The sequence below is a fragment of the Aedes aegypti genome, chromosome 2 (assembly GCF_002204515.2).
Source record: "Aedes aegypti strain LVP_AGWG chromosome 2, AaegL5.0 Primary Assembly, whole genome shotgun sequence".
Classification (NCBI taxonomy): Eukaryota; Metazoa; Arthropoda; class Insecta; order Diptera; family Culicidae; genus Aedes; species Aedes aegypti.
The window spans coordinates 51,627,394-51,681,452 of NC_035108.1; the positions used below are offsets into that span (position 1 = coordinate 51,627,394).

A 54,059-nucleotide genomic window follows, 5' to 3' on the forward strand; every position below is an offset into this window, starting at 1 on the left:
ACCACAACTATACAAATTATTGATCATATCACGTTAGCGGTATCATGTATCATTGTATCAAACAACCAGTCGGCGATCGTTCATTTTTTAAACAATAATTAAATCACCTTGTCTCAAATACAAAAGAGCACACTTGACCAGTACCCACTCGTTTCACACGCGAAATAAAACAAACCCGAAAAAATACCCCGGACCAACAAAAAGCAAAGTATTCATCAATTGGGCGCACGAAGCAGAAGCGCCCCCAACAACAGTGCAGGTGCTCCACGATCATGGTCATGTAAATTGAACACACTTTTATGACCTATCATTGGGGTCCTCCGATCGAATAAAGAAAGAGAAAGGAACGTAAAAACTTTTAACAAAAACTATAGGATGGCAATGGGCGCATAGATGACCTTGTGTGCTCAAATTGATGAAATTCAAGGTACGGGTACTGTTCAAATATCGACAGCGATGGGTGTGTAGGTTAAAGATGGATTTCTTTTGCAGTTCTTACAGCGAAACTTCAAACGGCCCCTGCTCAATGCATAACTACTTCGTTCAATTCATTTTACAGCGCTTCTGTTTTATTTCATCTTCATATCTTCGTTTTATCTCATTGCTAATTCGTTATACCTAGTAGTTGTGTATTATTGGTTTCAAATTTTTCAACACGCTAACCTAAGGTTCAAAGATAATACAAAAATAAATAGTACAAGATTATGTTCACTAGTATTTACACATGGAAATCGGGGATTTTTCTTGTCGGTTAATTCCATTCTGCTCAAAAATTTGTATCGATTATATGTCTACAGTTGAATAAGGGGAAGGAAGAGAAGTAACCGGTTGTTGTTGGCTGTTATAAGCAGCTGATTTAGTTATGCACAGTCAAAAACGTTTACGAACTTTTTTTTATCACATAGTAACAACTAGAACAGTCTACCTGTGACCTTTATCACGATACCACACTACACTTATATTGTAAAATCGAAGAAAAAAAAACTCCGTTGGTAGCTTTACGTCATCTTGATGCTGCGTTAGCTCTCGTTTGATTTTTATTGCATTGATCAAAATGTTCGAAAAAGATACCTGTTTTTTCCTCATTCGTTTTAATATGCGTCCTATCACAATTTAGAATTTAAAAAAAGATAAAAAAAAATGGGAGTGGAAGAAAACTACCGACAAAACAACTAGAAACTATGAATGTTAACTTCCCACTCCAATGGCTTTTGAAAAGGTTTGGATAGAACTCGATCGTTCTGCTGATATTGTTTTGAACTTCTACAAAGACAAACAAATATAAATGGAACTAGAATGCACACACTTTGGTTGAATTTCCTCACTTCATTTCGTTTGTTATCGATTCACATATGTAACTTATTCGGTTTGTTTTGTTATTTGTTAATAGTAGTTTAAAAATAGGACACAACACTTACTTTAGAGCTTTCAACAGTTTAGTGTAAAATTAGAACCAGAGGATTTCGGTTGTTTGCAGCAGGTTGGACCTATATGGAAGAAAATACATGTAAAAAGAATGATCGTTAGACAGGTACACTAAATTGAATGTTTTAATTGATTTTTAAAAAGGAGTGAGTCCTGTATGGCCAGACAACCTCTGTCCGGACACTAGACGGTTTTAAGAATCATTGAGTAACTGTGTGGAGAAAACGCCAAGGGCGGAATGCCACTCATATAAAGGTAATTTTTTTTTCTGAAACGTGATATTAGATTATGAAATTAGAGACATGTCCTCTATGGACCGGAAACTTATTGTAATAGGCTGTGGTGAATGTTTCTAAATTAAGTAGGCTTTGACATGACAAAATGACAAAACGACAACCATTAAGAAATAAACCATTGGCAAGAGACCATCGTCTTTTAATTTCTTACAACACCAGAAGTGGGATTACCGGCAAGATGTTTTTACGTACACACTCGAACAGAGTGTGAGAATTTGGTAAATAAATTTACCGAAACAGATCTACAATTCACGGAAACACCGATGTTTCGGTAATCTACGAGTTTTTGACACCCGAAAATACCGGTCTTCTCTTTTTGAGCTGTCAAAAAAATCACCGAACCGTCGGTAAATATACAGGATTACCGAAAACGGTAACAAAAAACTGAAATTTCGGTAAACTACGGGCTAAATTACCGAATTTAGTAATTCGGCTGAGTGACAGCGTCAAATTATTTATGGTTTTTTCTGTCGTTATTCAGTTGTTGGTGGAATTCATGCTCCAGTTCTTTTAGTACAAAAAGTGTTTACTCAACATGAAAAAACAATTAAGATGAGTGAAAGATAACTCAAAAAATGATTCACATGTGGACTAACATAATTATTTGCGACAGGTATGCAACGACCGCTGCTTCACCGCAGCTCTCCCGCAGTCTACTACGAGCCCCCGTAACATAGCATAATTGTTTGATTTATGCTGCTTGATCCCTGATTATCCAATCATGTTTATAGTATTGTAAGGTAAAATAAAAGTGAGCCATTGTGAAATATATGTCTACGTCGTTTTTTTTCATACCAAATTTTTTATTATTCTGGAGGAAAAAATCCAGTGCATCGAAACTACGGTGAACGTTTACCGAACACTCGGTAGTTTTGACAGCTGAGGTCCAAATCCGATTGGTCAGTAATTTATTCGTTCACCGAATTGACTACCGATCATTCAGCTGTTGAGATTTCGGTAATGAGATTACCGAATTCGGTGATTCGATCTAAGTGTGTAGCCAGAAGACTACTGAAGAAATGCAATCTTCCGGATCCAAACCAGCAGAAATCGTTCTGGAAGACGTTAATGCTGCTCGAACTTCGGGGAACAAACCTGCGGAATCCATTCTTGGGGATGGAAGGCTCAATGTGGAAAAACCAACGAATCAAGACCAACGGAATTCATTCTAGGGGTTGGACACTCCGCTCAACGTCAAGAAACAACTCGTATGGTTATTTCAAACGGATAACAATTTACATCCGGAAGAGGATCAGGAGATTCAAGAGATATTGGAACGAATTTGTCTGAAAATCCAGTCTCGGTTGCAGCCTCGTTACCAGTGTCAAGTATTTCAAGCAATATTCTACGCCTTGAAGAAATTTCTTCGATGTTACCGACGTTTTCGGGTCAATATCATGAAGATGTGAATCATTTCTTAAACATTTTATTCAATACTAAACAAGCGCTCAATGTCGGCGACCATACAATGAAGATAGTATTATTCAAGTTATTGAAAGGAAAAGTCCAACATTGGTTACATTCAAACTCGGATTTCATGATAAGAAGCTATGAAGAACTGACTGCAAATTTACAAGCTATGTTCACGATCAACATCAACGTATACGAACTGCGAAACCCACTTGCTAGGCAAACCTGGTCAGAAAGAGAACCGTTTGAAGAATATTACCAGTCAAAGCATTTATCTTCCGTAGGTTACGCTTTCGCTTCACAAGCGGAAGGTCATGGGTTCGATTCCCAGCCCCTCCACAAAAAAAAGCCATCAGAAGACGCCGCACGAAGGACCGTGCTTTGGGGAACACATCCATCCTCCGTCAGTATCAGATGGTGACTGAGACAAACTGACCCTCTTCGAAGGCAGCTAGCCTCAAACGATTCAGGAACACAGCAAAAATTAACCACCACAACAGCAATGGACTATGGCTTATGGAAATCGATTGGATTATCCGCAGAGCACTTTCCTACCTGCTCGGTGTGAGAGTAAAAGAGCAGAAGAGAAAGTAGATGTAAATATAGATTAGTTGAAAATAGATCTGTATCGATAAAGAAGATACAGATGAACTGATTCCGGCATAGTAGTGGCCACGAGCACAGAGTGCCTTTAAAATAGAACGTAAGGAAAAAAGCGTTTACTTGCACGGAAGCTCAATTCACTGGAGAAAGAACTAGTTGAATAGTTGGTAGAAGGCATTGAAGATCAAACTCTCAGAAACCAAGCCAGAATGCAAAATTTTCAAATCGAAAATGAAGTAGTACAAGCATTTCGATTGATACGGTTTAATCCAGCACCAATGAGGAAGACGTTTGTTTTGTTTTGCGTGAAACCAACCCGGAAATTTTGCGGTAGAACTTATTGAGGAGCAAAGCCAGCCCAGATGAAATTTATGAAACTACGAAGAAAATTTGGAGAAAAGCCAATCAAATCAACTGACGAGACTATCCATGTTTTGAACGACCAGGATTCAAAACAATATGACGGACAATTCAAATGTGACGGTTTGGTAAAGATAACGCTAATCAATAATTGTACAAACCTAACCTAAAAGCACTTTTTGACACAGAAAGCCCTATCTCACTGATACGTCGAGGTTTGATAAATGCTAAAGATATTAAAAAGATAAATTATAACAAAAGTTTTCGAGGTATCGGTGGGAAACGGCTCAAGATTTTAGGAATATTCACCAACAAAATTCTTATTCAAAATATTGATTTCAGCATTGTAGTTCCGGATAACTTGTAAACCTCATCGATGCAATTATTGGACGAGATGTCAACATGAAGCCCAGCATTCAGACGATAATACAGAATGATATTAAAATTTACTCAGTTGATCCTGATCATTTGAAACCTGAAAACCCTGAAAATAAGGTACATAGAAATGATTTGTATACTATTAACTCCCACATAAATGAAAATTTGAAAATAGGTAATATATCAGAAGATCATTTGGCAACATTTTTAGAAATTTTTCGAACCCTGTATGTAGATTAAATGAGACCGTCTAAACCAAAAGTTGAATATGAGATGTTGATTGATATAAAAAAGGAGAAATTTTTCATTATAAACCTCGAAGGTTGTTATATGAACGAAAACGTAAAGTTGATGAAAAAATCAAAGAACTTTAGAAAGCAGGGATTATTAAAGAGAGCCATTCACCTTTTTCATGTCCAATAGTTCTTATTCAAAAGAAAAATGATGATTTTAGGCTTTGCGTTGATTACAGAAAATTGAATAAAGATACTGTTAGTGATAATTTTCCGCTTCCTGTTATAGAGGATTTATTTGATGATCTGAAAGACAAAAACTATTTTTCAATCCTTGATCTCAAATCTGACTTCCATCAAATTAAAATTTCTAAAGAATGCACTAAATTTACTTCTTTTGTAACACCTAGTGATCAATTTGAATATCTACGAGTACCTTTTGGTTTATGCAATGCTCCTGCTGTATTTCAACGTTTTATAAATATATTTTTTTTTTTTCAAAAACTCATTAGAGTAACCAAGTCTATTGAAGAACATTTAAAAGTATTACAACAGGTTTCTGAAATATTAAGTCAACATTTATTAGAATTTTATTTAGAGAAGTGTAAATTTTTGTTCAATGAAATAGACTATGTTGGTATACAATCAATAATAAAGGCAGGAAACCCAATAACTCACACATAGAAACAGTCAAAAATTTTCCAATCCCTCAAAATAGTAAACAAGTTCATAGGTTTACTGGTCTATTTTTATCCAAAATTTTGCTGTTATTGCCAGATCATTATATAGTTTACTTAAAAAAGACTCAGTATTCCATTTTGAAAAAGAAAAAATTGCTGCATTCAATCTTTGGAAGATAAATTGATTTCAGCTCCAATTCTTACTATTTTTGATCCTCATGCTGATACTGAGCTTCACTGTGACGCTAGTTCATTTGGGTTTGGTGCCATTTTACTACAAAAGCAGTCAGATAGTAAATTTCATCCGGTTAGTTTCTTTAGCAAGAAAACAGATCAGTATGAGTCAAAACTTCACAGTTTTGAATTAGAAACCTTAGCTGTGATTCCTGCTATTAAAAGATTCCATGCTGGAAAGAGCTTCAAAATTTTCACTGACTGTAATGCATAAGAAAAGAGAAATGAATCCTAAAATAAATAGATGGGCCTTATTTTTAGAAAACTAGAATTTTGAATAAGAATACAGAAAGGAGGAAAAAATGAAACACGTTGATGTGTTAAGTTGGATGCATATGACTAAGAAAGGTAATTGTAATCAACACCGGGAGACATTAGAGAAAAAAATATTGGAATAATTGATGAATCTCAAATAGAACGCAATATTATGTTAGCTCAAGAACAAGATTCTAAATTGAAAAAGATAAAACAAATATTGAAAACTTCTTCTTTTCCAAATTTCTTATTATTAGATGGTATTTTATTTAGGAGAGATAAAAGCAAGAATCTATTAGTTGTTCCTAAAAATATGATTGATAATATTTTGAGGATGTACCATGACAACTGTGGACATATAGGAATAGAAAAAAACAATAGTTAAAATAAAGAAGAATTTTTGGTTTTCATATATTAGAAAATATGTACAGAAGCACATTAAGAATTGTTTGTCATGTATTTTCTACAACCCTATAGGAAAAAAGGAAGGCTTTTTGAACATCATAGAAAAAGGTAATGTTCTGGGAAGAAGCTCCACTAGAAACATTGCCAACCATCAAAAACACCACTTGTTTCCCAATTTATTCTTTTGATTTCATTTGGAAATTTTGACTTCATTTTCAAACTGATTTCAACTGAAATTCCTGCAAGAATGGTTTTAAAAAGATTGGTATCTAATTTTTCAATAATTCCTTCTATTCCAATATAGTGGCCACTTTTCCTAAGGTGAAACAGCTTGGAATCAAAATTCAATAATGAACCAAAACTTTGAAGGCACAAATCTCGCGAAAGAACCATCAAACTACAATGCAATTTCTATTTTAGCTTTGTGCACTAGCAGAAAGCTTAAAATAAGAAGATTGACTTTGTACGTTCATTATTTCAGTATATTAGTGCCTTTGAAATCGTGAGTAGGGGCACAAACCGGCCATTGTACCTGCCATGTTTGGATTCCGAGATGTGTCACCTTAAGGAACCGAATATCTGAAACAGACTGGCTTGTGGCAAAATTATTCAGAATATCTTGAATCACAAAATCAGTACTGTTAATATAGTGGCTACTTTCCTTGAGGAACTGGGTGTCCTAAACAACCCCGCCAAGTCATCCAAAAAAGTTCGAACATTCCTTCTTTAGACTTAGTTTGAAATCCATGTAGTTTAACAACATAAGAATGTATCATCTTTTAGACATGAACACTTACAAAGCTGAGGAAAAACATGTAAGGCCTATAATTAAGTTAATAGTTTGGGTGATCTATCGTAAGGATTTTACTGCACATTTCATATCCATGTTGTCTAAATCTACAACTTTTCTGAAGTATGAAGGAATTCCTTAATTTTTTTGAGTTATGTCAATTATTAAGATTCTTCAAAAAGTTCATTTTAGTCAAACGGTTATTACTTTTGAACTCACGATTGAAAAAAATCATTCAAAAATATATGTTGAAATCCAAGTTGTGTCTGACGTGCTATGGAAATGTCATTCAAATCGGTCCACAAATAACCTAAGCCTCTGAAGTTGACCATTACTCGTTTAATTTATGATCTCGCCCTAAAAGCCATTGGTAACTAAGTGTATAGCTTGTTGTTACCGAGCAAACGATTGGATTGACACGTTATTGACAATGCTACGATGAAGAGTAGATTCTTCTCTATCCCTCAGTGGTGACAGTTTTTATATCATCCCATTCATTTGCTTAAGCACAACGAGCTACACACTCGGTATCCAATAGCTTTTAGAGCGAGATCATAAGTTATGCGAGATTTTGTATAAAAAATCGAAAAAAAATACAAATGTATTGCTCTAAATTGAAAATATTCAACACATGTGTCGAAACAACCGACATACATATCTATCTGCAACACGAAATTGCCGAAATGAGCAAAGTGTTACAGATTTATCACTCGACTTTTTGAGTGCAGCTTTTGCCGCGTAGGATAAAGCACAGGCAGCTTGAACACTGCAAAAGCAAATAGTCTGGCTCTCTTAATCTTAGCTTGATCTTCATTTCCTTCCGTTCGTCCCAGCAATAGAGTTAAAACACGAATTTACTAAATTTATTGCCCAGCTCATCAATGTTCCAAAACTAGTTTTTTGAACTGCCTTGACCTTGGCCCACAGTAGTCGGAAATCGAAAATTGATGGCAAAAATTTGCATATCTTAGTAGTGCACTATTTTTGTTCAGACGGACTGGGCTGAGATCTATGATTCCGGTTTGTGATTCCTATTTTGAGCGTAGTGACAATCTCTCCGTTTTCGCAGAACAAAATCCAAGCAAAATCGATGTTTTATCATACACTTCAAGGCTGTCAACTCTATAAAAAAAATCCAAAAAATGTGCTCAGGCAACTGGAGTCTTCTATATTGGATTTTCTAGTTTGAAAGAGCATTTGAACAAGATATCCTCGCAGGAAGCGATATGGAACGCGTTTGTGGCAATCTAAAGTGTCCTTTATATTTAAACATAGATCACTGTGACCGTGATAATCATATTTTATTTTGTTTTATTGGCCTATCGGTCTTTTGTTCGAAGTAAGAGGATGCATGGAAAAGAATGCAATGAATACTAGACATACAGCCATTCCATGAAAAATCGATCGAGTTGGTCACTGCATTCCGTGAAAATTTGCTATTTTGTTCCTTATCCGAAATAAGGATATACGTGTTAATGGATTTTTTGATTAGGGTGACCATTTCCGAAATAAGATGACCAGAAAAATTGCAATATTTTTATTTTTTGAAAAATTATAACTTTTGAACTTCTTGGCCGATTTTCAATTTTCTTGGACAGAATGAAAGCTAAAGATTTCAACTAAAAAAATCATAACTTTCGAACAGCTCAACCGATTTCCAACCTTTTGTCTGGAATGAAAGCTTAAGATTTCAACTTTTCAGAAAAATATAAAACTCTAAAAAAAATTTTTTTACATAAAGATATATGAAAAATTCTAGTTTTTTAGGAATTTTTTATATTTTTCAGGTATTTTTTTTTTTACAGTTTCGTTTTTTTTTTTAATGTTGAAACCTTAAGCTTTCATTTCAAAAAAAAAGGATGGAAATCGGTTGAGCTGTTCAAAAGTTAAGATATTTAAAAAAAAATAATAATAATGCGCTGAGACCTACAGTGTGTGTTGATGAAAAATGACTGACTTTTTATTTTCAAAAATATATATGATGATGATGATGATATGTTTCTACTATCTATTATAGCAAGGCATCTGCCTATAGCACTGGAATAATCTGAAAAGCGATTTTATCAAGATTGTACTTAGCAGTCAGTCTTCTGTATGAAGGGCCAAAAATGGATGTGCGGACCCACAAACATAGACACTTGCACGAAACCCGTGTCAGGGGAAAGAATCTCCTTCCAGAAGAAAGTTTTCACGAACAACTGTAAAATCAAGCCCTCGATTGACAGAATACTCCCAATAGATGGAGTCGAAGAGCCCGCCCTCAATCCACGAAATGTTAACAACAGGGAGGAGGTAGTCCCAGGCTCCCTGTCCAGATCGCTTTAATCGGGAGCCCTGTTGGTCCATCCCGTACCCCGTTATTTATAGTAGTATGTTTATGTAATATACAATCGGTTATATTTCATCTTACCTTTATTTGTGTGTCTTTATTTTATCAGTATTCACCATTTATCTTATTCTACAGTAGCTATGTCTATTAATGTAGGGTAGGTGTACCAGTTATCGCACTAGTTAGAGTGATATTCCAGATAAATGACTATTTAAGTATGAAATCTAACAGAGATATCATGTACGATACATTTTTTAGATACAATGCTATGTTTTTCAAAGGATGTAGTGCTTTAATTGAACAATTTCTATTAATATATATGTTTTAACGTCATTTTAAATAATCTCTTCTTTGTACCAGTTATGGCCATAGTGTTCCTTAATTCGCTATACATGTGTACCAGTTATGGATCTTAGATAGCCTGACAAATAAATTCATACAACATATTAGGAAATCATCCATGTTCATTTTAGCGCATTTCAGTGTCGATATAATTTATGATTGACGATGAAATATTATCCCAAGAATGGTTGCATCGTATACATGCGTCATTGGATGACTTTGGTGATGGTTCAGACCGATATTAAAGTGACCAAAGATCCCCTGTTGGGGATCGTCCATTAGGTACTCGATTTTCTTACAAGTAAAGTACTAAATATACAAAGATTCCGTACGAAGAGGGAACTTTAAAATTTTAAAATTTTAGGTAATGCACTTAGTAGTTGTTTCTTTTACAGTGATTGTTGGAGTTTTTCAAATTTCAAGTAAAACAAAACTAATAATGTGTACATATTATATTTTATTTGAATGTAAGTAATCGATTCATACAGTCACGGTAACAACATCATCCAATCAAATTTTTTGATTGTTTGCTACGTTTGGCCTTAGCCTTAGATTTTGCTTGTTCTTTTTGCTGCTCTTTTTCTACTTTTTTACGTTCACGTTCCTCAGCCTTAGCCTTTTTAATTTCTTCACGCTTCTTCTTCATTGCTTCACGATCTTTTGCTCTTTGTACTTTTAGGTTTTCGTTGACACGTTTTTCATCTTCTTTCTTCCGCATTTCATCAAGCCGTTCCTTTGCTGTTAAAACTGGGTAATACTGCTTCGAGTAATTACGATGCTTCGTAGAACGTCGTGGTGTAGGTGGTAGTTTCAAAAACTCTGATAGTCTTCGGGCCGGTCCAGACATCATTGCTACAGAATCTGTCGGAGACGTTTCAGGGTGAATTGAATCTTTGTCGCGTTGTATGTTATCTTCAAACTCAGCATCAATAGTGCGACGGTATTCTGAGCAATTATCAGCTAAAATATAAGCAAAGGGTATTAAAGTACTTTATATTTAATATTCTGAACATCATACCTTCATTATTCCTTATCGCATGATCATTTCCAGCATTTTGCGTTGAATTGTTAGTAGGTGATTCATTGTTGAGTTGGCAATAGATGATATCCTCTGTTTCCATTTGCGACGAATTGAGTGATTGGTTCCAAGTATCAGCTGGCACCTCAATTACAATAGGAGGGATTTCATGAGGTAGATTCATATTATCAAATGCAACTGATTCTTCCTCGTCGTTGCTCGTTGCAGCAATCGAGCACATAAGAATACTATCATCAATTGCTGCTGGATCGGTCACCATATCAGGAACAAGTATGTCGGAAGCTATCTGGAGTCTGTTGATATCTTCACCATCTACCGTGTCGCAATTTGTTACGCTGATGTATGGTCTAACAAATTCTTGATAAAAGAATCGAATAGTCCGCTCATCTCGAGAAAGGAGGCCAACATTTCCTTGAATTCTGCTCATTGTTTGAGGTCCAATCATATCTACAGCTTGGATAATTTTGTTTATGTGAACAGACACACATTCATCAGTTGTTTGAAGGGACACAGCTGTATTGTCTCGTGTATTCAGCGTGGAGGATTGTAGATCAACAGTGGTGAATGAATCATGTTGAGGTGATAATGGTGAAGGTTCCAATTCAGCTGGCGGATCAATTTCGTGATTCGAGGCCTCAGATTCTTCGGGAGCATTGCATGTCCGCGCGATACACTTGCTGTAGTCCACATTATCAGGTTCAAATGGACACAATCCACAAACCCTGAATCCATTTTTAATGCTTGCAGGTTTTATACCTTGTACAACAGTTTGTGCTAATACTTTACCGAAATGTACCAATGTTAGGATTTCTCCATGATGGTCTGAACGCCACTGTTCTACTCCCCGTCTCCATTCGTCCTTCAGCGGTTTAAACACCGCGACGTCTGCAGGTTGTGTTATGTGGGTTGTGTTCGGATAAAGGGAAATTAATACTATTCCTAGCGATAGGCAAAGGTCTGCTACTTCCAAAGACTTGTGGGATGCGTGGCCGTCGACGAAAAAAATAACAGGGAACACTACATTCTGTTGTACCAGGAAAGGATGAAGGATGTTCTGGATGTAAGAACGAAAATTGTTCACATCCATCCAACCTCTTTCGCTTTGGCCAATCCCCCAGGCGTCTGGAAATCCTGCAATAACTTCTTTGCGGAGGCGTTTCCCTGGCAAGATGACATGAGGAGGTACAATACATCCAGCAGCGCTAAAAGCAAACATAACCGTAACGTTTTGCTTTCCTGGTGCTTGTTCGACCTCATAGACGTTGCGCGATCCAGTCCTGGCGAGCACTTCTTTGGACTTTGGATGTAAGTAAAAGGATGTTTCATCTCCATTAAAAACACGCTCCGGGCAATCCAAAATCTCCAACATATCATGCTTCTCAAGCCAGCCCCTAATGGAGCGAAACCAGCCTCGAATATCTCCCTCGCTAACTCTGGCGCTTGCAGAAGACACTGTTTCCGGAGTCCGCAGAGAAAACCCTGGATTACGACGCATAAATGCACCGAACCATTTGCGTCCTAGAACAGTAAAACATCACATTATAACATGCGTTTGGAACGCACCTCTAATGCCTAAATTTCCGCAATATTTCCAGACTTACCAGGGCGATTGTTTTTGAATGGTGTCTCCCGTGGATTAGCTGATAAAAACTCTCCAACTTTGAATTTCAAACCGTTCTTTGTAATCGGGTACCCGCGCTCTTGCATCCCAATCAGCCAGTCAACAATCTGTTGTTCCTCCTCCTTTGTCAAAACGGATCGAGGTCCCGAAACGTTCTTATGCTTCCATCGATCACTCATTCTATATCGCACTGTGGACATGGGCAGCTTTAGTAGCTTACAGGCCGCATACATGGATTTCTTTCCGGATTTAACATATTCCATGCATTTTTGAATCGTCTCCTCCGTGTGTCTCACTGCGCTGATACTCATACGTCGCTTAGCAATTTTAACCATCCTAAAGAACAGATTTTTAGCTTTCAATAGAACATTAATTACCTAATTAGAGAATTCAACATACCTGGATAATATTTTACAAAAAACACTGGCAGAATTAATGGATACAGCACTAAACTTTCGAAGCAAACGACACCGCTTTCAGATTTTTTACATCTGTTGTGACAAACTACTACTAATATTTTTCTCGCTAGCTTTGATCCACTTCGCATGTTGCGAAATAGGGAACACTATGGCTTAACTTTGTCCGTGCATAAAACACCAGTTGTTGTAGATATTCGGACTCTTTAATATAAAATTGATATTCTTAAGTATTTTCATTGATTCTTAGAATATCCTTGTAAAAAAATTAGTCATTTTAAAAAATCACAGCCGCTCAAACAGGTTATTAAAAACTGGCTTGTGTGATAACGAATCCATAAGATAGCAGTGGATATGGTTACTTCGGAAATGAGAATACTTAAAAACACTAGAAATAAGAAAGGATAACTGTAGTAAATTGGCCGAAAATGTAAAAAATAGCCTTGCTTATGACAACTGCTTATTAAATACTGTTATAATTGATGGTAATACTCTATTTTTTCATTTTTTTGTCAATATAGCCATAACTGGTGCTATGGCGATAACTGGTACGCCTTCCCTATCTCTATACATTTAATCCCTATTCATCCTTTGTAGTTCATTGACGTGTTGCCGTGTATATCAATTAATAGTATATTTTTGCATAAAACCATAATTAGACGTTATCTTGGCCGATTTATGAATTTATTTTTTTTACCGTGTTACTTGTAAGTCATATTCTGCCCATACTCGCAATACAGTCCCATTAGGAAAATCATCATTTCGAGAAAAACGCATCTGAACATCATTGAAAAAGTTTTCGTAACGCCGCTGCTGGGAGCAGAAAAATCAGATGGGGTTACTCGTCACATTATCAATGCAGTATAAGAAAATGTTCAACAACTAGCATATTATTAATGCGATTATTTACAATGTACAAATCCAAGATACTAGCTAATGGGACACGTTATCTGAGTACTTTTCTCACCAAATTCTTATATACTCGCATACCAGTCCCATTATTAGGGGCTCGCTTACTTTGTTATCGCGCACCTTGACACATTTAATGCCAAGTTTACTACACATTCCAAGGCACTTTTTCTTTTGCTACCGTTAGGGCTCTCAACTTTTAATTTCAATAGTTCCAACAAAATATTAAACTATACGGTGGTGTGACAGTACTGAAGACATTCCTGGGTTTGCTGGAAGCGTTGCGGCAGGCCAATAAGAAAAGTATTCTGGATTCACATGCAGCAGCTTTATGTTGGATTTGAAACATATATACTCCTGCAGCTTATTTTGTTTAGTCTGATTCCGGCACAGCTGTTGGATATTTCTTAGATATACATAATGCTGACTTCTTATTTCTTCTCATTAGATATCGCTAACACACAGTTTGACATGTCGACTTTACCAGTTGTGATGCGCGTATTCCTATGTTGGCCCAATAAGTCTTACCCTCCATGTCGGTGGAAGATGAATATACCGGAGATTTCGTTCAAAATTGGTAGGAGGACGAGAGTAATGACAGCTGTAGGCTTGCCTTGGAGAAGCTATTTATTTTATTTTTTGTTTAGCCTCTCGCAAGGATTAACATTTAGATGTTTCTATCATTTATCGCACCAGATACATTCTGAGAAAGAATCGAGTCATGTCAAACAAGAACAATATTTTTATGGAATAAAGATGGTTTAAAACACTGTCATTTTTAGTACAGGTCGGACTCGATTATCCGGAGACTCGATTATCCGGGGACTCGATTATCCGGGATTTGATTATCCGGAATTTTAGACTCGATTATCCGGAATTTGTTTTTTGATGTTCTTGTTTTTCAATTTTCATGCATAAATCTGAGATAATTTGGTATTGCAATATACAATAAGAATGATTTTGCAGTTTTGAACGTATTTAAGGAAAGGTGGGTTTGAAAAAGTGTTTTTTTGTGCATGCTGATCAAAAATTATTTTTTCTTATAAAACCCTCTACAGTGTACCCTAGAAATATTTTTTTGGCTACGCCACCGCATCATATAGATAAAACAACGAAAAAAGGTAATATTTAAGTTCTCTTGTCGAAGATTTCAATTTTTTTCTTAGTGATTCGATTATCCGGAGGATTCGATTATCCGGAGTGAAATAAAAATCGATACTCCGGATAATCGAGTCCGACCTGTATTCCTTTTTCTTATCGGATGAAAACTATGATGCAATATTACAAAAATCATATCAGGAATAAGTTTGCTTGAATTTCGTTGTAATCTAGTAGTGGGACTGTTATGCGGGTACTTTCAATATGGGACGCACATGGTTTGGTATTTTTTTCGTATTTTTTCCATACAAACACACAATTTTGAGTACGATACCAAGAAGTACACTAATAATTAACATGATTCATGAAGAAAACTCAAAAGTGACGAAAATTCAAATGGGACTGTTTTGCGAGTATGGGCAGTATTGCTTTTGTTCGTGAGTAACATTTATCTGACATTAACTAAGCTGAACATTACCCTCCAAGGCTACATTAATTATATTGAAATTTACCAGTGCAATTACTACTACTAATAAATTTGCTTCAATCAACCTAAACGTTTTATTCGATTACGTGCCCCGATAACGTGTTTTCAAAAAAAAAAAAAATATCTCAAATACTAAAAAACACATCGTTGAAAAATTGACAGTAAACGTAAAATTTTCTGAACTTTCAAAAAAAAAAATTAGAACAGCAATTGTCCCGAGGCCTTCAAAACACGAAAAAATGGAAAATTTTGATTTTTTTTTTCATGTAAAAAACAATTTTTGTTAAATTTTATATTTTTTTTTTAAGTGAAAATTTCAGCTTTCATTTCGTCCAAGAAAATTAAAAATCAGTTTTTCAAATAAAAGTATTGCAAAGTTGCAATTTTTTTGTTCACCCTATTTCGGAATTGGTCACGTTCTATCTGGATATTAACCAATGTTCAATTAAATAACGCATTGAAAATTCAATTAATTTGTTATTCTGGGGGCGAATATTAGCTAAGTATTGGTAACTATTTTATATTCCTGATTTCAGTCTAGAAAAATCTAGAAGTTTGTCAAATACTTCTTCTTCTATCTTCTATCTTTATTAACGAGATTTTTAGCCCTGGGCTAGTTCATCTCGGGACCAACGGCTTTACTTCCCTTCCGAAGGAAGTCGTCACTGAAATTTTTTGTGACTATCTCGGGGATGGGATTCGATCCCAGGTCCTCGGCGTGAGAGGCGTGTGTTCTAACCACTACACCAGGTCCGTCCCCATTTGTCAAATACATGAACTCCGGAAAACAAACTCGTGACATCATTTTTTATATATTTTCTAGCGAAATTCCTGTTTATGAGGACTGGACAAAACTCATTGAAGATTTTGAAGTAGAGATACAAAACAAATTACTTGAAGCATTTTTATTAACAAATCTGTGGAATGAAACAAGCGAAAATATTCGATTGTAGACAGCATTGTGACGGATTCCTCTAAAAACCGTGGATGAATTTCTGAACAATTTGAAAAAAAGCCTGGTAGAATGCAAAATTCAAAACAATCAAAAAATAGAAACTCAGGCAAAATTTATGGGAAAATTTCTGTAAAATTAAAACTTTCCTTCCAAATAAACACTAACTCTAGAACACAATTGATTTTTGACGAACTCGAGACAAAGACTCTCTTTATAGCAAAAACCTTGCATCTAGTTTTCACTGGAAATAAGAAGTATGACGTTCAGTATCAAGATATCACGTAGGAAATTGGGGGTAAAACGAACACCCTAAGAAAGTTTCATATTTTCTTGCTTATTAAGCTCACGGTGTCTTTGTGGAGCAACTTTATTACAAAAAAATAGGCAAGTCTGAAATTTCATACTAAAAACAATTAGATTTTTCTCTTTCATTTCCGACCAATATCAAAATAATCGGTCGGGGGGTCCAGAACATTTTTTTTAATTTTGTGTAAAGTGTTTATGGATATGTGTTGTTGTACCGACGCACATTGCATGGAACGTATGGAGGTACGGGACAAACTGCAAGATCAACCATTTGAATTCCCTTTTCATGGAAATTAAAGTTGTTCTTGGTCAAAAGAGCTGTAATAAGCATAAATGACATATGATATACGCATAATCGCAAAACTGTTTCAAGCATCATTATAATTATTTTCCACAAAAGCCCTTGAAAATCGTACCTAAATTGATCATAATGATGTAAAAAGTTATTAGGAAATATTTCTCGCATAACTTATGATCTCGTCCTAAGGTGAAGATGCATCGAAGTCAAACCTCGAATTTTCAAGAGCACAAATCTAGAGAACCAGACAACCTTTTACGTCGAACATTTTATTGATCGGCCGCCACCAGTGAGTGACCAGTGAGTTACCGGTTGTCTGCTTCTCTAGACTTGTGCTTTTGAGAATTCGAGGTTTGGCCTCTATGTATCTTCACCCTTAAAACCATTGGTAACTGAGTGTGTAGCTCGTTGTTATTAAGCAGATAAACGAATAAAAATAAAACTGATACCGCTGGGAGACAGAGGAGGATCTTCTCTTCATCGTAGCATTGTGAAATAAAGTGTAAATCCATTCGTTTGCTCAGTAATAACAAGCTACACACTTGGTCACCTATGGCTTTTAGGACGAGATCATATATTATGCGAATTTTCTCTTTTTACTCGTAGATACAAAAGTGAAATACTGGAATCTTTTCAAATGTATTTCATACTTGCACATAAATTACAAATCTTGATAATTTTTTTTTATTGGAAATAGTTGCTTTATTTGTTATTCTAATAGGTGAATACTTAAAGAAGGATAACAGTTTTCTAAAATGACTGGTCGCATTTGAAAAAATGCGCTGAAATCTTTACTAATATCTATTTTCCAGTAATCCTAGTATACTTAAATGTTTACTTACAGATATACATACGTACATTCATTTAAATATACATCCAAACATATGTACATTAGGGCGATTCAAATTTGAAAACTGTTTGAAAATCCAATCTCCCATATGCTCCTTAGCATCGTTACCATAAAAATAGTGTTCTGTGAAATTTTCAGCTTTCTAGGTGGTGATTTAAAGGTGGCCCAAAGACAATGTAGGTATATATGGAAATTACTATGAAGAATTTTTGAGAAATGTTTCAAACACGCTATTACTGTAATGTAAGAAAAAACTTATCATCCCATATTGAAAACTCATTCTTCAAATCCTAATGGAGGATGTTGCTGAAGAAACAAATCCCTTTGAGCTAATTTTGTTTAGGATTTTTGTACATGTTTGCAGGGCTCTAATCCCATATTAAGCTAAATAATAGCAAACAAACTCATGAATATCTCTTCTGCTATCCGTTGGATTGAATTTCTCTCTTGAGCAAATTTCTTTGTTATGGTAGAAGAATGTGTTTTTATAATGGGATAATAAGTTTGTACTTATATTACATTACAAGCGTGTTTAGAACATATCTCAAAATTTCTTCATAGTAATTTCCATATATACCTACATTGTCTTTGGGCCACCTTTAAATCACCACCTAGAAAGCTGAAAATTTCACAGAATACTATTTATATAGTAAGGATGACAAGGAACATATGGAAGATTGGATTCTCAAACATTTTTAAATTTTGAACCACCCCAATTTACATAAACACACGGATACGCAAATGCAAACATATGTGCAAGTCTCTCGAAATCAAACAAAAAAAATTACTCTAGACCCCCCGACCGATTATTTTGGTTTTTGCAGCAAATGAACGCGAGAGACCTAAATTTTATTGTGGCAAAGTTTCAGACTTACCTATTTTTTTGTAATAAAGTTGTTCTACGAAACACACCGTGAGCTCTTATTAATTTGACTCTTTCTAAATTGCTCAGAATTGAAGAAGAATGTTTATGCAATGTAACATGTTGAAATATTGTGATCGAAATAGTATTTTCTCAACATTATTATAACATTGGAAATTTCATTCCACAGAGTCAACTTTCAAACATGTGAGTTTAATGAACATGTAACGGGGGTAATATGAACATGTAATGGAGGTAATATGAACATGTGCCGGGGGTAAAACGAACAGATGCAGTGGAGGTAGAATGAACACCATTAACCTTCCGTCAGTCGCTCAAAAAAAAGTTACACCAGCGGTCGCATCGTGTACTGAGTACACGCGGAGCAATTTTGATTGTACATCCAAAGCTAGGCAAGATAGAATATGGATGTCTTCGACAAATTTCTTCAGTCCAACGGTACCAATTGGTCAGTGGACAGAAAACACTTTGGAAACATCCTCATCTTCCTGTGGCCATCGGATTGTGCCCCGGGGGAACCGATGTAGTGGACATTTCGCAATGCAACATCTCGTACACAAATATCTCAGAATCTAGATTTTTTAGCAAGATGGTGTCTTCGGCAAAGTTGTTCAGTAGATCAAGGGCTAACATGTGATAGGCTGCTTGTTTCGAAATTCTGCCACCAGATGGTGCTAGTGAGCATTAAATTTTTCAAACACCGATATCTCAAGATCCTGATTACCTAGAAAGATCATGTCTTCGACAAAGTTGTTTAGTAGGTCAAGGACTATCAGGTATCAGAAAATGTGGCTCAGGCGGCACGTTCCCCTACAAATGGGAGATTTGTGCCTCGCACGTCATAGCCATCTCATCACTTACCCGAAGGACAGATGGGACTGGAGCGAGGGAAAGGAAGGGGAAAGGAGAATGGAAGAATTGTTGCAAGCACCCCAGATGTGATGCTAGTACAATTTAAATTTGTATATATAACGCACGAATAAAAGAAGACCAGCATTGAGAGATTTTCTTTTACATTGTCATAAAAAAAAATAGATAAATAAATGGAATCCAGTTCAGCACCCCCTAAGGGATACTTAAACTCATTCAAACAGTTCAACATCCGTAACAACAACAATTCTCATACTAGCCATAGTATAAGTCCGTTGTTGAAGACGTTGAAAAAAAAAGCCGTTCGGAGCTTATTTCTTCGTTAGTAGACAAGCAGAAATTTTATGGAAACCATAGTTCACCATAAAGTTTTGCTTCTTAAGAAGATCAACAGAATCATCGCCGATACTGCAAAAGAACAGGCGATGCCCGTTCTGCAATGGCTTGATATTATTAATCTTCCAAAAGTTTGCCAAAATCGAAGGATTTTGAAAAACTAGGCGATTTAATACATCCGTTTGATTCAGATTTTCTTTCGCATTCCAAGGAACGCGCAAACAAATATTGTTTGTATGAAGACTGAATGGTTCGAATACAAACTTAAATCCGTCAACCGCCTTTTCATTGATCATCATCAACTTTTGTTTTAACCAGTCATGGCTTTCCTGATTTTCAGGCGAAAACCACATCCGGCCATACCTGATTCCACAACCAAAGAAAGACGGGATCAATGAGCCAGGCGACGTTTGGTATAGAAAGATGTTAAGATCGCAAAGTAACTCATCCTTCAATGCATCTGTGAAAAAGCCATTTTCAAGCTTTATCTGAAAACGCAACGAAGATCGTGAGTTAGTAGCTCTTTCTTCAGGAAGAAGCACTATAGCTGAAGAAGCAGCTTTGCGTTTTAACTTCTTTCGTTGATTCTTCGCATAATTTTTCCCTCTAGAGGAAGAACTAGCTTCAACATCACCAGCTGGTGTACAAGAGTTTGCGGTCGGTAATTCTTTACCAGTATCCTGAGTTCTCTCAAAAGTATGTCCAGTAGATACTTCTGAAGAAGACCCAGAATGCAGATTTGAACCACCGATAGTATTACCCAGAGAGTCAGCCATGATAACGCAGCGGTTTCCAAAAGCTCTAATGAAGCGATCAGCAATCAAAGGCGTCCAAAAGGGAAAAGAAAGATATTCTGAAATCAGATCATCTCTACACCCGATGGAAGTTGCTAGTTCACCAACACGATCATTTGTGATGAGAGTTTAGAAGACATAAAAGACCTCCAATTCTAACACAGACCGACGATAATTCGTAGTACAAACGATATCTCAGTTGCACATACATACCTAGGATAGCATCCAAAGAGTGTTCATGGATCGCTTGCAAATATTCATACATCACTGTTATGGTTGATCTCCAGTCGTAGATAAAACAGAGATCCTCACAACGACACATAGGATTCGCGAGGCGACACGATGCTTTTCGTATACTACACCAAGCATTGCAATGCAAATGTTGAATATCTTCCTACACTACCATTATATTCACAAAACGAGTTTGATTTGAATACTTTTCGTATACGTAGTGGGGGGTTTATACAAACAGTATTAACGTATTCAGTCTCTGAAAAAACTACATGCGCTGTAAGCACACGCGTTTGTAGATCAGAGAAGAGATTCCCGTTTATGATGAGACGAGTATACATAGACAACCGAGTCTGATCTAGTACCTCATCATTAACTCTCCTAAAGAGAATTTATTCCCCACAATTCGTTTGTTTCCAATACGCACATGAGAACAACGTTGATGTGAGAATGCATCCACCACGAGCGAAAACTAAATGAATACATGCACAAGCTAACAAACCTTCTTGTATACTATAAATGAAAACACGATGAAAACATATGATAAGCTACCTAACAAGAAAAACTGCCACAAGATGGCGCTAGTGAGCATGCAATATTTTAATCACGGATATCTCAGGATCCCGATGTTTTAGAAGGATGGTGTTTTCAGCAAAGTTGTTCAGTAGTTCAAGGGCTACCATGTGATGATCTTCTTGATTTGGAATTCTTTCAATAGATGGCGCTAGTGAGCATGATATTTTGCGAACACAGGTATCTCAGGATCCAGGTTACCTATAAAGTTGACGTCTTCGACAAAAGTGTTGAATAGGTCAAGGTCTAGTATGTAATATGCCACCCAACTTGAAATTCTACCACCATATGGCACTAGTGATCATGCTGTATTTTGATCGCCAATATCTTAAGATAATGATATTTTAGCAAGATGGTGTTTGCAGCAAAGATTTTTAGTAGATCAAGGACTAAACATGTGATATGCAGTTTGATTCGGAATTCTTCCACAAAACGAAATTTTCGAATTGAATTATTTCAGGATGCTGGTTAGGAAAATAAAATTAGATTACAAAAATGGTTTTTTTGATGAAATTGTTCTGTATGTCATGGACCAACGTGTTAAGTGTAAAATATACCTACTCAAAATTCTTCCACATTCAATTCAAAATGCAATGGGCTGCTAGATTTCAAATACTTCCATCAGGCTAGAGAAAGAGCTCCTGGTTTATTTTTTTTTCAAATACAGAATCTCAAGTTCCCGATTATTTTAAAACTTCGTCTTCATCAAATTTATTAGGTAAGGAAAGTGCTCACATGTTATTGGCAATTATATTTTGAATTATGTAACCCTGCGCCAGTGAGCATTTAATTTTCTGAACATCTTATGATACTGATCATTTGGGCTCATCAATACACGTTTTGTCAAATGTTAAAACATTTCGCTACAAGTAAATTAATAGATAAGCACAAAATAAAATCAAACATATAGGGTTCATTCTACTTCAAACTCTAGATTCAAGTTGAACAATATTATTTTTATATTTAGTAGAAAAGTAGGATCTCGTGAGAGCACACTCTCGCAGTACTGGTCGGGTTTGATATTATGGCACTTTGAATGGATTTGTAAACAACACAGGCAATGACTACCATATTCGAGGTGATTCGAACAATGTTGTAGTGTGCGTGCCATCCCGTGAGTCGCCATGAGAAACCGAGTTTCTCATATCACTTTGCACTAACACACATCCATCTTTGTTTTTGTGTAACAGCTTTCTGCCGCTCATGAGCCTCTGTACGTGCCATTCGCGACCGAAAACCTCGTAAGGAACTGTCATCGTGTGCGTGAAAAAAAAAAGCAAAAAATATATCTCTCCTTGTTTTTCTCACAGAAAACCGAAGAAAACATCAGCAGCTTCGTAGTCCCGAATTAGTTCTTTTGTTCTTTTAACTTTTACTGTGCGCCATATATTGGAGCTGTCTCGCTCTCTCTCACGGGCAACTCGAAAACAGCGCGCACAGAAAAAGACAAACGTTTTATAGCATGCATAGGCCCATTAGATATTTGATAGGCCTTTTCATTTTTTTTTCAAATGAAAGTAGAAATGAAAAGCCACGTGTACTAAGTCTAGCACCAGTTTTAAGGCTATTTTTCGCATTATTTAAACCAATCAATGTGCTTGAAATATACTTTTTGAAAGCAGAAAAATACTACGTTTACTGCAGTATGCTATTGACAATTTTATCAGAAAATTCAGTTGAATTCACAGAATAGATGTTTTCTAGAAAACCTATTACGCCTTTATAATATTTGATCATTATTTTGTATAATTGTTTACCTTTTAGAACCACCGACACGTTCGGCATTTGCATAGAAGAACTGTCACAGACCTTCCGAATCAGCTGATTTGAGACGTCTCGTGAAAAAGCCTATTGCTCAATTGTAAACACAATTGACAGTTCTTTGATTTCAGCACAGACAAAAAAGCGTCACATTCTCATAGGTGTCCATCGATCATTTTTTTAACGACCGATTCGTATATATGCGACCAACTGCAGGCTGTAATGATTTTGATCGTCATATTTTTAAATATAGTCAAACCTGTATTAGTCAATGTTCCATAGTTCGATATCGACTCATGAAACCATACTTAAAACAAAAAAATAATAATTACTATAATGCTCCCTTTTATCAGCTTTCTAAAGAATATCTGTTCCATGAGTCGATAATCTTTTGAGTATCGACTGGATTTTTGACTGTCCTAGAAATTCTGAAGTATATTCTGATGGGATTTTCATGCTGAAGAGCACCGTTATCGAATCAAACGGTTTAATACATGTTAAACATGCTTCAGTCACGATTCTAGATATTTGGGTTGAAAATTTAGCATACTCAGTGGCACCATCTAGTGGAAGAATTCCTAAACAAGTGTAGTCCATCACAAGTTTGTACTTGACTTACTTGAGATATTCGCGATCAAAATACGCCATCTGTTGGTAGAATTTCAAGTTGGGTGGCTTATTACATGCTAGACCTTGACCTATTCAACACTTTTGTCGAAGACGTCAACTTTATAGGTAACGTGGATCCTGAGATATCTGTGTTCGCAAAATATCATGCTCACTAGCGCCATCTATTGAAAGAATTCCGAATCAAGAAGATCATCACATGGTAGCCCTTGAACTACTGAACAACTTTGCCGAAAACACCATCTTTCTAAAACATCGGGATCCTGAGATATCCGTGATTAAAATATTGCATGCTCACTAGCGCCATCTTGTGGCAGTTTTTCTTGTTAGGTAGCTTATCATATGTTAGTCCTTTACCTACTAAACAACTTTGTCGAAGACATGATCTTTTTAGGTAATCAGGATATTGAGATATCGGTGTTTGAAAAATTTAATGCTCACTAGCACCATCTGGTGGCAGAATTTCGAAACAAGCAGCCTATCACATGTTAGCCCTTGACCTACTGAACAACTTTGCCGAAGACACCATCTTGCTTAAAAATCTAGATTCTGAGATATTTGTGTACGAGATGTTGCATTGCGAAATGTCCACTACATCGGTTCCCCCGGGGCACAATCCGATGACCACAGGAAGATGAGGATGTTTCCAAAGTGTTTTCTGTCCACTGACCAATTGGTACCGTTGGACTGAAGAAATTTGTCGAAGACATCCATATTCTATCTTGCCTAGCTTTGGATGTACAATCAAAATTGCTCCGCGTGTACTCAGTACACGATGCGACCGCTCGTGTGACGGGCCCGGTAAAAAAAAGTTACACGAGCGGTCGCACTGGTGTACTGAGTACACGCCTAAAAACTTAGGTTAAAAACACGATGTTTTCGAATACTTTTCGTTGATTTTTTCGAAAAATTTCTTCTCTACAAGCAAGAAGAAGAGTAGATCTTGGAATAGGACCAACACCCGGATCAATTTGAAGAGATTTTCAACGTGTTTTTCGACTTTTCGCAAAGTGCGTGTAATCAGTACACTAGGGCGACCGACGGTGGGTTAAAATTAAACGTGTTGCGGTATGATTCTTGCGATCCGGTACATGGAGTACATGCCCCGGTGTTCATATTATCCCCATCTCGAGTGGATCATTTTACCCCCAAAGGATCAACATCTTCAAAATACTTTTTCTGATAATTTAGAAGATAAAAATTATTTCACTTTCTGTCAGCTAATCATAAATATTTTAAAGATATGATGTGCCACGCAATCCATGGTCCATTTGATTTTGCTGGTGTGAATGAACATGCAAAACGAGTCTCGAACTAAGGAGCATTTGAACGTAAAAAAAAAATAGGGATTAACAAAGCAAACAGTAAACGATTGAAATCGCATATTTGTTGTTGAAATTCATAGACAGAAGAATTTGACGTGAGGAAATCGCCACTGATATTACTATTGATCAATTATTATTGTCCAACAATGTTCAAGCATTCATTATAGAAACCCTTGTAGAAACCCGATTTTTTGTATAGAAATAGTTAACCAAAGACGTGCAAAACAACATCAAGGATAAATGAATGGAGACATGTGTAGCATATTGGTTGGAATATTGAATGTAATTTCTGAAATGATTTGAAGTCCATGGCGAGTTTTAACGAACTCTTTGAACTTTTTTGGTTGTATTTCAACTCGTTTCTGGTAAATCTTCCAGTCTTAATGATATTCTTTCATAAAACAGGTTTAAGATTCCTTCTATAGCCACAAAATACTGCAGAAGGCTTACACTTGGGGATTTTTTTTTATTTCCGTACGGGTTTGGACCGAAAGGTCTCAAATTTTCATGAAACTTTTTCCACAGGCAGGGCTCATCAATATATGAATAAAAAAATTGAGAAAAATTCAGGGTCGCCTTCTTCTTCTTCTTTCTGGCGTTACATCCCCACTGGGACAGAGCCTGCTTCTTAGCTTAGTGTTCTTATGAGCACTTCCACAGGTATTAACTGAGAGCTTACTATGCCAATGACAATTTTTGCATGTGTACATCGTGTGGCAGGTACGAAGATACTCTATGCCCTGGGAAGTCGAGAAAATTTCCAACCCGAAAAGATCCTCGACCGGTGGGATTCGAACCCACGATCCTCAGCTTGGTCATGCTGAATAGCTGCGCGTTTACCGCTACGGCTATCGGGGCCCCATTTTCATCAGGGTCGCCTATTTTCCCGGAAAACTCAGTTGGAAATTTTTCGTTTTCCCCTGACACTACTTACTTTGAAAAATCATAACTCAAGAACGAAGCATCATAGAAACAAAGTTTTTTTTATGAAAATGAAAGCAAATTTTCTCAGGAATAAAAAAAAATATTAACTGGAAAAAGTTTTCCACAAAATTTCCACCGTTGAGAAAATTCGTAAAGAAAAGCCGGAAAAACTATGCTCCAACTCGTGGAAAATTTTCAAAAAAATATTTTTGAGAAGATAATTTCATAAGCTTTAATCGCTGAAATTTTTGAAATGTACTTTTTTTCGTTTTTCAGTTATGGCCAATTTTGTGGAAAATGACCATATAAGCCTTTTCTTTGAAAACCCATATTTCAGATGTGGAATGGCTAGAGATGCTAGTATTGGAAAGTCAGCAGAAATTAATAACGCCAAACAATTTTTCGACTGGGCTGTGTCGCAAAAGTTGAAAGACCAATTTAAAAAAGATTGGGAATTTATCTATGCAACTGAAAATGACTATTCAAAGGCTGAAAAAAAATTTCGGGAAAGATTTTCTAACCTTGTTCCAATTCCTGGAACAAAAAATATCATTCATTTAGGGCAAGTGTTCCCTTAGTTGTGGGTGTTCCTATAGTTGCGATAGTGCCGTTTTCACTTATTTTATTACATTAGCCATAGAACCGATACTGCCAATCGACGTCTTGGCTTGTTGATACGCGGAACAGTTAAAAAGAGCGCTCAAATTGCTTTAAAATTGATGAAATATCACTAAAATTGCTAAAACTGTTTTTACTTGTACCAATAGTTGCGGTAATGTGTTCCTATAGTGGAGGATCCCATAAGAAAACCACGGATACCGCAACTATAGGAACACAAATTAAAAATATACCGCAACTAAAGGAACAGTATATCAATAGTGGAGGTATTATTTTTCACCGACATGCCGTGGATTACTGCGATGAAAACATTTTTCTCATTAAATCAATGGTCTTCACTTCCCGTTAGAACATTAACATGTACATTAATTGCACTTCTTGAATTTAGGCGGTTAAATGAAGTTCTACCGTGCTTAGTACCTCCACTATTGGTACATCTACCCCATACCAAAAGACGAACGAAGCATTTTTGCTAGTGAATTCTCAGATGCACATGAAAACCAAGAAAATACAGCATGCTTTGTTCATAATAATACAAAGAAACGAAAATCTTCTGGTGTTAGCAACCAAAGACAATCTTCCCGGTTGAAAAAATAGATAGTATTAAGATGAAAATGTAAGTTATATAAAAAAAAAATAATCTTATTTGTTCCATAGAAAAGAAAGAATCCCTTTTCAGTGTAATGAAAAATTGAGGCAGAAACAGTTTTTTTTTCAGTTTTTCTTAGCGGTGTACTTTTTTATGAAAAATATCATCCATTCCGACTTGTACTTCATTAAAACCAATCCCATATCTTTTTTTCAGATGTCTTAGACAATTTGCAATTGCTTTGATATAAAATCTTTGTTTTTCCGATGCTTCGATTGAAATATAAGTTTTCAAAGGAAAGGCTTATATGGTCATTTTCCACAAAATTGGCCATAACTTAAAAACGAAAAAATAGTACATTTCAAAAATTTCAGCGATTAAAGCTTATGAAATTACCTTCTCAAAAATATATTTTTGAAAGTTTTCCACTAATTAGAACATAGTTTTTCCGGCTTTTCTTTACGAATTTTCTCAACGGTGGAAAATTTTGTGGTAAACTTTTTCCAGTTAATATTTTTTTTTATTCCTGAGAAAATTTGCTTTCATTTTCATAAAAAAAAAACTTTGTTTCTACGATGCTTCGTTCTTGAGTTATGATTTTTCAAAGCAATTAGTGTCAGAGGAAAACAAAAAAAAATCCAACTAAGTTTTCCGGGAAAATAAGAGACCCTGCCTGTGGAAAAAGTTTCATGAAAATCTGAGACCCTTCGGCCCACTTTGTACGGAAATAACAAAAAAATCCCCACTTCATTCAGCTGATCTGTCAGATTTTGCAGCATGCAGCTCAAAGTCGGTGGCTAAGTATTACCAGCTTTTTCTTTAAAGCGTTTTCCAGAATTTGTTTTACATTTTCCTTTGGAAACGTCACCTGAATTGTTCCAGAAAGTTCTCTGTTGACACTTTGATCTCCAAATCACACTTTTGTCTTTAAATAATTATTTCTTGCAATTTATGTTTGACAAGAAAATAGTGGTCACTAAAATCCACTTTCCTAAAAAAAAGTGACTTTTTGTTGGAAATAGTGACTTTTTAATGCCAGGTCGAAAAACGAGACCAAGTTACTTAAAAATGTTAAAAAAATTATCTTCTTTAAGGAACTAATGAAATCCTTTTCAACAATTTTGATGTTATTGATAAATGTAATTTTGAGAGTAATGTCAAAATAGAAAATACATATATAAATAATATAAGAATGAATATTTAGAAGAAGATGTGTTTCTACAAAGTTGTTCATTTAGACAAAATTAAAAACTTGGTAGAATATAATATAACATAATATAAATAAAATATAATTCTTTGTTTTCTAAATATCCAATACAAAATTGCTCAATTGCTCAAATTGCGTTCAAACTTCTGAACAATTTTGCAGAAGACAGGAACTTTTTAAGTGGACAGGAACAAGAGCAAGTGTCTGCTTGAATAACGCACATTAAATTTCTACTTTATGCAGTGTAGGTATTCAAATAGTTTAATCCAAATACTATTCTCCATTATTTTGAATCCTCAATGTATATATTTTGGACCTCCCGCATTTACATTCGATTGAAGACAAATTCTAATATACTTTTTGTTCAATATTCTAGCGTATATTCCAGGGTTTCTCAACCGGTGGTCCGCGGACCCCTAGGGGGCCGTGAAGACATTACAGGGGGTCCGTGAAGCTCTTTTTTAAAAGTGTTTTATGAGTACTGGTAAATAAATGAGAAGAATTCCTTACCAGTGTTTTTTGCAAGAATTCATAGTTAGTGGAGTCATATCTCAATATTAGAAAAACGCTTTAATTTATTTTGCTCGAAGTTTCGGCCATCTGTTGTGGCCTTTTTTAAGGGAAAATGGTCAACCTTACCTGACCAATTTTTCCTTCAAAATGTCCGCATCAAATGGCCAACACGTCGGGTAAAATACATTAAAACGTTCACATATTAAGACTGAGATGGCTGACAACCAAGAATTTACGTTTCAACTTCCAGTCGCAACCCCAAACAAATAGATATACGTAAACAAATCCTGGAATATTCTAGGGCTAATTCTTGACATATTTCATCAGCTTCTTTGTGAGATCATCGAAAAGTTTCTCAGCGAATTACTGACGGAACTGGAAAAAGATTTTTAAAGTATGCAACTGTTTCCACTTAAACCATTGCCAAAATCTTCTTGAATCCATCAGCAGGATCTTTATTGAGAATTTCTAAAGATATTCATCCCACTTTAAATGAAAATACAGATTAGGCTACGGGGAATCGAACTCCCGACCTACTGATCAAGAAACTGGCTTGGTACCACTGAGCTAGCTATCACTGCTTGTTAGTGGTGTGCAAAAACTGAAACAAAAAGACCTCTTGCCTGCCAGAGCGGATGTCAAACAATCCACAGAAGCACGGTGAAAATATTGCTGTCACCGAACTGTTCGTCAGTATTTCACAGGGTTACAGTAAATTTGTTTGTTTTCGCGATTTTTTCCGTTGAAATAGTAGATTTCACGAATTTTGTCGCTAATATAGAAAATCTAACAGGAAAATTGGTAATATTTTAAGAAATGTTTTTTTGGTTTCTTAAAAGCTCAAAGAAAAGTTATTTACAATATTCAAAAAAGCTTGCAGAGGTTGAATCCTAACATATTTTCAATAAATTTATTCACGAGAACTTCGCGGATTCTGTTGCAACTTTTGGTGCACTTGAAGAAATTATTCAAAAAGTTAAAAAATACGACGTTTCTTGAAAAAATCTTCATTCTAGGTACCTCTGGACATATATTTCAAAAAATTCTGGAAGTATTTTTTTTTAATCTAACTGGTTTGTTGTAGGATTTTTAAGATACTTCAAATGGTTTTTATCGGATTGTTGGAAAGATGTTTGCTTTTAGCGGACTCCGATTTATCTTGGAAGAATTCTTCCACTATCTGTGTTTCTGTAGAGGATATCTGTTGATTCATGAATAATCTTTGCAAAGTGTTCATGACCCTTTGTTTAGAGATCATCAACTTTGGGGGTCCGCGGAAAGTTTGTAAAACTTTGAAGGGGGTCGCAGCTTCAAAAAGGTTGAGAACCGCTGGTCTAGATAATCTGTGTTCTTTAGTTCTTTAGTTCAGTCAGAGTGGACCAAGTGCATATAGCCCATCAATAAATCGTTATATCAGAAGGTTTGGATTATGATTTTTTATGATTATCACTTTACATTATATTGTTTGAACGTAACACAAAGACGCGTAGAAATATTGCACCAACATTTTAACAAGTAAAAAAACTATAAAGCGTGAAAAATGTCACTTGGTCCACTCTGACTTAACGCCGACTATTTGTACCAAGGGAGGAGGTGTAGAAAGTGGTTCAGAAGTGCTTCTACAAAATAAAAACTAATGGCATATTGCAATAATTAAACCACCATTATGAAAAACAATCGTAATCGAACAAAATCCTTTCTTCAAAAAGTATATGACGAGTTTTAATGGTTTCACAAAGTGTGGACAAATTAATATATCATTTTAATCTTCTTTTTCAGGATAAGACTCCCTATGATGAGTAAAACGAAAAAAAAAGAAATAAACTTTATTATTTCTTGAGAAGCTTTTTTAGCAATATAATTATTTTGTCAATATAATTTTCTATTCAACTGGATTGCTTCGAAACCCGCCTTACCCGTCTTACGGAAATTCAACTGTTGCGCTCATTCCGGTCACCCAACAAGGAAAGAAAATAATTAATTCGAAAAACAAACAACCCCCATTCGCAAAGCATTCTACTATTCGACTAACCTTTGGAACTCCGCGCCTCCTCTGCCTCCAAGCCCGTTCTTCCGGTTTCGGTTCGATGTCTGGTCGTTTGTATTCGGGGGAGCACTAGCCGTTGTCACAAGTGTGACCCTCGCAGTTGCCCCAGAACAGGCAATTCCCGACGCCGCTGTTGCAGATCAGAAACACAGCCGCCAGAAAGACCAGACTGCAGATTGTGCACGGTTTACGTTCCAGGAAGAATCCGATCAGATACAGCACTATAAACATTACGTGCGTTTGCATTAGGGCCGGATTCGTTGGCTTCGGAATCAGCAGCACCGGAATCAAACATTGCAAACAGTACATTTCCCCGAGCGGCAAATCAATTCCCTTTCTGTTCCCGACTGTTATCTGCTTATCAGATTCACAATATTTTGATCTAGACTTTGGATCTCCGGATGATTCACTTGGGAACTTATTTTTCACTAATTTTGCTTCGCATCTGTAAATGCCACTCCGAGCGAACGCGTAAATGCCAAGCCATTTATTAAATGCGCTTGGCCTCAACACTCCACCAAAACGGAACCGAAATAGGGTAAGTGTTCCCTTAGTTGTGGGTGTTCCTATAGTTGCGGTAGTTGCGTTTCGCTGCGTTTTCACTGATTTTATTGCATTAGCCACAGAAAAGACACTGTCAATCAACGTATTGGCTTGTTGATACACGGAATAGTTGAAAAGAGCGTCCAAATTGCTTGAAAACTGATGAAAAATCACTATATTTTCTAAAACTGTTCTTGCTTGTACCAATAGTTGCGGTAAAGTGTTCCTATAGTGGAGGATCCCATAAGAAAACAACGGATACCGCAACTATAGGAACACAAATTAAAAATATACCGCAACTAAAGGAACAGTGTACTAATAGTGGAGGTATTATTTTTCACTGACATGCCGTGGATTACTACGATGAAATCATTTTTCTCATTAAGTCAATGGTCGTTACTTCTCGTTACAACATTAACATGTTCATTAATTACGCTTCTTGAATTAAGGCGGTTAAATGAAGTTCAATCGCGCTTAGTACCTCCACTATTGGTACATCTACCCTACCTAATTTTTGTAGCAAACCCTTGGTAATGAACGCGGAGGAATCAAAACTTTTACGTGGTATCAAACGAAGAGTGGAAATTTTTCGTTCTTTTCTTGCTGACAGCTGAGCACCTTCTAAACTTTATTTTGTTGACATTCTCGTTCGTTCGTTGCGTCTTCGAGCTTTTTCCGAGACGGTGTTAAATTGCGCGTCAAAAGTATCGACGCAAAAACCTGCTGTGCTGTCAGTGACAAAAGTGTACACTACACTGAGAATAATTTCCATTGTACAAATTAGGGGACATTCAAATATTACGTAACGCAAAATTTTCCAATATTAGACCCCCTCCCTCCCCCACGTAACAGTGTTTGTATGAAACATTTTGAATTTTTGTATGGACCGTAACACTATGCAAGACCCCCTCCCTCCCCCTGTTGCGTTACGTAATATTTGAACGATCCCTTAAGTCTTCTGAGAGTTAAAAAAGAATAGTTGATTTTTTTTTACAAATAAGAACTGCTAATGCACACCATAAACACATGCGGATTGACGAGATGATTAATCATAACTATTTTTCACCCATTAATGGGAACGCTATTAGTTTTTAAAAATGGGTAAATTTTTACCCCTTTCGAGATTTCAAATTCCCCCATTTTCTGACAGATCTGATCGCTATTCGACAATGAGTATTTTTCACCCATTTAAGGGTATTCTCAAACAACCATGTATTGGATTTTGTATACAATATATTGTTATTTTGACAAATCAATACTGTACCAGAATAACGGCCTAACTGACAAATGTAAACAAATTGAGTTTTATTCGCCTTAGGCCCCAAGCACAATGTGAACGGCAACGCGGCACAACGGCAAAACGGCATGCCCATTTTGAGCTACACATTACTTATCAATCCCATGTTGACTAAATCCTTTTCAACATTGACTTGACAAGTAGAGTGTAGCTCAAGATGGGCTTGCCGTTTTGCCGTTGTACCGCGCTGCCGCTCACATTGTGCTTGGGACTTTACAGTTTATTCGACAAATTGCAATGATATTATAAACAGCTATTCTTTAAAAATAATGCTTTCCACGAAATATGTGAGAAAAACAAAGGCGCATTTGATATACTGCTTCGCGACTAAAAACGGGCGGACCAACGTGCGAAGTTCGATTTTTGACCAACTTCACCGCGTCGCGAGTCACTTCTCTATGGACCAATGCACGAGTTCACTATTTGACGTTTGAGCGGTGCCGTGTTATTTACGTGGCCATGGCAACGAGTGAAATCGGCAACGCTCAAACGTCAAATTACTGAACTCGTGCATTGGTCCATAGTGCGCATCTATGCCCTCCGCCGTGTGCATTACGTGCACTATTGAGAATAGAGCTACTGTGTACGTGATGTAGCCTTAGGTGCAGGAGCCTCATTGCTTGCAAGCGCACGGGAGCGCTGTACATTGTGAGACCTTTTTTGGTGCGCCTCATTTTTATTGAGATGTGTCTCACTGCGGTCTCATGTGCTCCGTCACATGTGCTGTTTAAAAGTCAGCACAATAATTGAAGTGATTACAAAAGTTTTCAACGAGGATCGAAATTGTAACTCTTGGATCGCAAGTCTTCGACCATATCATGTAAGCCATCTAGACACCTGCATAACGAGGCGAAAATAGCTGTAGAGGCAATTCGTTACAAAGCAGTTGTTTCACAACTTGGATACCGATGGCGAGCCGTAGCGCCGAACAGCGCATGAGACGAGTCTCCCCGAGAGCACATCACCTAGCGCGCGCTTTTAGAATTTTCGTGAGCCTCCTTCTAGCGCAGCACACTAGGATTCCGATGAGCTGAGAGACGGTTTGGTTGGAGGCTCGTCAGTACATTTCTGAGCTCCTGAGAAATATGTAAACCTAATTGAGAATCGAGCTGCAACGCGGCGTAGTTGGTCAAAAATCAAACTTCGCACGTTGGTTAACCCATTTCTCAACGCGAACCAGTATATTCTCTTTCGATACGAACTCTGATGTCAATTTCGCCCATCTTCCCCCCATGCGGTAATCGGGCGCATTTGAGTGTGGGCGATAGTAATGAAGGTGTGTGTGAAAAAGCTTAGCAAAAGGGCCTGTTCATAAATTTCATAACGCTGAATGGGGTGGGTGTGTATCCACAAAATGTTACAACTAATACAAAAATTTTGAAATATTCATACAAAAAGTGTTACGAGGGGGTGGTTGGGTGTCAAAAATGGCGCGAAACGAATACAATTGATGATGCCATCACAGAGCACTCTCGAGCAAAACGCAAGCAAATCGAATAAAAGTAAAAAACAAAACTTCACAAAACATCTTCAGATATAATAGCCGATAAAAAAACACATCTATCACTTTGAAAAACATGTTTCCACAGAACATTTGCAAGAGGCGTAGCACCGCCGAATCTAATTTTCACCAGCTGAATCGAAAAAAACGCGAACGAGGTAAACGTGACACAAAATTCAAAACACAGACGCCCACGCGCATGGCTTGCTGCGATCCATATCAGTACGAGTTTAGCTGCTTATGTTGGAAAATTCGGATGTTTTCCATATTGACCATTGCACGAATTTTAAGATTCTAGTAAAGTTGTTCATTTGCTAGATACAATTTACACACACACACACACACTTACATTAGCATACATCAGCATACGTCTAGCTTTAAAATCGATGACGTTTCCCAAATACTAAAAGCTGTAAGATAGATTTTATCAAAACCTTTTTATTTTTCTGCACATTTTAACTTCGGCATTCTTTTTAAATGAAGGTATTGAGCTCATATTTGGCCACAATATGCATCGTATTGCTATTCATAAATGCTGGGTATGACGTACCATAAGTACCTCGCATAGCTGCAGGAATATAAAATGGTTTAGTCTGCTGCTCAGCATCCCTATTTTCCCAGGGTAACGGCCAACCAGGTGGGAAGTTTGGTCGTATGCTGACATGGACCCTATGTCAAGGGCGTATGATCATCGTCCCAAATGCTAGGAAAAGTTACGTTTCCCGTTGCCAGATTCAGGTCAATAGCCACTACTCATTTCGCTTCTGGTAATGTTCGGATTGCATTCCGATTGAATGCAAAATGAATGTTTCCACTTCAGAACGCTAGGCAGTGATGCAATCTTGCGTCCTAAGGTGAAAAAAATGCTGAAAAACCCGCATCTTGTCACCTTTATTCACAGAAGAGAGGATCGATGAAGAGAAATCGGTCATGCGACTTACGCCCTTATTCTAGAACACGCTTGAATTTACACTTCTTAGCTAAGTATGCTGTTCCGCTCAAGAAAAGTAAAGAAATTCCTTGACTGAATGGGTCAAGAAATTTCCTACAGAGAGCTCCATTTGAAATGACATTTCTTCTCAACTGCGTACTGCGATCAGAAAAATGTGATTTTCTGGACCATTTCTGGGAAGAAATTTTCCACGCATCGAGATAGGCGATTCCTTTTCTTGGCAGTAGCAAACATGCCTTTTCTCGGAATAGTTATATAGTAGACAGTCAGAGAGGATTGAAAAACACAATGAAGTTTTTTTTTCCGTCGAGAATGTACAGATCCGGTCAGTGCTCATGTAAGATTAATGGGATAAAATTGGAAAATTGGTGTTTGGCAACATAGGTTATAAACTTCCGGATTCTTTGATAGTGGTTAAATTTGTTGTGAAATCACAAGTATCGCAAGAATAATGGTTCAAAATGATTATGCCAATGGAAAATAGTTCAATAATCGATATGACCTAATTGGGTTAAAAAAATTGAATTTTGGACGTAAATAAACATTTTCAGTGACATTTCTCTCGTTCTTCCCCAGCGAACTCTAGGGTGATGGCGCATCATATTTGCCTATACAACAGGTAAATTCATCTGAACACTCAATCTGTTCGGTAAAAATAACTGGGTTTTGGAACTACCGAAAAAGTCAGTAAACTAAAACAAAAATGTCAGAAATCGTAAAACAGAGATTTTTTACTGAAATTTTGCAGAGAGCTCCCGGATAACTATGAACCATATCAATACAGTTTCCCGTATTATCCATAACCATTCGTGACAATATATGAACAGTTTCCTTTAACACCAAAAATAACAATAAGACTACAGTTTCATGAACGGTTTTGACAGTTCGGGAAATGGTAATTGGGAAAAGTACAATGTGGGAAATAGGCGGTTAAGTTATGTAACCATTTAAAAACGTCAATTTTCCCGAACATTTTTTTTCGTTCACTGTTTTCTAAATTGTTGATATACTATCCATTTTTTGCACAATTGACTGTTAAGCAAACTGTTTGAAAACAGTTTAACCATTACGTTGGAATAAAAATGAATAATGTACGTGAAACTGTTGGTTTATTGTGCTTAATGGTAATGTAACCCTATACTGTACTGTACTGTTGTATTTACACCATATGAAAAGAAAGGATATTATCGCTCAATAGGAAAAAAATAAAACAAATAAATAAGTGTATTAAAAATATACTTCAATCACAACAAGTAAAGTTTAATATTTTATGGTACTGAATACTGGAGTGGGCCGGAACATGCTAGGAAACATTCCCCGCTCAAGTGTCAATTCTGGGACCGAGTGCACTCAGTTTACCGTTGTCCATAGTCCGGCAGTCCTGCTTTTTCTCCACGTGTTGCTTGTCCTCCGCAGATGTTTCATCGTTTTAGTGGAGCTTGGATTTGCATTCCGAAAAATCAGAAAGCACACTTCTTCCAGCAAATCTTCACCTCGACGCACCCGACGTAGAAGAAAACCTCCTGTTCACGACACCGCTCAGCCGGTTTGCGAATGTGTGGTCCAGAGAATCCGCCAGTCCGATTCTGTGGATAAATCCATGTGGAATATCGTTGCCGTCTCGATGATCGGTGTTGGAAAATAACACCCGCTGAGGTGTTGGCCATTTTCGGAAACTGGTGGATGCCCATTCCGGGTATTTTCGTTATTTCACTTTGTGTCAAAACAAACATAACATCATGCACGCAAAAAACTCACAAATACCAATGCGTGCAACCAACAATCAATATGAAACTATCGATTTTTTCGGGAGAACGGTTGGTAGAGTGTGAACGACCCCGGTACCCACGCCGCGATTTGACGTTTTCATAATCTCATAATTTTTCTTCGCCCCCTTTTCTCAGTTTCGCGTTTTGTTTTTGTTTACATAAACAGTTTTGAACTTTTTTTTCTTCGAACTTTTCCTCGGTCATGTTTGTTTTGGCGATGTAGCTGGAGTCCGCGTTCGATGTGGGGTATTTATATATGACATTGGTCCGCGTTCGCGTTTTTCTCCTGTGCTTTTCCGCGTTTTCCGTGATTTCTGTCGTGAAAATATTACAAAAAGTAAGTTCTTAAATACATTTACAGTTGTGTAGCGATCCTTCGGCCTATCCGAGAAACTCGTGTATTGACTAATTCCTGTTTTTTTCAGGCAGAATAAAACGGCCCGATTCCCAAAGGAGGCAGTTATCGTCGAGTACCACAAACGTCCAGTGCACCAGCTTCCGATCTGGCTCATCCAAAGGATTTCCTCATTTATATAATGAAGCAGCAGATTTTGTGCTCCGGCTTCCGAGTTTGCCGGTTTCTGGGATGTGGGACAAGAGCTTCAGCCTGTATCCATCCATCCCATTCGAAACATCACGCCAAACGGAGGAAACAGACCTATTCATCGAACGGAACCAATAGGTCGAGTACCATTAATCGGGTAACTACATATATTAAATGTTCTGCCTTTCACTTCGAACATTTTTGAACTTGAAGAAAACCTGTAATTCTCAGGGAGTTTCGGTTTAAATCAAGGAATTATTTTGATTCACTACTGGACTACGAAGCTTCCAGTGCGAAAATGCGAATACAAGTGCGGGATTTTATTGAATCATGTTGGTGCCTTCAGAGCACTTATTCTTTGGATTGGGAAGAATAAGTCCGCTAAGGACACCGAGTCAATTTATTGTGATCGCGCTCTTTTCTGTTTCCGCACTTGTAAGAACTCCTGCGATAGTCCAGTTGTGAAAGAAATGCGCAATTGAACATAGCATAATATGTCCATTTTCTAATCTAATCTAAGCGCTTGCACAGCTAATGTTAAAAAGCATCAAATGTATTAACAAATAATTAAGATTAATAATTATAATAATTAACATTGTCCAACATATCTTCAGTATGATTCAAAAAAGTCTCAGATCTCCCATAATCTCTGGGTATCAATAATTATTCAAAATTATCACAGAATATTTCGTCCCTGGGCTTGGGATTATATTTTCCAGGGAGCGATGAGTTTTGATAATTTATCGCTGTTGTTAGTAGCTTTGATTAGATGTTGGGTGAATTTCAAAGCAATGGCAACCTTTTTATTACAAAATTTAGATTTTGTCTTCTGACCTAAAGATTCTTGTTAAACTACTGCATAGTACGGCCACAGAGAAACAGACGTAACACTTAGAACAAATTGCGATCAAAATCATAGTCGCGAAAACATATACGCCCAATGCTAAAAACACTGTAGTTGGCCGATGGACCAACAGGTGGCGGTAGTGTGTAAACGTCAAACACGAACAAAAACGACGCGAGCGCTGCGGGTGGTCGATTGACCACCTACCAGATATTCGAATCGATCGTTAAAAAGTTGGTCGATGGACAGCGATGAGAGTGTGACGTCTGTTTGTCTGTGGTACGGCTATCACTCATCAAAATTAATTTCACTTCGGGAAAATATAATTTCAAACTGGCGAGAAGATTACAAACTGAGGATGGGTTAGGAGCACAGTCAGACCCTTGAATGTGCAATGTGGGGTAGTAATTGGAAATGCCATTGTAATCTTCTGTGAGGTTTTCGAAAACCAACAGGGCGCGTGCACCGGGTTGCGGATAAGAGCAAAGGAAGATCAATGGCATCTACTTAAAATAATAAAGCAAAAAGCCGTTCCATGATTAGGTAATGTTTAGCGATCTTCTATGGTGTTCTGGTACTATAAAATTCATCACTCACTGGGAATTCTGGCCTTGATAATATCAATAGTGATAAAAACATAAAATAATACCTAATACTCAATAAGTACAATGTAGCTTCAATGTAGTAATAAATGAAATAAAATCAATTTTCTATACTTGACAAGGTTTTGAAGACAATCAATGAGTGAAAGAACTACCTATTAGAAAAGCCACATCAGCTAAGGCTATACACATACAAATGTTGGTCATAGGATCATGGCGAGCATTCGGTATGTATGTCTATGACTGGTTCTGATCTAATAGGGGCACTAGAAGACCACGCGGACAATTTCGAAACAAATTATTTTTATACATCGGTCTTATGATCCGAAAGGCTCAGCTATGCTGTAATGTCAGCTATTCATTAGTGCTGTTTAATAGTTTATTATTCTAACAAAACTACATAATTACTCATTACTAATCACTTTTCCTATATTCTCTCTTTCTCACCTTCTTATCTGTTGCATGATTATGATCATTACTAATATAATGCATAAGCATGCACAATAAGAATAATTTCATAATTGTAAGCAGTCAATCGATAACTGGATAGAATAGCTTCGAAAAGGATGCTCAAAACAGAATAATTCTGGTCAGGGAAGTATTAGCATCATGAGTAAGTAACACATTTCATTTTGATAATAACAAATATTTTTATATAAATCAGCACCGCCAATCAGTGAACTGAATTATAATTTTATATCTGTACATGATAAAAACAGATAAAGTTTGTAAAGTTGTCACCATCGATTGAATTGCGTTCTTTATAGTAATGTTCAATCATTATCGAAAGCTCCCAAAGCGTCGCATCGTGCCATCAGCAGTTCTTAGCATCACTTTCATATTGTTGTTACTTTGTTGTTTATTAAATTTCTATAAAGCGATCAGCTCATTCTTTCTTACTTGTACAATTGTTTGGAATTTTAATAAATCAAACCAAACTTCAACACTCAAATTAAATTGCTCTCAGCACATTTACATTTTGCAGCATTAATAGCATTACTGTGTCGAGTCTTCTCCAATTTCCTATACCCTACCCCAACCCTTCCTATCATTTCCGATGGTGTTCAGTCTATGGTCTATTTTAAGTCTATGGTGCAACTGTTTGCCAAACTGTTCATAATAGGTAACATATAGTAAAATGCCAAAGTGTGAGTGCGTAACGCAAATTTTAAATCCAACCATTTTGTGAACGGTGGCGATATACTTCCACTATTTCCACAGGTTTTCATGCTCATAACATTTAACAGTATCCGAACACTACAACAAACTGATACTATTTGGAATGAGTCACTTAAACAGTTCATTATTGTCTAAAACTCTATGCCTCCTTCAAAGCTACAGTTTGTGATTCGGTAACCGTATCAGTTAAATGGAATTTACTGTTTTGAATGTACGACAAAATGTATTTTTCTATGCGGGCTTTCTTTTTATATCATATATCGATAAGAAATAAAACATGGTGAAATTTGCTTTTCAATTACGCGTGGCGACAGTTTTCATTTTACTGATTTTTTCGGTAGTTCCAAAACCCAGTAAAATTTTACCGACCCCAGTAATATAATCTAAGTGTGTGCATCATTGAGTTTGCCTCTTGTATGCCAACCAACCAAATAATAATGATTTTGTCACACACCCACCCCCTTCAGCGTTATGAAATTTGTGAATGAACCCATATTCCAGCAAACATTCCATTCAGTGAATGGAATAAACCATTAATGTACATTATAACGTTTTGGATACAAGACGAGGGTTGGTGGTCTAATAACTACCGCTTCTGCTCAATCCCAGGCCCGTCACTTTCCTCGTACTTTGTAGTTATATATCTCTCACTTGCTTCTATCTTCCATTTTTAATCTATCACACTCAAACTATTCGTTCAGAGCAAACGCTAGAACCAGAGACGGACGAGAAACCGTTTCCCTAACGCTTCCATTCTTCCACGCGCATGCCTATGCTTACGCCTGATACATAGGCAGTCTGCTAACCACAAAAGCAAACCTCTCTGCCATGCCTTTCCCCATACAATGCGATAGATTTTACTCAGGTGGCGGGCGTAGTTCATTGATGCGTGCCACTAGTCCTCTCTTTTATTCTCCCGCTGTTCTTATGCAGCACAAATAGTGACGTCACTATTTGCGATGCATAAGAACAGCGGGGAATGAAAGAGAGAACTAGTGGCACGCATCAATGATCTGCGCCACCTGAGTAAAATCCATCACATTGCAATCCATACACTTCCGCATGAAATTCATGAAATTCCGTGTAAATGCAGTCGGACTCCACTGTCTACAGTGGGCCAGTATAAGTGCAACATCATTTCCTCCCCCTTCCCTACATTGGTCTGCATTCTGACGTGGCAGGCGCTATTGTTGCCTAAAGCTAAGTATGCTGTTTCGCTCAAGAAAAGTAGTACAGAAAGCCCCCTTTGAAGTGACATTTCTTCTCAACTGCGTACTGCAATCAGAAAAATGTGATTTTCTTGACTATTTCTTAGAAAACATTTTCCACGCATCGAGATAGGCGATTTCTTTTCTTGTCAGTAGCAAACCAGCCTTAAAAATAGAAGATCACCAGCACTTATACACTGAGGGTGTCTGTTAGTCCTAAGCAGTCATTAGGTTGGTTAGCATCCACGGGCGGCCAATCAAGCTCAAGCTCAAGCTCAATATAACGTATTGGATACAATACAGCGCATTGTAATCGGTTGTCAAAGCAACATTATTCTTGTTTGAATATACAATTCAAAAACAATATATTATGTATCCGGTAGAAATCAAGACCAACATTTATTTATAATTATTGTTTTCTCGGGCCCCGTGCGTCGCAGCTAATATGTGAATAGTGCGCTGTGTTCATAAAAATCGTAAGAATGCAGCGCCACACTAAAAAACTGATTTCAAAATTGCGCGAGTTGAGGCGCGTCGCGAATCTCACTGGCGCGATCCGGTTTGGTGGCGATGCGACAATAATATATTGAAACAGAACACTGTATTGTTTTTTATTGGTTTTATATCTTACAATATTGGTCAAATTCCTATTTTCATGTAAAACAGCTGTTGCTTTTTTCTGTGTAGCTTGACTGAAAGAATAGTAAACAAAACAAGTTTAGAAAGCAAGAATTGTTGGGTGGAAAATATTAAAAAAGTAAATATAAATAGTTTTGTATAAGTCACTTGACATTAGCTGTGACGACGAATGCAACCATGATAAATATCTTTACTTCTTTAGGAGTTAAAATTCTTTTGTTACTGTTGGCATGAATATCCAGTAATTTGAGGGACAATCCATACAAAATACAAATTTTATACTCTTTTACTATCAATTGAAATACATTTCTTTAAATTGTTTTTGTATTGTACAACAATACACAAATTGTTAATCAAGACAATACATGAACAATATATCGTATTGTATTTTTATAATGTATGAACGAGAAAATATCTATATTTGGTACTTAACAACCCATACATTATATTGGAAAAATCTCATTTACCATACAGTGAACTGTTCAAATCAACATATTGTACTGCAATTGTATTGTCATTTTATAATTTAGTGTATTGTATTTCCAATGTTTTTAAATGATACTGTTTCAATACGTTATATTGCTTTTGTGTTGTATTTTTTATCCGGGATACTAAAGTAAGAACACAGATAACAGACGTTGAAGTCCGATTGTAAAACTGTGTAAGACAATTGGGTCCTAAAATTTTTAATGAAATCTTGTTTTTATTTAATAACACGAAAAAGCATGTTACTGTAACTACTTTAGCAATTTTTCCCGCTCAAATAATGGCTATATCATGTTTAAACATTAATTTAAAAATTTGGTCCATAAATGAACCTTGACACTTTTGATCATGTTTGACGTTCGCTTAGTCGACAAAAACACCACAGGGGTTTTAGTTCGACCACTGGGGTTGTTCCTATCTGACATTTCGTTAGGGACACGGAAAACAAAATACACTTAAAATTTGAGTTTAGGCCAAAGGATGTGACAAAATCTAAAAAAATGTTTTTTGGGCTTAAACCAACGAAAAATATTAGAAAATTGAGTAAACATGTGTTTTTGGCCTAAACTTAAGCGTTTGGCACTTAAATTGGGACAGGGCTTTAGGACCCTATTAACGGTCATTTTGAATGGCAACATAGGTACACTGAAACAAGCGTTGCAGTAATGAGAACCATGAACGTGTTTTTAAATTTACTATTCCAACCACGATTGAGCTATCATGAACGCTATTTATGTGCGTTTTGTTCCCTCTCAATCCAACCGCGTTCGATTCTGGTCTGCTGCAAGTTTTTAACCATGATATAGTAATTTTTACTATACAAATGGTGCCATGGTAAAATTGAATGCACAAAATATTCTAAATAAATGCGAATTTAGTCTGCACAAATCAAGTGGCGTTGTGTATTTAATTTAAACCTCTGATATAGTATTTTCAACCGCAACGTTGTTCTCAGTGTAGCAACATCGTGGTAGCGCTGTCATCGCTAAGCTCCCATGTCGATGTCAGTGGTGAATATGAAATATTTCAAGATAATGATATTCACCACTGATTGACGCAATTCGCTGTGTGGCAGCGCTAGTGATTGCAAAGGGTTTCAATTTGAACATTTACACAGGTTTTCAATAAATTTTTGTACTAGCATAAACATCTGTTATCTGTGGTAAGAATTAAAACATGTGTCCTCTAATCGTGATCAAACGTCAACATCCCACCGCATAATCGCTGGTGTTTGGAGGTGATTTTAACCTCCAAATTGCCAAATAACCTCCAAATCATCACCTCCAAGTTAGTTCTAATAACCTCCCTTATATGCGTTATATGAAATATGGTGGCACGTCGATCGTCGCAAGTTTATCGTTAAACAGTCAAAAGCGTCCGTGTATCGATTCATCACGGTACGTGTGTGTTCGTCTGTTAGATTTATTTCAGTGTGTGGTCGTTATGCTGTCAGTTCCAACGATCAAAAATATCGAAATAAAACCAGAATGCCGTTTTTGTTTACAAAACATCTGCCAGTGGCGCGAAAACTGAATCGCATCTGTTGATCGAACGTTCTGTGGAGTCGTGTTTCGCTAAATAAATTAATTTTAAAACATTTAAAATGCCAGAGAAAGATGAAACCAGTTCAAAAGTGATTGAAAAGTTCAATCCCGAATCGATGCAGGATTTGCTTCCCATCTACTATAAACGGCTGTTCCCGCACATGCAATTTTACCGATGGATGTCATATGGCCTCTGTAAGTATTCGTAAAAATTTTATTCAGGAGCCGCCTAGTCGGAAAACCCGAGAAATCTTAGGGAATTTTAAAACACCGGGAATGATAGTCACCGAAAATTTCCACATAAGTTACATGGCTGGTAGCAGGTCTCTCTTAGAGACTGGTCACCGTAATAATGCCTGTAATAAGTATCTTATTTTACCTAAAAGTATATTTCCTTGACTTGATAAAAAGTGTAAACTAACAAGTTACCGTAAGAATAAATAAACAAATTACAAATTATACTCATTGTACCTAGTTAAGAGGAAAATAACCATCAACGTTTGACAAATTTTCAAAACCAGTTTTTTGCTCAAAATTGAAGCAATGCTCAAGAAAATCTATCATTGCTTTGAATTTGCTATCTAAAATACGATGATAGATTTTCATAAGGATTGATTCAAATTTGAACGAAAAAACTGGTTTTTAATGTTTGATGATTTCTGATGATTGAATGATGGATTCTTGAGCCTTAAACAAGGTGCAATTTTCTAGAGGCTCCAACGAAATCTTTATGGATTATTATGTGATTATTCAGTTGTACAAGACTATTTCTCTGATTCATCAAGGCAAAGCTTCAAGAACCCTTCTAGTGATTTCTACAGATTTTGTTTTTGGAATACATTCAGAGTCCTCAACGAAACCTTCCAGAAGCTCCAAATCTCACAGAAATTCCTGCTGTAAGTTCTCAAGGGATGCTTAGAATTTCAGGAATTTCTTCAGATATTTCTCCACTTATTTTGCCAATTTCTTCTGTTGATACTCAAGGAGGTCTTCCAACGATTTCTACATTTATTGTTACCTATTGTGTACGATAACTTGCTGTTTATACAAACGTTTGCTCAAGTCAAGGAAAAACAATTTTAGGATTAAATTACATTGGAAAGCTTTGTTATCCAATGTAATTTAATCCTAAAATTGTTTTTCCTTGACTTGAGCAAACGTTTGTATAAACAGCAAGTTATCGTACACAATAGCGAACAATAAATACAAAATACAAAATACAAAAACAATCAACAACGCATCCTTATTATCTTAATCGATAATTCCAGCGGAACCATCCGTATTCACGAACCGCGAGTTCTCGTTCACCCTACAAGACGACATCTACATCCGGTACCAATCGTTCGAAAACCAATCCGAGCTCGAGAAGGAAATTTGCTCCAAGAACCCGTTCAAGATCGACATTGGCGCAGTCTACAATGTGCGGCCCAAAGATCACCGGGCTAGCACCGTAATGAAACCGGTCCAGCGTGAACTGGTATTCGATATCGATATGACGGATTACGACGAGATTCGAACATGCTGCAATGAGGCGAATGTTTGCACCAAATGTTGGAAGTTCATGACCATAGCGTGCAAAATTATCGACGCTGCCCTGAGGGAAGATTTTGGCTTTGAGCATCTGCTGTGGGTTTTCAGTGGTCGGCGAGGTATTCATTGCTGGGTTTGTGACAAATCTGCGCGCCACTTGGACAGCAAGGGCCGCTCTTCGGTTGCGGAATATTTGCACATTTTGATCAGCGGCGGCGAAGGATCCGTGACACGGGTCACTTTGGGCGATCGGATGCATCACTCCATCAAGCGAGCCCACAAGATAATCGAACCATTCTTCGAGGAGATTTGTTTGGTAGAACAGAACATGTTCGGCACCCCGGACGGGTTGAGAAAGCTCCTGGCCATGGTTCAAGATGAAGGTGTGCGACTTGATTTGGACCGGAAACTGAAACCCCACGTTGGAAATTCCAAAGCCCTGTGGAAAGCTTTTGAAGCCTTTTTCGAAAGTTTGAGGGTGTCCGGTCAGAACAAGGGTCGAAGGTTCAAGCACATCATCGAAGAAACGCAACTGGCATTCACCTATCCCCGAATCGATATCAATGTCAGTAAGGGATTCAACCATCTGCTGAAGGCGCCATTCTGCGTACACCCGAAAACAGGGAAGGTGTGCGTTCCGTTCAACCCGAATGTGGCGGAGAAGTTTGACCCGACGCAAGTTCCTAACATAACGTAAGTATTTTCATAAAATTAAATGTAAATGGCAAACAACTGACTTCTTATATCTAACATTTGCAGAGTGCTACTAAACGAAGTGAGTGCATTCGATCAGAAACAGACTGCCGGTGGCGAGGAGGAACGGTCCCGGATCAAGGACTACAAGAAGACCAGTATGTTCAAGGGAACGGTAATCTTTGAGGAATTCCTGCGGAAACTGGAGCAAACGTTCAAGGGCAAAGCGATCGTAACGAGTGACAAGAAGATGGAGTTTTAGGTTGTGCAGGATACACTCTTTAAGGATTAAATATAAGAAATGTAAAAGTATGCTCGCTTGCATGTGTGTTTTCTTATCCTTAGTGTTAGTAAGCAAGTTCAACGAATCGGAACCATTTAATGTAAAGTTTTGACCATTAGAATCGTCTCATCTTCGATGGACAGTGATCTGGGACTTATTTCTGGTTTTGACTGAAAACTAATGCGCCCTTCAACAGTTGAAAAGGTAATCTGGCTTGTGACACCTGTGGTATAAGGGATAGTACTGTGGGACACAATTCAAATCCTCGCTCCAATCCCATTTTCGTAGAATTAAATTAACTACTAGGGTGCAGAGCTACTTGGGCACTTCCAATATTCACTATGGCATGGAGGTTTTTCTTGGTAGAATTGTCTGAAACTTTGCAATAAGAAGCATTTCAATACGACGCATATTGTAGCCAAATATGAGCTCAGTAGCTTTCAAAAACCCCACTGCTGAAGTGAAGCAAAATTGCCAAGAATAGGATCTGGCTCCCTATGTAGAGGTATTTCCAATAAGTTTTGATGTTCCGTTCGGTAATTATGAATTTTAGCTTGAAATTATCCCAAAAACAAACAATTGATTTGATGCACATCTAAATTTTCAACAAATTGACTGAAATTTTGACCAGAACTTCATTTAGACATGTAAATTTTGAATAATTGATTGATTAAATTGACGCTTATATTAAGCTGGTTGGTAATCCAATCCGCATTAATTTGATTAATTAACTTAGTACGCGTGGTAAAGATAGATAAATTACACTCCCGTGCATAAGTTTGGGTTCACCCCCTAAAAAACATGCAAAAGTGTTCAGTCCATATTTCTGTGATAACACGTCCAATTGTAACTCTCTAAGCCGCATACGAAAGACAAAGAGTTATTCTGACTTCGTATGTATTTTTCCAAAAACATTCTTTGAACTTTGTATACTAAATTTTTACTTAAAGTTATGACATTTTTCAAAAAACACACTGTAAAAACAAACCTAATTTTCTCAGCATTGGATCGACCAAAATTTTAAAACAAGGTTTCATTAGAATCGTAATCTTATATTCTTTGAGGTAACCTTACGAAATTTTGGCGAAAAAATCTGAAAAGTATTCAAAATCAATGAAACAGTCAGTCAAGTCATCGTGCAAAAGTTTGGGTTCACCCCTCAGTATGGTGTATCGTGCAAAAGTTTGGGTTCACCTGAACTTACCCAAAACTGTGAAATCTCAAACCAATCATGTACGCGCCATTATTTGCGCTCAAAAAAGCTTTAAACTTTTAAAATCGGTTGAAAAATGGCGGAGATATTGACAAAATTGTTGTGTGAGCGGCTCAGGTGAACCCAAACTTTTGCACGATTTGCATCATTATGAGGGGTGAACCCAAACTTTTGCACGATGACTTGACTGACTGTTTCATTAGTTTTGAATACTTTCCAGATTTTTCCGCCAAAATTTCGTGGGGTCTCTTCAAAGAATATTAGATTACGATTCTAATGACACTTTGATTTAAAATTTTGGTCGACCTAATGCTGAGGAAATTAGATATGATTTTTCAGTGTGTTTTTTGAAAAATGTCACAAGTTTAAGTAAAAATTTAGTATACAAAATTCAAAAAATGTTTTTGGAAAAATACATACGAAGTCAGAATAACTCTTTGCCTTTCGAATGCGGCTTAGAGAGTTTCAATTGGACGTGTTATCACAGAGATATGGACAGATCACTTTTGTATGTTTTTGAGGGGGTGAACCCAAACTTTTGCACGGGAGTGTATGTGCGATTTTAACCAATGACTCTTGTATGCTAGATGAATGCTTTACCAACTAGCGTAACTAATATATTTTGGACCACCTGGGCCATTTTCCTGCAAATTTCACAGTTTAAATCGAAAGACCAACTCAATTCGCATGCCATTTGGAAAGATAGAACTATTCCGAACGTTTGTACATAGAAAATGTGTTTATTTTATCTGAAATTAATTAAATTTAAGGCTAAGTAGCCCGTCATTCGTTTTGGCAACAATGATGACTTTTCAGCTTGCATTTCAAAGTGATAAAACTCAGTCTTGATAGTTTATATTGATATATTATATATATTAAATGTATCACTGTACTCGCTAACATGCATAAAGTATTCTGATACTTTTTCAGCTGTGTCAGTGCAAATTCAACTGATTTTCTGTAATTCGAAATCGTGAGATGAATTAGCAACAATCATCAACGACGCGTATAAATTTCAATGACGGCCTACTTCACCTTAATCGGTTCATCCATGCAACCGTTACAACACGTTACACACAGAAATTGAAGCCGTCAGAAATTTTTCAAATGTAAACAAAAACTTTTTTTAAATTTCTGAACTGAAAGCATAGCATTTCTTCAATTTTCCATTGTCAATCGATTGATTAGACTATGGGCAAGCATATCATACAACCAGTGTCGTGAACTTTGTCGCCAAACGATAAAAAATGCCGGGTGTCCAAAATATATACTTTTAGGGGCCAAAATGTATTGGTGTGTCCAAAATAATAAAAAACAGTGCTTCAATTCAATTATTTTCGACGTTTTTGTTCAATCCAAGCAATCTACATTGATCTCAGTAACCACTGTCACAATTTTTTTATTCGAAGTGTAAATGTCAAATAGAATAAACGTATTTGTACTTAGCTCTAACAAGCTCTAGTTAGTTTTCGAAAGCATCTGGAAAAGTACTTCTGCTGATTTGGAAGTACCTGGAAGAACACTTCAGCTGGCGACGAGGATAATTCTGGATTGTCAAGAGCTCCTGAATTGAACCCGAGGAAGGATGGTGACGAACGAAGAACTCTAAGCGGCGATTGTGCAGATGACCCAGCTACTCCAGCGGTTGGCCGTTCCTCAAGCAACCAACCCAGAGCAAGTATTGGAATCCCTGTCGACCAACATCAGTGAGTTCTGTTTCGATCCGGAAAACGGCACCACTTTCGACAAATGGTTTGCCCGTTACTCGGATCTGTTCGAGAGCGACGCACGAAGCCTGGACGACGCAGCCAAAGTTCGGCTCCTACTCCGGAAGCTGGACACGTCCTCGCATTGTGGCTATGTCAACTATATCCTTCCGACGCTACCGAAGGACGTCACGTTTGCCGATACCATCAAGACGCTCAAGAAAATCTTCGGCAGGCAGACCAGTGCTTGCAGCTGGTGAAATCCGAGTCGGAAGACATCAGCTACGGTGGCAAAATCAACAGGGCGTGTGAAAAGTTCGTGTTTCAAGACTTGAAGATCGACCAGTTCAAGTGCTTGATGTTCGTCTGCGGTCTCAAGGCTCCACGCAAAAGAGCATTAACGCTACATTACAAATGTATCAATGCACTAATATTACTTTATGAATTGCTTGGTTGCTTCATAAACATTATAGCATTAATTCAACTATATCAGGGCCTTTTTCCACTTTTAAACTGCTTTAATGGTAGGCTTACGTCAATGCAGCTGCTTTATACTAGCAATGATATAATGCCCCATGGTTACTTGGGAGCACAGCTTCAAGCCGACCATCCAGCGGTTTTTGACAACTCGCTGGGACACTGCACCAAAACTAAGGTAAAGCTTTTTCTCAAACCTAACGCCAAACCCGTTTTCTGTCCGAAGCGCCCGGTTCCGTTCAACACCATTTCGCTGGTGGACGCCAAGCTGACACGTCTCCAATCGCTGGGAATCATCACGCCGATCGATTTCTGGGAGTGGGCCGCTCCGATCGTTGCAGTTCGCAAGCCGAATGGTAAGGTTCGCATCTGTGCGGATTATTCCACTGGACTCAACGAAGCGCTGAAGGCCAACCACTATCCTCTGCCTACACTGGAGAAGATCTTCGCATAGTTCAACGGGAGTGCCGTGTTCAGAATCATCGATCTCTCCGATGAGTCGATGAAACTTCTCACCATCGCCACGCACCGGGTTCTTTTCCAGTTCAATCGCCTCGCCCCAGGGGTGAAATCGGCGCCAGGAGCATTCCAAAGGCTCATCGACACGATGATTGCTGACATTCCTGGTGTTCGATCGTTCCTCGACGACGCAATCGTTTTTGGAGCAACCTGGGAAGCACACAAGGCGTCTCTGGACAAGCTACTTCAGCGTCTAGAGGAATATGGGTTCCACGTCAAGCTGGAAAAGTGCCACTTTTTCCAAACCGAAATCGGCTACTTAAAAAAAAATGTAATAAATATGTAAATGTCTCTATCTCCTTATTATTAGAAAATCAAAACTTTGTCCTAAGAACAAGCTTTTGATATTCAAACAAATTTTCAGGCCAGCCATGTTGTATGCTGTATCAATGTGGACTAGCTGTTGTAATACCAGGAAGAAAGCTCTGCAGAGAATTTAAAATAAAATTTTTAAAACGATTCTGAAGCTTTCTCTTTGTTATAGTACCAGTGAGTTACACAGAATATCCAATGTTGAAACATTGGAACAAAAGTCAAATAAAATAATTTATAATTTCAGGCATGAATCGTTACAATCTCTTATTGCCACGATTAATGCGTTATTATTATTATTTATTCATTTTAACAAAAATTTGGAAGAGGGAAAACCCCTTTTGAGTGATTTGTTTTTCCAAAATACTTCTCAAAAGGGCGCAAAACCTCTTCATCTTTTTGAAATACGTTATAAAATAATAAAACTTATACTAAAGGCTCAACCGGAAACAATCCATAACCGAACCAATATCTTGAAGGAAAAACATCGATCAGCAATAGTTGAGGAACAAATATGTTTCTTGAACTCTGAAAAGAAAATTTGAAAGGCAACATCAAATAATATAATGAATTTCATTAAAAAAACACAAAAATAATTTTCATCATAACAAGAGATTTACTACCAAGAATATCTCGAACCGATGTAGGTACAGAGTGATTTAATTTTTGAAAACTATCAATGATTTTTCTCCTTGGCATAACATACGTCTGACAATGAAAAACAATGTGATCAATATCTTGATAAGATGCACCACATTCACATAGATTAGAATTTACAATATTAATAAGAAATAAATGACTATTGCAAATATAATGATTGGACATGAGTCTTGAAATAAGACAAATAAAATTTCTGCCAACAGATAAATTTTTAAACCAGGGTTTTTTTTTATCTACATTTGAACATATGGAATGACACCAACGACCTTTATCACTTGAGTTCCATTCATTTTGAGAATGCAGTTTAAAAAAATGTGTGTTATCAACATGATAAACACCAAAGCCAAAATTATTATTAACTAGTGGTCCCGGCAAACTTCGTCTTGCCATCAAGTAGGCTGTTGAAAACCGCTACGAATCGTCCCATACAAAATGACAGTTCCGTTCACTCTCGTTTTTCCGACATTCCCGGTGAATATCATGGAACTTTTATACACACAAACACGTCGGAACCCTTGACGAACAAAATGGAGAACGAATCATCCAAATCCGCTGACCCGTTCGTAAGCCATTTCGTGACATACAAACACCATTCCATTTTTATTTATATAGATAGATAAAAGATCCATCCGTGTAAAACATACATTGAGAATCAAAACCATCAAATTTCCGCTCAAATAATGATTTAGCAAATCGTGAAAACTCGTTAATTGGAATTTGTTTTAATTCCATTTGTAAAGATATGTCAATTAATGGATGAAAAGAATGAACATTTAAATCACAATTATGAAAAATATTGGAATGAAATGGAACAATATTTTCCGTAGAACAATAATCAAATGCGGTTATGATTTTACATGTTGGATTAATTTCTTGTAAATCTTTTAGTATAGAAATTATTTGATGATTATCATTAAAACATTGAACTAGGAATTTACAATTTAACCCATTAAAACGAATTTTGAGAGTAACAACTTCCGCTAAAACTTCGACAGATTTAGTATGAGTGGAATTCATTAACTTTAAACAAATCCTTAAACAGCGAATTTGAATTTTTTCAAGTTTTGAAAAATATGTTTGACTAGCACAACCAAAAGTAAAACATCCATACTCCAAAACTGAGCGTATTGTAGTATTGTAAAGAGTTATCATATAAGAAGGATGGGCACCCCACCAAGTGCCAGTAATGATACGAAGAAAATTGATTCTTTTCGAACAAATTTTCTGAATGTATTTGATATGTGAATTCCAGTTCAATTTAGAATCAAACCAAATACCAAGATATTTATACTCATCTACTTGTTCAATTTCAAATCCATTAAGGTATAAATTTACACTTATGGTGGAATATTTACGTGAAAATATAATAAATTTAGTTTTTGGAACTGAATAAGTGAAACCATTATTAAAAGCCCATAATCCAATATTATCCAAACAAATTTGCATGTAATATCGAATAATTTCTCTGTTTTTTTCCACTAACGGAAATGACCTTATCATCTGCAAATTGATAAAAATAACATCCATTTGGAATTACAGCTGATATATCACTAGTAACGATTAATGCGTTATATGTTTAGGGTAAATTAGGTTAAGTAAATTGAAAACGTTATTTTTTTATTCTCTTATAAGCAGGTGAAATCAACTCACCTGTAAAATATCTGAACTACTACGGCAAATGAAATGTGATATGTTGCTAACAAAATGGTAATAAAATCTCAAATTTGTTTTACCAAATTAGAATGATAGTGTTGTCTAATAACACAGAACACCTAGATATAAGAAATGAATGTCACACCAAATTTTTATTGCTGTAAATCAGCAAATTTTTGCTGATTTTTTTTGTGCTGTAAATTCAGCAATCGATCCAGCAAAATAAAATTTGCTGAACTAATCAGCACTGCAAATTCTCATCTAAATGACAGCTGGGTTGCTGACCATTCAGCAAAGCGAATTTTAATTTGCTGATTAATCAGCACTAGGTTATTTGTTATTCTAGTGGGATTTCTTGCTGGTTTCTAGCAATTTCAGATCGCCAGCACCCGGTAGATGAAACATTTTAGGTAATATTTGTAAAAGATGTCATAGAAAACAATATAAATTGCGAATGCGTTGTATGTGATAAACATTTATTTAAAAATAAACGCAATTTTCTGCGTTCTGGGGGAAAATGGACACCGTCTACCGTAACGGTAATGTTGCCACCTTGAAATAGGTAAACATTTTGATATTTATTGAACCATCAATATCAAAGTGAATGTTTAGTACTTACCAAATACGATATTACGAAAAATATACATAAATATATGAATGTTCAGGTAAACATTTATTTTAACTCCATGCTGATATTGTGAATAAAACGAGTGGGAGAATTTTTTTCTTTTTTTTTTTAATTTTTCGGGTGACAGATAAAACAGTTTGCTGATACGAGTTCAGCAATAATGTTTGCTGGTTTACAGCAAAATTTCAAATGGATTGCTGGTTATCAATCATGTGTCATATAAATTGCTAAAAATCAGCAAAGCTGATGGTGATGACAAG

The 54,059-nt window shown here is 36.7% G+C and overlaps 3 protein-coding genes across 3 annotated transcripts; 1 reads left to right on the top strand and 2 right to left on the bottom strand.

The window, feature by feature from the left end:
* Nucleotides 1–542: 542 nt before the first annotated feature.
* On the bottom strand, nt 543–31,630 carry LOC5564100 (bladder cancer-associated protein). The gene is made up of 2 exons (XM_021840830.1): nt 31,003–31,630; nt 543–1,487 (listed from the first exon to the last, which is right to left on the bottom strand). The coding sequence occupies exon 1, from the start codon at nt 31,324–31,326 to the stop codon at nt 31,087–31,089; it is 240 nt and encodes a 79-aa protein (XP_021696522.1). The 5' UTR covers nt 31,327–31,630; the 3' UTR covers nt 543–1,487; nt 31,003–31,086.
* Nucleotides 10,178–12,735, bottom strand: LOC110676800. Its single transcript, XM_021845997.1, has 3 exons — nt 12,381–12,735; nt 10,759–12,297; nt 10,178–10,700 (listed from the first exon to the last, which is right to left on the bottom strand). The coding sequence occupies exons 1-3, from the start codon at nt 12,733–12,735 to the stop codon at nt 10,243–10,245; spliced, it is 2,352 nt and encodes a 783-aa protein (XP_021701689.1). The 3' UTR covers nt 10,178–10,242.
* Nucleotides 31,631–44,067: 12,437 nt separating the features above from the next.
* LOC5564098 (DNA primase small subunit) lies at nt 44,068–46,660 on the top strand. Its single transcript, XM_001648374.2, has 3 exons — nt 44,068–44,320; nt 45,394–46,348; nt 46,415–46,660. The coding sequence occupies exons 1-3, from the start codon at nt 44,185–44,187 to the stop codon at nt 46,608–46,610; spliced, it is 1,287 nt and encodes a 428-aa protein (XP_001648424.1). The 5' UTR covers nt 44,068–44,184; the 3' UTR covers nt 46,611–46,660.
* The last annotated feature ends 7,399 nt before the right edge of the window (nt 46,661–54,059 follow it).

What these genes read in the sequence shown, in the direction of transcription:
- LOC110676800 (XM_021845997.1), bottom strand. Translation starts at nt 12,735, where the DNA reads ATGGTTAAAATTGCTAAGCGACGTATGAGTATCAGCGCAGTGAGACAC. An exon ending in ATTCAAAAACAATCGCCCTG is followed by an intron (nt 12,298 to 12,380) that starts GTAAGTCTGGAA and finishes TTACTGTTCTAG; the next exon opens with GACGCAAATGGTTCGGTGCA. An exon ending in TGCGATAAGGAATAATGAAG is followed by an intron (nt 10,701 to 10,758) that starts GTATGATGTTCA and finishes CTTATATTTTAG; the next exon opens with CTGATAATTGCTCAGAATAC.
- LOC5564100 (XM_021840830.1), bottom strand. Translation starts at nt 31,326, where the DNA reads ATGTACTGTTTGCAATGTTTGATTCCGGTGCTGCTGATTCCGAAGCCA.
- LOC5564098 (XM_001648374.2), top strand. Translation starts at nt 44,185, where the DNA reads ATGCCAGAGAAAGATGAAACCAGTTCAAAAGTGATTGAAAAGTTCAAT. An exon ending in ATGGATGTCATATGGCCTCT is followed by an intron (nt 44,321 to 45,393) that starts GTAAGTATTCGT and finishes CGATAATTCCAG; the next exon opens with CGGAACCATCCGTATTCACG. An exon ending in ACGCAAGTTCCTAACATAAC is followed by an intron (nt 46,349 to 46,414) that starts GTAAGTATTTTC and finishes TAACATTTGCAG; the next exon opens with AGTGCTACTAAACGAAGTGA.